Raw genomic sequence first — 72089 nt, 5'->3', positions numbered from 1 at the left:
CTACAATATGTGGCCTATGGGGCTAAAATGACTATCAATTTTGCAGCTAGTAACTATATAAAACATTCCTCGTTATGCAACTTAAAATAAATTTTAAAAGTCGATTGATTTTAAATAAAAATAAGTTCAAAGTTTTAATGGTGGAAAAACATATAGTCTTGTAGGTTAAAATAAGTTATAAAAATGCTTCAAAATATTATTGTGTGGAATTATGTCCCAAAGTTCCAAAATATAGAATTATGTTTAAAAGAGCGAGGTAATATTCAATTGAATAACATCACAAAGTTCAAATGCAACCTCACAATTCGGGGCCTTCAAAATATCCCTATTATCTTCTAATAAACTCTTAAGTCTCCAATCTGATCACAAGTCAAAATAAGTTATACAATGAAATTGACTAGTATGAATACCTAAAGTTGATTCATTTTGAGTAAGAAAATAACAATGCAACTTATTCGAAGCAAACCTCGAAAATCCATAAACAATCATCAAATACCATAAGTATTAATAAAACAAAAGGTAGAGTACTAATACTCAAATAATCAAGAGCAAAGGGTATACACACCCAATTACAAAAAACGATATAAAAATCCATAAACCCAAACCTGAAGAGTTTAATAACTCAAAATTCATATCTAAGAAAGTAATAACGAAATCCAATATCAAGATCTTACTAACCCATAATCTATAACAAGTGAATTAGTATTCCATAATCACAAACAAATGATTAGTTAAATATACCTTAAACCAAATCAAATTAAGGTTCTAATAATCTAAAACAAAACAAAATGATATTATATGACCCATATTTCCAAACATATCCAAAAGGTAAAACGTTGGTTAGCAAAGATGTAACGACCCAATTTTCACGTCCAAAAATTTCGTTTTAAAACATTACTTTAGAAAACATTAATAATTAAAAGCATTGTTTGATCAAACCACAACACAACGTAAACCATGTCTAAAAGCCAAATGATACAACCAATTGAAATATCAGAGTATAAATCCCAGAGAAATCTCGTAAATGCGGGAACCAATGTGTGTGCATGATGTGCCGCTACCGCGCCGGCTCCTTCCCCTTTGAAGAAGAGGTACCTGAAACCAAAACTGTAAACTGTAAGCACAAAGCTTAGTGAGTTCCCCCATCGTACCACATACCATACAAACACATAACATACATACTGCCAGACTATTCTGGGGTGCCTGACTACCCGGTACGGCCATTCTGGGGTGCCGACTACCTGTGCGGCCATTCTGGGGTGCCGTCCTACCCGTGTCAAGCCATTATGGGGTGCTGACTACCTGTGTCAAGCCATTCTGGGGTGCTGACTACCCGTCGGTCCTGACAACCGATCCTCGGGGACTATTTCATCCCCCTACTGCTATTACTATCACATATCATAACATAATATATTATCAGACATGTCTGGGGTGTCTGAACTACCCTTCGGTCCTAGCAACCGAACTCAAGGACTGCTCCCCTCCTACTACCTCTAACGCATATAACATAACAAGCCAGCATGCAAACATATCATCACGTACTATCAGACATTTCTGGGGTGTCTGAACTACCCTTCGGTCCTAACAACCGATCTCTACTTCTATCACATATAACATATCATGCTAGCATATAACATATCAGGTAGTAGTAAACCTAGATGATATCACGAAGACAATCATCTAACATACGACTCCTACTGGTGGGCCGGCATTGTGGCCGTAGACCCACCGCTACTGGAAGGTAACTCACCTCGAAGTAGCTGCTGATCTAATCGGGAACTGACTGTCTACTGCTGCTGTTGCTGCTCCGGAAATCCTACGGCTGCAATTTCCACAACATACTCAATCAATCACTGCTAACTGACCTCTGGGTAAAATGACCATTTTACCCCTGACCATGTCATAAGTCAAAGTCAGAGTCAACTTTCAGTTGACTCGACTCGCCGAGTTGGCCCTCCAACTCGCCGAGTCCCTACCCAGACGATTGACCTGAATCCCGTTTCTACTCGTCGAGTTAGGCGATGATTCGACGAGTTCTCCTTTTAAACCAATATTCAAGTCCTTCACCCCACTCGCCGAGTTGTATGAACAACTCGTCGAGTTCATCTTCATCTGATGAACACTTATGCTGCGACTCGCCGAGTTGTATGAACAACTCGCCGAGTCTGTTCTTGATCTAAGGAGATTGCCTTGAACTCGCCGAGTCAAGGCATTGACTCGTCGAGTTCCTCCATGGATGAGTTCAGCTTCTAACTCACTGAGTCACACCCCTTGACTCACTACATCCACTCGACACAACGAAAAGGGGACAACTCGGAGACTCGCGAGCAGACTCGCCGAGTCAGATGAACGACTCGCCGAGTCGTCGCCATGCAATCACTGAATATGCGATTTTGCTCGATTCCAGTCCATGCCATTTACAGATTTGGGTTCCTAGAGCATGAATGACACATAAAGTTTCCAACTTTATGTGTAGATACTCACAAATGAGGTATTTAGGGCTCAAAATGCCTCAAAAGGGTAGATCTAGGGTGAACAAGCAACATGGGTCCATAAAGGTAACAGATCTGAGCTCCTGGAGCTCAATCTCGCCTAGATCTAAAGGCCAATCAACCTATTACGCCTTATATTGCACATGCAAGTTTGGGGATTGGCTCAAGAATGACTTAAATGAAGTAATAAGCATAGAAACAGGGGGAAAACGGGTTATACCTCAAAGGAACTGCTGAGAGAGCACAAAGATGCTTGGATTCCTTCCCTTCCTCTTGGTCTACTTCCCTTTTTGCCTCAAAACCTTCAAGAACACACAACAATTGCTTCAAACTCTCAATGAACAAGCTTAGAACGAGGGTTGGAAGCTCTGGGGGGAATGGGGGCTGGCTTGGGGTGGATATGTTGTTTAAATAGGGTGCAAACCCCTGAAACTTAGGGTTTCATCCAACAACGGCGACTCGTCGAGTCCGGAATATGGACTTGCCGAGTCACCAACTTAAACGCATCCCGGGGTCCCGTCTCTACTCGATGAGTTGGACCTATGACTCGTCGAGTCCAAGGCTAAAAAGGAAAATACTCAAGTAAGATTTACGTACCAGGAACCAGGTGCTACAAAAGATTGACAAAATCATATCAAAATCCCAAAATGATAAATAAGGAATAATGTATAAATAATAAACAATGCATGTATATATTCCAAACCCTTGTCAATCTCATAAAATCCAAACTCCCAAAGTTTTATGGTTTACCTTAAAATTTATAGGGAATGGTTACCACCTGACTTTTGTCTAAGATCCACCACCCATACTAGGGAATTATTAACCCTAGCCCACACAAGGAGTAGCTAGCCTTTACTTATGTATATGGGTATGATATATAGATCTAGTGACAAACCATGTACACAACATAGTCAATTTGGGTACCTAAGATCTTTGAGTCAACCCATCCTAAAATGTATGCAAAAAGTAGGATGCTCAAAAGTAAATTTCAAAATAAGCAATTAGCTTTTATCAATCAATTAGCATTTTAAAAATTGATTTGATGAATTCAAACAATGCTCATATAATCCACATAGCAAGAAAGGTTTGTATGTAACATAATATAAGAAAACAAAAACAAAGAAATCAAATTCAAATATATATATATATATATATATATATATATATATATATATATATAGAGAGAGAGAGAGAGAGAGAGAGAGGTAAGTTAAATTGAGAACACTAGAAGTTGAAAACATGAGAACAGATCTAGACCCTTCAAATATTAAGATCAGTGGCTAATAACAAATGGGTTGTTTATGTAAATCTTAAAACTAATGAGATCAATTTGTAAATTTCAAAATTCAATTAAGGGTAATTATGCACTTTTGTTTTTAACCGTTTCTTTAAAATGGTATAGATCCATATTTTTTGCTAAGCCTTTAACATATCCCATTTCCTTCCCCCCTGTTTCAATATATCAACGTAACCCACATCTCCACCTGTCCAGCAGACCACAAATCACCCACCAGCATAGCCGGCTACCGTCACTATGTTCACCGTTGATCACTACCAACACCAAACCTGTAGCACCTGGTTCCCGGTATGTACTCCTTGTAATTAACATTTTTAAAATAATGCATTTTTATCTTGGACTCGGTGAGTTGATGGACCAACTCGCCGAGTAGGAGCGGGATAAGACGTGGGGACTGAACTTTGGACTAGGCGAGTCGGTTCTCAGACTCGGCGAGTAGACCATATTTGGGCAAAAACCCTAATCCGGGTGTTTACACCCTATTTAAACGCTCTAACTTGGCCTCCTTTGTCCCTAACACTTCCAGAGAGCTGAAGAGCGAAACCCTAGCCCCTTTTTGTCCTTGTGAGTGATTTTGGCCTTGTGAAGGAAGTTTGAAGCTTAAGAGAAGAAGAAGGAGGTGGATGAGTGCAAGGAGGGGAAGTAGATCCGACATCTACCCTACAAGAGGCTTCCATTCAGGTAGAAAAGTCCCTACCTTGATCACTAGTTCATTAGATCCCCTTTTATCCCTAAAATGGTGGTTTTCAAGCCCTAAAACACCTTACTCCTTGTGTTTGTGCTTAATGATCCAAAAGGACTTCAGATCTAGACCTCATGGACGTATTAGGAGTATAAAGTTTCTGTGATTGGAGTGATTGAGGTCCCCATTTAGTGTATGACCTCATAAAAAGCTTGGATTTGCCTTTTGGAGCTTGTAGGGCCATGCATGCACGTAAAGTTTTCAACTTTACGTGGTAAGCATGCCCTAGGAACATAGATCTATGGTTTGGAAGCATTGCATGTCTCAGATTTGGTCTGTATGGGAAGTGGGTCGAAGGGACTCGGCGAGTCCCAAAGCGGAACTCGAAAAGTTCTATGAAGATGGCCTTAGACTCGACGAGTTCTATGAAGATTGCCTGGTACTCGACGAGTTGTTCTTCAAACTCGGCGAGTCAGATGAACTGTTACTGAGTGAGAGGGGTTTAAGTGTTGGAGGTCTAACCCTTCATATCTGCACGCGGAATTAGCAATTTAGCGTGTAGCAATAGTCCCAGAAACCCAAATCCTCAAAAAGATGCTCTGGTGAGGATTTGGAAGCGAGCAGGAGATCTGCTCGTGGGGACTCGACGAGTTGTTCCTGAACTCGGCGAGTCGGTTCAATCGTCCCAAGTAGTGAGTTAAGGGTGAATCAGTGAGTGGGAAGAAGGACTTGTCGAGTAGGACCGGGTTACTAGGAGAAGGACTCGGCGAGTCTATGCCATGACTCGGCGAGTCCAGTCAACTGGGAGTTGACTTTGACCAAGGAGTTGACCTTGGACCAAGGGAGGGTTAGTCATTTGACCTAAGGGTAATTATGAGTGTCTAATCTATGTTCATGATTTATAGCCGGAGGATTACCGGTTCAGCAGTCAGGCGCTCAGCAAGCAGACTTTCAGCAGCTACTTTCGAGGTGAGTTACCTTCCAGTAGTAGTGGGTCTACGGCCACAATGATGGACCACTAGTAGGAGTTGTATGATTAGATGATTGTCTCTGTGATATTCATCCAGGGTTGCTACCACTTGTGTTATGTTTATGTGCTAGTATGATATGATGTTATGTGCTAGTGACAAGGGAGATAGTCCCCGGTTTACCGGTCGACAGGGCCGAAGGGGCAATCATGCCCAACCATGCTAGATAGATTATGTGTTATGTGTTATATGGTAGTAGTAGGGGTGAAATAGTCCCCAGTATCCGGTCGAGAGGACCGAAGGGGAGACCAGCACCCAGATATGCTAGTTAGTATCCGGTCGAGAGGACCGAAGGGGAGGCCAGCACCCAGATATGCTAGCTAATATCCGGTTGAGAGGACCGAAAGGGTAGGTCGGGCACCTAGATATGCATGACAATATATGTATGATATGTGGTTATATGGTATGTGGTACAGTGGGGGAACTCACTAAGCTTCGTGCTTACGGTTTCTAGTTGTTGTTTCAGGTACCTCTTCAGCCAAGGGGAAGGAGCTGGCGCGGTAGCGGCATATCACACACACGCTCTTGTTTTTTCCGCACTATGAGACATTTTGGGATTTGTACTCTGATATTATTATGATTTACATTTTGGTTTACAGACACGAGACATGTTTTATTAAATGATATGGTCGAATGATATTTTGTTACAAACGTTTTGCAAATCACTTAATTAAAAATGAAAATTTTGGCCCGTATTTTGGGGCGTTACAAGTTGGTATCAAAGCCCTGGTTTGAGGGATTCGGACACACCTTCGGGGGTGTCTGAACTCAAATAGAGGCATTAAGGAATTTCAAAAGAAGAAAAAGCTTCATAAAGGGTTAAGTAAAGAGTTTTAAGAAAGAACGAAGTGTGTGATGTGCGCGACCGGCCAAGTTCAAGTAAGTATTCCCCAAAGTACCCATACAAGTTTATGTTATGTTTAACAGTTTCAGTAGAACTGCATGCCAGAATAGGACTAAGGATCTAGGAGTGATGCCTTATGTGCCTGCTTTATGTGCTTCAGCTTATGAGAATTGCATGCTAGTAATGAGTATACAGTAGTAGGACAACCTATTTAGGTTATGCCTGGTAGTATGAGCATAGCATTATATGCTAGTTCACCTTCTCACAATGAGGACATACTTGCTTGAGTAGTTTTCCTGTGTCCGAATGCTGCTTGCTTTGTGCTTAGTAGGACTCTGAGTGATGGGAGTTAGTCATTAGGTGAATACGTCACGTCACATACGATCAGGGTTGAATAATCTCAGAGTGTTGGATTTGGCCCTATTGCGCAACTCTTGTTTGAGTCTAACCGTTGTAGGGACGAGTATGTTACTTGAAGGATTATTTGAGCCTCATCACATGTGATGGTATTCAGGTAATGGCTAATTGGCATTACAAGGAAGCCTTCAGCAGCTGAGGACCGGTTTGGGTGGAGTCAGAGATTTTCCCTAGGGCAAGCCTAGAATGGGAATAGCAGTGATTAGTAGTAGTGAAAGGGATCTGGTGGAGTCGAGGCGGTCCTTAAAGAAGGTACGGATAGATGTGGAAGGTAGTATGGGCCCGTACTACTGAAACCAGAGGATCCGTACCCGAACTAAGGAAGGCCGAGACAAGACTAGGGAACTTGAAACAGATGTGATCCCTTTAGAGGTATCAGTATCACTAATGGTTGCCTGTGTGTATTGCAGAATGGTGGTACTACGTCAGAGGCCAGCGGGTGGCAGTTCTGGAGAGGGATCGGGTTCGGGATCAGGATCCGAGCCAGTAGATGAGAGGCTACGTGAGTTCATCGCGTCAGAGATCACCAGGGGCATCCTTGAGTCGACCCCCATCATTTTTGGGTCGATCAAGGAAGGGATAGTCGAGTTGATGGAGGACTGCCTCAGGGCATTCAGGAATGACATGGCATCTGGCTAGTCAGGATCTCGCACACTGTCCTTTAAGGACTTCAGGGGAAGTGGTGCGCCGGATTTTCACGGGGCGAAGGACCCCATATTTGCCAGGCGATGGATTGCAGACATTGAGTCTGTACAGTTGACTAGCTTCTGCCCCGAGGGGTCGAAGGTGAGATTTGCAGCAGGATGTTTGAGAGACCGAGCTAGAGATTGGTGGGAGTCCGTCGGTGACTCGTTGGGAGCCTCGGCTGTTGAGGCTATGACCTGGTCGGACTTTGTGACCAGGTTCAAGGCAGAGTTTGCGCCGGTTGTCGAGCTTCAGCAACTGGCCAGGGAGTTTTTAGATATGAGGCAGACGACGGAGACTGTGGCGGAGATCACCGCCAAGTTCCGGGAGAGGGCGTTGTTGGTGCCCCAGTACGCGGGTGATGAGGATATGAGGAGGGCCCGCTATCATGACATGCTACGAGCTGATATTCAGGAGCATGTCAGTTTTTCAGCTTGTCCTACCCTGGACTCTATGATTGCGAGGGCAAGGGAGAGGGAGATAGATCTGGAGCACATCCGAAAGAGGAAGGCAGAAGTAGGGCATGTTATGGGGGCTTTGGTAAAGAAGCCCAAGGGACCAGATGCGGGACCGAAAGACCAACAGGGGCGGGGCCGCTGCAGAAAATGCGGCAAGACGCACGAGGGAGCGTGCAAGTTGGGATCGTCAGGCTGCTATAAGTGCGGCAAGTCAGGGCACTTCAGCAGGGATTGTACCGCCCCTGCACCTGTGATACAGAAGTCTGAAATGTTATGTTTCCATTGCAACCAGAGGGGCCACAAGAAGGCCAGTTGCCCCCAGTTGACAGCAGCATCGGCGCCAGTAAATTCTTGCAAGATAATGATCAAATAATTTCCATTATTCAACATTTATCAAATAAGGTAACATTTATCTAATTAGATGACCAAAATCTTTTAGGATAATCATAAGGGATTAACAAAATTCGAATTTTATTAATTTTAAACAATTATGACAATTATCCTAAGTCAAAATAGGTAAAAAAATCCCGAAACTACCTCCTTCTGACGCTCGAACTCATCGAGTTCCTTTATGGACTCGCCGAGTTAGAGCTACTCGCCGAGTCCACATTGGAACTCGCTGAGTTCATCAGACAGGGGGCCAAAAAATCGATTTTGCAACTTGAACAAACAAACAAGGCATCAATACAATAGAAACCAATCAAGGCTCTGATACCACTGATGGGTTTTAGCCATAAGAACATCCTATGTGCTCATGCAACCCTAATGCTTGGATCTAGGTTTCTCTATTGTACATGCTATTCATCCAAGACTTTAAACCCTAAATCTAGCATATGATAATCAATATTAACATGATAATGGGTTTAAGATATTACCTTGATTGTTATGTAGCAATAACAATCTCTAATCCTCCTTGTAATGACTTTAGAAAGCTTAGAGTCACAAATGTCACTCCTCTAATGGTTCACAAACACCAAGAGCAAGAGGATGAAGAAGAGAAGAGAAGGAGGCTGCCCAAAACGTGTGGAAACCCTAACCAATTAGTTCACCACGTTTTTGAGCCATAAGGGTTCTTTAAATAAAGAGGCAATTAGGGTTATCTAACAAGGAAACCCTAATTTGGATGCTTAAGCCCTAAGCAACCCATGGACTCCTTCCTTAAAGGCCTTTGGACGATTTCTAATGGGTTTCCCCATAGAATTCGTCCACCCCCTTAATAAGGAGTCCATTAGCTCAATATTCAACTATCACACAATTGACAGTTCTAGTCCCTTAAGTTTAATTAATGTCTTTTAGCCACAAACTTAATTCTTATTAATTCTTGACTAATATTAATTAAACAATATGATTTCTCCTTTAATATATTATTCTCATAATATATTAATAAATCATATTTAATCCTTTCTCTCCATAATTCATCCTATCAAGTTGCTTTGGTGAAGGCAACCCAAAAGGACCATGCACCATCGGTCAAGTACATACCAAAATAGTTATGGACTTAGACACTAATCCAACAATCTCACACTTGGATAAGTCTAATAACTATTCCACGTATGACTTCAGATCCTGATCTGCAATTGTAGCTTTCTAAAGCCGCTGTCAACTCTGATCTTATCAGATACGCGTGTCCTTTAGATAAGGGATCATATATTCCTCCATTCTAGATATCGTATAGACTGAGACATGGATCTAAATCATTCTCTCTATCTATGTGCTGTTTCCCGAATTCAGATTTATGACGACTGACAACAGACTACAATTGAACACATCAATTTAGTCTCGGCTTGGCCAAGCACTTAGGTGCCATCACTAAATCATCGAGGGGACCACAAATATCGCTTTCACCCTACTTTGGATAAAAGGAACGGATAAAATTTGACTCAATGCTCGCTTGCACTAACTCACCAAATCACACACAACAATATGTTTTATAACACCAAGTTACTGGTGCGTTTACATATTATCAATGTGCAACCGACTTGCAAGATACAACTCACACATCTCGGTTTCAAGAATATAAGATGTTATCGTCTCACCAATCACTCATGATAAAATCCATGAAATGATCCAAGTGAGCGTGGGTTTAATCCAATGCTCAAATCATATTCATAAGTACTCATGAACGTTGCAGCAAACATTTGCTTATGTCTAATGCTCTTTAGACAATCCACACACCAATTCACGACAGTCTTCATTCATATCTACTTCCAACATATGAACGACTGTGGTCCGTTTGAATAATTTGACTGTTCTGAACCAATTAAATTATTCAGGAAGTCAAAACATGCAAAGTGAAACACAAGGATAATACTAATCCCATATGGCCTCAAACCTTTGAGCATAAATAAAACACCTTTTATTTATCACCATATCGATTACTCATTATTTGTTGTTTCAGGTAATCAACTTCTTACTTGAATTATTACCGCACTTGTCCCATGATCTTAGCATGCACACAATGTTTACCTATGGTTTTTACTTTGTGAAATAGATCAAATGAACACATTACCAATCATACTCATTTCACAACTCCCAATCCTTTCTACAAGTGAAAGAATATCAAATTCTTGCCACTTATAGAATATGCTAGATTCTAACATTTTATGCAATGATCCTTTTGTAATGTCACTGCACTAAGGTCACAATGACTATTGCCAATGAATTACAAAGCTCTCTATCGGAAATTTTTACAAGACAATTCCATAGATGTGATGTCTCTCACTCAAAGTACATTACTTTGAACATCCTTCTTGCATAAAAGTTTCTAATCTAGACATAGATTCTTAATATCCAACTCCAAATATGGAAACTTCTCCATACTTACCATATGACAACTCATTCTTAATAGAATCTTTTCTATTGATAATAATGTCGATATGGTCCATCCAATACTATACTTCCAACTACTCACAAGCGACCAATCCTCGGCGAACTTTGGATTGTGCTTTGATAGTTGTTTAATTATCTTAGTCAAAACCGATTCTTGTCATTTTCCCTCTAAATGCGCTAAACATTTGGAAAATTTTAGAATGGTAAAATATTATCTCATTTGCAATCTATCCTATACCCGAAGCGTATGGGACACGATGCATAATGTGTTACATAAAGATTTGATACTTTATCAATCTTCTGCCATAATATCTTATGTGTCACGTTCTTATGATTCGAATTATGAAGAGGAATGCCGTAATCATAATCGAAATTTAAGAACTCACTATGTATCCTTGACTAAGTTTATTAACATTCCATAACCTAAGCCTTTAGTTTTGAAATGAAGTACAATATTCTCTCCCTTAATTATAGCAAAACAACTTTACAACCTTTATGACTTTGCAAGGTATAACTCTTGTTTTCTATAATTAATATTGCTAACTTGCAATACTTGCCTTAATAATCATACAATCATAACATTTATGCTCCCACTATCATGATGATTATTATAAACATAACACTTATGCTCCCACTAGCTTTGACATGTATTCAGAAACAACTTACTTTTCAGAAAAACAATGCCTATTGAATTTCTTTAAGTTCATATTTCTAATACCCAATGCTTTGATAATCTTTTATCAAGGCTTTATAAAATTATAGACCTTTGCCTTAGATAGTTCATGTGTGTGTCTTAAACAATTCAGACTAATTGCCAGATCTCACAATTCGAATCATGGAAAGGGATACCGTAACCATAATTGAATTTGAGAATCCAATTATCACAATCACTATATTCTTAAAATCTCTTTTAGTGAAAGTATTTCCTCACAGTCATTTTCATGAAGTAGGGAATCTTATGACACTTAGATTTTAATGGTGTATGTGTTCCTATCCATGTGAATTTGTTAAAACCAAGGTTTATGACAAATTCAAACTCTTATGGAACGAACTTTCTAAATCTTGATTTCTTGCCTTATGGTAACACGGCTGCCCACCATGTCTTCCAAGTAGTTAAGCAGCTCACCCTTTCCTATCAACGTACTTTTCATTGATCAAGGTCCTTGCCTTTTATGCATTCAAATGAGAACACAAAGGGCTCACATGCATAATTAACTCAATAGGAACGGCACAGAAATAAGATAATGTCAACAAGATAGGTTGTAAACCTCAAGTCGTGTGCTAGTGATGATCGATAAGGTTTATTCTTGATTTGTTCTTGAAACCTTTCAAGACCATTAAGACTCCCACTGACTCCTTGACATATAAGATTCTCTTGTCAATAAGCATTTCTTGACAAACAAATATTCAAGATTTAGTGTAGTTTTTATCACGATAAAACACTTCATAAATTGGTCCTAGTTGGTCTTTGTCTTATCCAAGACATCACAACTTTCCAACTTTAAATGTGCAAGAATAAGAAAACCTTTTTCCAAATTCTACATTTGATGAATGTTTTAAACCTTCTTAAGACTTGTCACTCAATGTCACAATCTTAACTTTAAGACTTGGTTTTGGAACGAAGTATGATTGACTTCTTGATTTAACCATTTCTTCAATTTTCGATTCCTCTTCTTAGACATACAATTGCACAAAGATTCACTTAGAGGATCAATTGAGATATGGTTCTTAATCATTAAGACTAATCATAAAACATAATAAAAGGTACTCTCCCTTATTCTTAGAATAGAGAAACTTTTATCTTTCTGCCTACTTGATTCTTCTTATTTGTTCTACTATTGATTTAAACCTTTTCAATCAATTCAGAATTACACTTAATCTTATAAGTATAATCATATTTACTAAACCTTTAGTGAATCATGACGAATATCTTTGTTACTCTTGTGGTGGACTTGATCAACACACAACTTTGTGTACTCGATCTCCTAGTCCTTCACTTGACACTTTGTCGACGACTTAGTCTAATTTCCAAATATGAAATTTCTCATTCATCGTGCAACCAAGTTGCATGATTCCAAGTTTCTGTCCAATTGAAACTTGGGTGATGAGAAACTCTCCCTATTTGGTTAATTCTCGACATTTCCACAATTAACATGATTAAGAATCACATCCATTCGTTGTAGAAATATGCAAACATCAATTTTTCATAACGATTTCATTGCAAGGAAATAAATAAATAAATAAATGAGTCAAATCAAATTTTATTTTATTCATTAAAAATAGCGAAAAACATTTGTCCTTACAATGCAAAATCAACTGAAAACTATGTAATTAAATATTCCTAACTACTCTATCATAACTTTCTAAGCTCAAAATCTAATCTTCGAATCCATGCGATCGAGATCCATTTCTTCGTGATTAGACTCATCTTGCTCTTTCATCAAGCTTCCTCTCTTTTCACTGATCCTTCAAAACATTCAAATGTAATCTTATTACATCATGTATTAAGAATCAACGAATAGGAACTTAATGGAGTTAGATAGTGGAATTTACCTGAAGCACAACCATACTCTTTGACTCTCCCATCTTTTGGACTCTTCAGGCTTTTAGGGCAGACTTGTATCCAACGCCCTTTCTCTTGGCAGCAAACGCAGGTCGGTTCTCCAAGAACGTCCTCGGAAGCATGGTTGGTTGACTTTCCCAACAAATACCCCCCATTGCTTTGCCAAATCATTTTTGATTTAGCAGCAATGAGCATGTAAGTTAGGTCAATGAGGTTTTCGTCATGATCCATCATATAATACTATCTTTTGAACTCATTATATGATTCGAGAAGTGACTGCAGAACCCAATTCACAGCCAACTTATCCGGGAATGACGCACCCAACATTATCAACCTATCGATGTGTGATTTCATTCCTAGAACATGGGCACACACGGGTTTACCATCTTCATGTTTCATTTCCAATAGGGCTTTAGTGACATTGAACCTTTCAATTCTTCGATCTTGTGGGTTAGGGAGAATAACAGGAGGAGGAGGAAGTGAAGCATGATCTCTTGTTCCTCGATCGAATCGTGGAATATCATCTTCATGTGGAATGCTTGTTCCACGGGATTTGGGAAGACCATAGTTGTCGAACTTTGACATCTACAAAACGGGAGAAAACAAATTCAAGTTAGTTGATCGATTGAGTCCTTAATAAATCACCCAAATGAGATATTAAGGCTAGGACCCAACACAATATTCCACAACTCGGGAGAGGGATGCCGTAACCCTAACTGTAGAGCATTTGAAGGTAAGTGAATGACGATTCACTAATTTTCCATCATGAAAAACGAAAAAGAAATTTAAGTTTTAAATCTATGAAAACTCCTAGATCCTTTGAGATTCATTGAACATTTCAATGACATGTTTAAATCTCGATATGCCCCTATAGTTTGTGACTGGGATGCCGAGGATCACAAAGTGGGTGTGAATAACCATGCAAACTTACATGGTGCCCTCACATGTTACGGTCACCTATTCGATGTACCGGTAAACCACACACGCTCCACCGAACTATGACAAACATTGAGCCACCCTTTGCTACCTTTGCTTAGAACCATTTAGTGTGCCGGTTAACCACACACGCTCCACTAACGTCTTTGCAAGGGCACAAAGTGTAATTTCATGGTTGCATCAATTCACTTTTACCTAAAGTAACTAAGATTGGGAATTTTATGAAAACATTTAGTTACTTTTATATTTCATTATACTTATAATGGAAGGTTTCTGTCCTATCCTACCCGTTCGGCCAACGACCCTCCACTAGTCAAGAGTGCGGTGGGTAAGAGTGGATACCCATTCAATCGCCATTTTATAGGCAATTTACTTAAACACCCCTTATAGACCAGCTTCGTGAATGAGGCCTACTAACGGTAAGACTGACTTTTACTCATACATATATATAATGTTAGACTTTTAATGTTATATATAGTATAGGGTGTATTTTACACTTTTAAAATACTAGGTGGTCAAATTTAATAATTATACTTTTAATTTAATTAAATTGTACACCAAAACATTATGGATTTATTAAATCTCTTTTAATTATACAACTTGATTAATTAATAAAACCATAAGGGTGTGATTTGAACTTTTCAAAAACTATACTAGGGTTTTAGAATTTAACATTTCTAAATTAACTTTTAATCAACTTTTAAATTCCAAAACTTGAGGGCAAGTTTTGAAACATTTCAAAACATTAGGGTTTAACTTATTTAAATATCAAAACCAAAACTTTTGAGTTCTAATTTAAACTATAAAACCTAAAAGGATTAATTTGAAACTTTTACAAACTTTGTCAAGAATATTCTAGATCACATAATTCAAATAAGGCAATTAACTATTAATTGGTGGTTATCTAATTAGATCTAGTTCAAATTCTTGTAAGATAATGGTCAAATAATTTCCATAATTCAACATTTATCAAATAAGGTAACAATTATCTAATTAGATGACCAAAATCTTTTATTTTGACAAGTATAATCATAAGGGATTAACAAAATTTGAATTTTTATTAATTTTAAACAATTATGGCAATTATCCTAAGTCAAAATAGGTAAAAAAATCCCGAAACTACCTCCTTCTGACGCTCGAACTCGCCGAGTTCCTTTATGGACTCGCCGAGTTGGAGCTACTCGTCGAGTCCGCATTGGAACTCGCCGAGTTCATCAGACAGGGGGCCAAAAAATCGATTTTGCAACTTGAACAAACAAACAAGGCATCAATACAATAGAAACCAATCAAGGCTCTGATACCACTGATGGGTTTTAGCCATAAGAACATCCTATGTGCTTATGCAACCCCAATGCTTGGATCTAGGTTTCTCTATTGTACATGCTATTCATCCAAGACTTTAAACCCTAAATCTAGCATATGATAATCAATATTAACATGATAATGAGTTTAAGATATTACCTTGATTGTTATGTAACAATAACAATCTTTAATCCTCCTTGTAATGACTTTAGAAAGCTTATTGTCACAAATGTCACTCCTCTAATGGTTCACAAACACCAAGAGCAAGAGGATGAAGAAGAGAAGAGAAGGAGGCTGCCCAAAACGTGTGGAAACCCTAACCAATTAGTTCACCACGTTTTTGAGCCATAAGGGTTCTTTAAATAAAGAGGCTATTAGGGTTATCTAACAAGGAAACCCTAATTTGGATGCTTAAGCCCTAAGCAACCCATTGACTCCTTCCTTAAAGGACTTTGGACGATTTCTAATGGGTTTCCCCATAGAATTCGTCCACCCCCTTAATAAGGAGTCCATTAGCTCAATATTCAACTATCACACAATTGACAGTTCTAGTCCCTTAAGTTTAATTAATGCCTTTTAGCCACAAACTTAATTCTTATTAATTCTTGACTAATATTAATTAAACAATATGATTTCTCCTTTAATATATTATTCTCATAATATATTAATAAATCATATTTAATCCTTTCTCTCCATAATTCATCTTATCAAGTTGCTTTGGTGAAGGCAACCCAAAAGGACCATGCACCATCGGGTCAAGTACATACCAAAATAGTTATGGACTTAGACACTAATCCAACAGGATATCCCGTTGTGGAAATGGGAAGATATTACAATGGATTTTATCACGAAGCTTCCCAGGACCGCGCGGGGAGTGGATTCTATATGGCTCATCGTGGATCAATTGACCAAGAGCGCCCATTTTATCTCGATTCAGGAGAGCATCTCGGCCGAGAAGTTGGCCAACATCTATATCAGGGAGATAGTGGCGCGGCACGGGGTGCCAGTATCAGTGGTTTCAGACAGAGATGTGCGTTTTACTTCCAGAATTTGGAAGAAGTTTCATGATGAGCTGGGCACTCGTCTGCATTTTAGCACTTCCTTTCACCCGCAGACGGATGGTCAGAGTGAGCGGACCATCCAGACTCTTGAGGATATGTTGCAGGTATGTGTGTTAGATTTCAGTGGTAGTTGGGATACCTATCTTCCTTTAGCTGAGTTCTCATACAACAACAGCTACCACGTGAGTATTGACCGTCCTCCCTTCGAGATGTTGTACGGACGGAGATGCAGGACCTCGATATGTTGGGGAGAGGTTGGCCAGAGGGTCATGGGAAGCACCGAAGTGGTGCTCCAGACGACAGAGAAGATTCAGCAGGTCCGGAGCAAGCTTCAGACTGCTCAGAGTCGGCAGAAAAGTTATGCCGATAAGCGTCGTTCAGACTTGGAATTCCAAGTCGGGGATATGGTTCTTCTGAAGGTGTCTCCATGGAAAGACGTCATCCGATTCAGAAAGCGAGGAAAGTTAGGACCAAGGTACATCGGGCCATTCAGGGTTGTAGCCCGGGTGGGCAAGGTGGCGTATAGGTTGGACCTGCCAGCCGAACTCAGCCAGATCCACAACACTTTCCACGTCTCTCAGTTGCGGAAGTGTTTGGTGGATGACTCGGCAGTGGTGCCTTTGGAGGATATTCAGGTCGATGACAACCTGAATTACATCGAGCGGCCTGTGGCAATCCTCGACAGGAAGTCGAAGGATGTGAGGAACAAAAGGGTGGAACTCGTGAAGGTGCAATGGCAGCATCGGAAGGGATCAGAGTGGACTTGGGAGCCGGTGGAAGAGATGATGGTGCACTACCCTGAGCTGTTCAGGATTGAGCAACAGACTTCGAGGATGAAGTCTAAGATAAGTGGGGGAGATTTGTAGCACCTGGTTCCCGGTACGTACTCTTGTAATTAACATTTTTAAAATAATGCATTTTTGTCTTGGACTCGGCGAGTTGATGGACCAAATCGCCGAGTAGGAGCGGGATAAGACGCGGGGACTGAACTTTGGACTCGGCGAGTCGGTTCTCAGACTCGGCGAGTAGACCATATTTGGGCAAAAACCCTAATCCGGGTGTTTACACCCTATTTAAACGCTCTAACTTGGCCTCCTTTGTCCCTAACACTTCCAGAGAGCTGAAGAGCGAAACCCTAGCCCCTTTTTGTCCTTGTGAGTGATTTTGGCCTTATGAAGGAAGTTTGAAGCTTAAGAGAAGAAGAAGGAGGTGGAGGAGTGCAAGGAGGGGAAGTAGATCCGACATCTACCCTGCAAGAGACTTCCATTCAGGTAGAAAAGTCCCTACCTTGATCACTAGTTCATTAGATCCCATTTTATCCCTAAAATGGTGGTTTTCAAGCCCTAAAACACCTTACTCCTTGTGTTTGTGCTTAATGATCCGAAAGGACTTCAGATCTAAACCTTATGGACGTATTAAGAGTATAAAGTTTCTGTGGTTGGAGTGATTGAGGTCCCTATTTAGTGTATGACCTCATAAAAAGCTTGGATTTGCCTTTTGGAGCTTGTAGGGCCATGCATGCACGTAAAGTTTGCAACTTTACGTGATAAGCATGCCCTAGGAACATAGATCTATGGTTTGGAAGTGTTGCATGTCTCAGATTTGGTCTGTATGGGAAGTGGGTCGAAGGGACTCGGCGAGTCCCAAAGCGGAACTCGACGAGTTCTATGAAGATGGCCTTAGACTCGGCGAGTTGGAGGAACAACTCGGCGAGTTCTATGAAGATTGCCTGGTACTCGACGAGTTGTTCTTCAAACTTGGCGAGTCAGATGAACTGTTACTGAGTGAGAGGGGTTTAAGTGTTGGAGGTCCAACCCTTCGTATCTACACGCGGAATTAGCAATTTAGCATGTAGCAATAGTCCCAGAAACCCAAATCCTCAAAAAGATGCTCTGGTGAGGATTTGGAAGCGAGCAGGAGATCTGCTCATGGGGACTCGACGAGTTGTTCCTAAACTCGGCGAGTCGGGTCAATCGTCCCAAGTAGTGAGTTAAGGGTGACTCAGTGAGTGGGAAGAAGGACTTGTCGAGTAGGATCGGGTTACTAGGAGAAGGACTCGGCGAGTCTATGCCATGACTCGGCGAGTCCAGTCAACTGGGAGTTGACTTTGACCAAGGAGTTGACCTTGGACCAAGGGAGGGTTAGTCATTTGACCTAAGGGTAATTATGAGTGTCTAATATATGTTTATGATTTATAGCCGGAGGATTACCGGTTCAGCAGTCAGGCGCTCAGCAAGCAGACTTTCAGCATCTACTTTCGAGGTGAGTTACCTTCCAGTAGCAGTGGGTCTACGACCACAATGCCGGCCCACTAGTAGGAGTTGTATGATTAGATGATTGTCTCTGTGATATTCATCTAGGGTTGCTACCACCTGTGTTATGTTTATGTGCTAGTATGATATGATGTTATGTGCTAGTGACAGGGGAGATAGTCCCCGGTTTACCGGTCGATAGGGCCGAAGGGGCAGTCATGCCCAGCCATGCTAGATAGATTATGTGTTATGTGTTATATGGTAGTAGTAGGGGTGAAATAGTCCCCAGTATCCGGTTGAGAGGACCGAAGGGGAGACCAGCACCCAGATATGCTAGTTAGTATCCGGTCGAGAGGACCGAAGGGGAGGTCAGCACCCAGATATGCTAGCTAATATCCGGTCGAGAGGACCGAAGGGATAGGTCGGGCACCAAGATATGCCCGACAATATATGTATGATATGTGGTTATATGGTATGTGGTACAGTGGGGGAACTCACTAAGTTTAGTGCTTACGGTTTCTAGTTGTTATTTCATGTACCTCTTCAGCCAAGGGGAATGAGCTAGCGCGGTAGCGGCATATCACACACACGCTCTTGTTTTTTCCGCACTATGAGACATTCTGGGATTTGTACTCTGATATTATTATGATTTACGTTTTGGTTTACAGACACGAGACATGTTTTATTAAATGATATGGTCGAATGATATTTTGTTACAAACGTTTTGCAAATCACTTAATTAAAAATGAAATTTTTGGCCCGTATTTTGGGGCGTTACAAAACCTATGCCTCCTCCAATATTACCTGATTTCACTCCCTTAATCAAAACACACCTGCAACCACCATCTTCCCACGCACAGCTCGACCATTTGCTTCCTTTTCGAAAAAAGAACAACAACAATTCATGCAGTCACCATCATCACAAAAACGACAAGCCAAAGCCACCACACCCATGTTTAATTTGAGACCCAACATCATCACCATCACAACCACCTTCATCTGCATCACAATCAATATTCTAGCCACCATCATCTTCACGCATGCCAAGAAAACAGAGAAAAAGGTGGGGTTAGGTTCGGTTCATAACTCTTAGGTCGTCAGGCTCATTCCAATTTATTGATTTGGTTATGACTGGTGCTTTGTTAATTTGCCTTCTTAATAGATAGGGCCCACTAATACAATCAACTACATGCAATAATCGCCAACGAATGTAGCTCTCTTAACACATAACAGGTAACATGATGTTCTTCACCTCAAGTATAATGAATTTCTTTTTATCTTCTCTTGTCTGAATTTCTTATCAAAGATTGTCTGCTTTGTTGCGATTTTCAGGATGAAAAATGTGAATATTTCCAATTTGTTTTTTTTTGCTTTCAGACAGATGATAGTGTTCCAAAGAAACTTGTGATTGCAAATTGTGAAATTGCCAAACGTAGAATAGTAGTAACAAAATAAATATCACAGGTGCAATAAGATTTTCAAAGTTGTTGCCTCATTCCACTTGATTCCATTTTTTTGTTATTTATGTTTGATTTGATAATAATAATGGTTATATCTTTTTTGTACTCGTTAATTGATTACAAAAAAATAAAAAACTAAAAATGCAAAGTTTGTCAATTATAATGTTAGCTCTATATAAATCTAAATTAACTACCCATGAATGGGCTAATGTCATTTGTATTTAATGTGATTTATCAAGATTGATTTTTATATTTTAGTCATTAATGAATGGGTGGTATTATAGGATGTGTTATTCACCGATGATTATAAGATGTGTTATTAATCGATAATTATAGAATGTCTTATGCATCGATGATTATAGGAATCATTTAAATTAATGTCATTTAGATTTTTCAATTTATTTTTGATTTAGTTAACGTTACTGATATTAATTTTTTATTTGACATCTACAGAGAAAATCAAGATATCAAGGTGTTTCGAGGATGTAATATTGGAGTGTTAATGCACAATCAAAAGTAAAAAAGATTATAATTATAGAGTGATAGTTAATTACTGAATTTTAGTTTGTGTTAGTATTCATATATGAGAAAAATACCTAATTAGTACTTTGTGTTATTCATTTATGAATATAGTTATAAAGTAGTTATTTATGCAATGCGTTTTATTTGTTTATGTATATAATTGTATTAAAATTTTTATCTCTAAATTGTATATTATTCATTTTGGGATTACGGCCGTATTCATTTATAATTATAAATAGGTTTAGTCCTACATGATTACAAATATTCCGATTAAATATAAATTAAAAAAAATAACGTTAACTTAATTATTTTGGCAGGAAAATTGATAAAAAATAAATAAATAAATAAATATTTCAGAAAATAAGAAAAAAGTATTTATTTTGTTATTTTTAGAAAGGACATAAGTTGTAAAAAAAATTTTGAAACTTTTTTTACAACCTCTAAAAAAGAAATTATCTTTTTAAAAACTTTGAATAACATTTCAAACTATTAAAACATTTTTATTTTATTTTTTTTCAACCTTTTTATGTTGTAGAAATACTTTTAAAAAAATGTAATTTTTTTAAAAAAGGCTCGTGAAAAAGTTTAAATATGTTATAAATGAAGATCGTAAAAAAGTTAAAAAGATTATGTAAAAAAAGTTAAAAGGTTATCAAAAAGTTTTAAAATGTTATACACATATAATAGATGTTATAAAAAAATTCTATAAAAAAATTCTATAAAAACTCTATAAAAAGTTTGTGCAAAAAACCTTTAAAAAGTATTAACAATTTGTAAAAAATTGAAAAATAATAAGTTTGGAAAAAATTTATCTAAAAAAATTTCTGACCAAATATTTAGGTTTATATATATATATATATATATATATATATATATATATATATATATATATATATATATATATATATATATATATATATATATATATATATAGGAATGAGCTCTATGGAAAACAAATAACTAGAACAACATCTACCGGAACCAATAATCAAATGACACGTGTCCATTTCTTTCTTCACAAGTAATGTATTGTGGAAGTTATTGTGGAAGTGATGTGTTGTCATGTTTTCATTGGTTCAAATGTGTTGCCCTAATCATTTATTTTCCATATAACTCTTCCCTATATATATATATATATATATATATATATATATATATATATATATATATATATATATATATATATATATAAAGTTTGTGCAAAAAACCTTTAAAAAGTATTAACAATTTGTAAAAAATTGAGAAATAACATTTTTGGAAAAAATTTATCTAAAAAAATTTTCTGACCAAATATTTAGGTTATATATATATATATATATATATATATATATATATATATATATATATATATATATATATATATATATATATATATATATTTGTTTTTTTGCTTAGTAGAGGTGTGTGAGAAATGTCTTTCTGTCCGAAAACATTGGTTTTCTGACCAAATATTTAGGTTTATATATATATATATATATATATATATATATATATATATATATATATATATATATATATATATATATATATATATATATATATATATATATTTGTTTTTTTGCTTAGTAGAGGTGTGTGAGAAAGGTCTTTCCGTCCGAAAACATTGGTCCATGTCTTTTTATGCCGTCTTCTAAAAAACAAGTATTTTTAGACGTAGATGTCATCCTACTTACAAACATAAGTGTTTAAAAACAATTTTTTTTTCCAAAAAACAAGTAACACCTAAATTTTATAAAAACTAGAATTTCATTGATTGATTCAAGGTAAAATAACACCACTTAAAACAATCACAACAACATAATAAATACTTAAAACACTACTTAAAGTCTACATATTTAAGAGATTATATTTCTTCATAATTTCCGCCTTTATTTTCTTGGCAATCCGACGTTCATTCTCGGGTAAATGAGAAATGTTCTTCATTAAGAGTTTATAATCCCGAGTTTTTTGCTTTTCTTTTGCAATCTTCAACAATTTTTCGATATTTTTATTTAACCCGTCGAGCCCCGCTTTCACATCATCACCTTCACTTGAATCACCTTCGGATTCGTATTGGGGTGTGGGTGGGCTTTGGGATTGAGATTGGGGTTTGAAATTGAAATTGAAATTGCGCTTGAGATTGAAATGGAAATTGGTTTGGTCCATATGAATTATTTCCAGGATAATGATACATGGGTGGTGGATAGATTGGACGATCCATTTGAGGTTGGTAGAATAGAGGCGGTGGAGGGTTTGGAGAAGAAAAGTTTGCAGAATTTTTTTTGTTATTTGTTGGAGTTTTTTGGTTGCATAGAGAAGCCATTTTGAAATTTGAATAATTGGATTTGTGAAGATTAGAGTGATAAAAAAATGGAAGTTAGATGTTAATATTTATAGTGGTTAAAAAAAAAGTTAAAAATTTTGATTTTTCAAGGTAAAAACGGCTAGTTTTTATCTCTCTCGAAGCTACTGTTGCCGTTGGTAGCTTGCCGAGCGCCACACCGTCGGGTGATCAGTTGTATTCCATCGTAGACACACTTGTCTTCCCAATGCCGCTGTTGGGCTTCCCCAAGATTCCACACTTATCCTCTATCACCGATAGCTTTCCCAATACACCCTTCATTTTCATCGGTTGAAGAAGCTGCTTTCTTCTCAGTTCTCCCTACCTCTTTCTTCCGTCTTTTTTTTTTTTTTTTTTTTTTTTTTTTACATCTTCTTTGTAGGGTTCATCAGTTCAAAAGTTCCTAAATTACCCTTCATCTCTTTTATCTTTGTCCACCATTCTCATCATCAATTAGCAAGAAATACGTATATTTCTCCTCCTCCACCACCCCCACTGTCTCCGTTTTTGGTTTTAGAAATATTTCATCACCATCTTCATCTTTCGTTTGAAACAAAATCGCCAAAATAGAGGTGGGTTGTTGTTCATCGTGATGTATTACTTGAATTTTTTAGTTTCTTTATTTTATCAGTAATTGAAATAGATCTTATTTTGGAGTTCTTCGTAGCTTCTCATCAATGTTATAATAATCATTATCTCGATTCTTGTTTCTGTTTTGAAGCCATTCGATCTTCTCAACCTATAAGAAGAATTTATCCAAGTATCCCTTCTATCTTCCATTCAAGGGCCAACTCTTCACGTTGGCATATCAATGATTACCACAATATACAACACAATAGCCTCTGAGAGAAAACTGAGTGCTTTTCTATATGGGTATGGGATATTTAATTCAAACTTTTGTTTTTTTATCATTAAAAAGTACAACATTAATATCTGTATGCAATCTGTGATTATGCTTCAAGAATTTAAGATTATTGGTTTTTTAATCAACAGGGAGTTGTTGGTTATTTACATCTATTGTATTATGGCAACTGGGAACATTCTTAATGGTTTTAATCATCAACCTCATTACACATGCTGAAGATGGTATTATTTATTTAAATTATGCTGCTTACACTTTGGAGTTACTTTTTTTTAAAAGTGAATTATGTTATATTTACTTTTTTGATCATGAAATTATAATGTTGCAGGAGCAAAAAAAGAGCCGGATATATGATATAATTGCTTTTGAAGGCATTGTGTATTGGTCTAATTGAAAAAAAAGCTCAAAAACAAAATCTAATGGAGTAAGTTCAGTGAATATATGCATCCTACATAAATATTTTGTAATTATATGTTTGGGAGTTTGTATTAATTGTTTTAGATATGATATAATTGTTTTAGATAGTAACGATGGAAATACCCAAATTACCAACATGTCCCTCAACTGATTGTACTTTTTACGTTGTGTTAAAAAAAAACGTTATAATAAATAATCTAAACTTATAACCGTTGTTAAATATTGTTTTAGATATGATATAATTGTTTTAGATAGTAACGATGGAAATACCCAAATTACCAACATGTCCCTCAACTGATTGTACTTTTTACGTTGTGTTAAAAAAAAACGTTATAATAAATAATCTAAACTTATAACCGTTGTTAAATAAATGGTGATTTTTAATATGAAAATAAAATAGTCATTTATTTAGATTCAAATAGTGCATTCAATCCAAAAGAAACTGGATTCATCACCTCTTTCAAAAAAAAAAAAATGTATTCACCACATACAACATTATAGGGATGTTATTCGGGCCAGAACCGACCTGAACCCGAATAATCCGATAACCGAATAAGGGTAATTGTATGAACCGAATCAAATAAACAATACGGGTTCGGTTCGGTTCGAGTTTTATTCGGTTCGGTTCGGTTCCGGCCCGAATAACCCAAATAACATGTATAAGATAATTAATGACCTATTATGATTGTATAACCCGAATAACTCGAATAACCCAAATAACATTTACAATGTGATTATAACTATTGTATTTTGTATGACTTTTGTAGTTTATGATTTCATAACAAATTTTTTAAAGAAACAAATTTCTTAATTAAAAGTAATACAAAGTATATATAATTGTTTCAAAGGTGCAAAAAGAGTTAGAGTTTGTGTACTAAGAATGTAAACACGGATTAACGACATTCAAGGCAGTAGATCCATCAAGGCAACAGCCGCAACTCGCAAGTAGGGATGAGAAAACTCTCCATCGATCAAATATTCATGTCTTCGATTTTGTGTATTACGCTATCGGGCTCGATTGCGTTGATTTTTTTGTTTCGGGTTACGTGGGTATTGGGTTACGATCGATAGAACACAAGAGTACAAGACCGAATAAGCTATCGATCAAGGGGAAAAAATGTGACTTTTCAAATTCGGTTCGGTCCATTTGGCCCGAATAAGTCCTTATTCGGGTAACCCGAAAACTGAATAAGCCTCATATAGATACCCGAAAACCGAATCGAATTGCTTATTCGGGCCTAATTCGGTTCGGTTCGGTTTTTCGGGTCAAATTCTCATCCCTACAGCATTACCCGTTCGACACGTGTAAAAAAAAAAATAATAATGAGTAAATATCTAAAAGGACTTATTCGATCTTGTTCTAAATTAAATTACTTAGTAATGAAAATATTAGTTTTTTTTTTCCAGAGGTGCTAAATGTTTTTGTTCATTTGGCTCAAAGCTTGGTCAGTTTCATTCGATAGTATTCTAGTTATATATGATTCATCAAAGAGATTACTGATTAGTATTTGAATACTAGACAAAATTGCAAAAATGGTCCCTGTGTTTGGCAAAATTATGCGACTTCGGTCCAAAACGATACTTTGATGCACCACTGGTCCAAAATTGGATTTTTCCATTGTTTTTGGTCCCTCCCACTAACTTCCGTCCATATGCTCCGTTACATGCAATAAAGACCGGGGTATTTTCGTCTTTCCACCTCCATATCATCGATTACCGCCATATTGAATGATATACACAGTTAATGACCCTTCACTCTACCCACTAAACCCACTTTGTTGATCGAAAACCCTAATCGTTCATTGAAATCTTGCATTTGATCATCAACCGCAATCGTAAGTTTGAATCCACGTGTATGCTCTAAATGTGGGAAATCAGGCCAAGAAATCAGTGTTTTGATGCAATCCGAATTTACGGTAACGTACTCTGTTTCTTACATATTTCTTTGAAACAAAAATAAATCTTTTACAATCCATATAAAATAATGTTTTTTTGGTTTGGTTCATGATTTTTACATGAGGATATCCCACGATGTTCACTATTGAGCTCCATCATGGAGGGAGGTTCACAAAATTCCCAGGGATAAGCTACATTGAAGGAAAATTAGACCACATTGACTTGGTAGACATGGATGAGTTCTCTGTGCATGAGTTGGACGAGGTGATGCTGAAGCTTGGTTATGATGTACCACCAGTCATTTACTACCACTATCAATTGCCAAATGGAGATTTGGAGTTTGGTCTTAGAGCTCTGGGGAATGATATTGATGTACTTAGTCTTGCACAGTACATTGAACATCATAAGATCATCAAGGTATACACTGAACATAATGAAACTAAGTTACTTACATACTTTATGTCTCCAAGAGTTAAACCTAGGGTCATAATTGAGGAAATAGCAGATGATGTGCCCACTACAACTGTTGGTGATCAAGATGTCCCAAATCTTGAATTGTGTTTAGTAAGATATGAGACACCCGAATACAATTCAAATAAGAGATTGAGGTTAGTTGATGGGAGTCAATCATGTAGTAAGAAATTGTGTTTCAACTTGGAACACACTGCAACTGTTGGTGATCAAGATGCACATGTTGAAATTGGTAATGAAGGTGCAAATATTAGTGAGCAAGGTGCAATTGTTGGTGATCAAGATGCACATGTTGAAATTGGTAATGAAGGTGAAAATATTAGTGAGCAAGGTGCAACTGTTGGTGGTCAAGATGCACATGTTGAAATTGGTAATGAAGGTGCAAATATTAGTGATCAAGGTGCACCTGTTGGTGATCAAGATACAGAAGTTCATGATCAAGGTGCAAATCTTGGTGACCAAGAAGTAAATACAAGAGAGTTTGATACCTTTGATGACCAACCATTTCAATTTGAAGACTTTGATCCTTTCTTTGATTAATATACTTGTAATGATGGTGATGATCAGAGTATGGGTGTTGGTGCAGAACTTGGCACAGGACTAGGTGAAGTTCAATTTGAAAGTGAGGGAGTTTGTGAAGGACTTGGTGAAGGAGGTAGTGAAGGGGGTAGTGAAGGGAGTGAGGAAGACAGTGACTTTCTTGAAGATGAAGAAAACTATGTAAGTGATATTGAGGTGGACATGAGTGATTTCTATTTGAATGTTGATCTAGATGTTGAATATGTTGATAGAGGAAAAGGTGTTGAGACTGAAAATGAAGTTGTTGATACAGAAGATGTTGAAGATGTTGAAGTAATTGATAACGATGAATGGGACTCATTAGGTGAAGATAGTGATGATGAAAGAAGGAAAGCAATATTAAAACAGATGGTGAAGGAGAAGAAGTGCTCTCTTGGTGAAGTCCATGCAATTACTTTTCAAGTGGGTCAAAAGTATAAAAGTAAAAAGGAAATTAAGGACAAAGTCAACAAACTTGCCATTGAGACTAGAAGGAATCTTGGATTCAAGAAAAACAACAAAACAAGGCTTAGGGTTGTGTGTAAAGGTAATGTACCTAATGTAAATGCAAGTGGGGTAGGTAAGGGCAATAAATTAAATTGTTCTTGGTCAATGCAAACTTCACGGTCAAAAGATAGTGATTATTGGTAAGTGAAAACTTTACTGGACAAACATACTTGTGTTCAAACTAGAAAACTTAGGGCTTGCATTGCGAAGTATATATCTGCAAAAATCTTAGACATGGTCGAGTCTAACCCTACAGTACCCCTTCGAAGCATTCAAGAGCAAGTTCAGAAGAGGCTTCAAGTTGGTGTGTCCATACACAAAGTACAGAGAGCAAAAGCAACAGCTACAAAGCAAGTGAGTGGTGACTACACAAAGCAATACGAGGTGTTAAGAGATTATCTTATGGAACTACAAGCAACTAATGTGGGTACAACTGTGAAGCTTGAGGTTGTTAATGAGCCTAACAGTACTAGAGAAACAAGGCAGTTTAAAAGGGTGTATATTTGCTTAGGGGCATTAAAGAAAGGGTTTAAAGCAGGCTTAAGAGATATTCTGGGACTAGATGGTGCTTTTATGAAAGGACCCTTTCCAGGCCAAGTACTCACAGCAGTTGGATTGGATTCAAACAACGACATATACCCACTTGCATATGCCATTGTTGAGACTGAAAATATGAGTAGCTGGAAATGGTTTCTAGAATGCTTGGGAGATGACTTAGAGTTGTACTCAAATTCTAACTTTACTTTCATGAGTGACAGACAAAAGGTACTATTTTCTTCTTTTTGTATTACTAATAGTTTATTTGTATATGATTGTTGCAATGATTATGTGGAATAATCCTTTACAGGGACTCTTACCTACTATTGCACAACTATACCCACAGGCTGAGCATCGATTCTGTCTAAGACATATTTATGAGAACATGAGGAAAAAATGGAAAACAAAAGAGTATAAAGATCACTTATGGCAGTGTGCAATAGCAACCACAGTACCAGAATTTGAACACTACATGAATGAACTTAACAAGTTTGATAAGGATGCTTTTGAGTGGTTGAAGAAAATCCCCCCTCACCATTGGGCCAGAAGCCACTTTTCAGGTTATATTCCCTAACTTAGGTGAAGCTTTACTAGTGCTCATTGTATATGATTTAGTTCATATAATTTTCTTGTTTAATACAGGCAGAGCAGGATCAGATATATTGCTCAACAATTTATGTGAGGTTTTCAACAGTAAGCTTATTCATGGTAGGAATAAGCCCATCATAAGTTGTCTTGAGTACATCACGCAGTACCTTATGAAGAGGATCTGCAATGTGAAGAAAGTGATGTCCAAAGCTCCAGGTCCACTCACTCAAATAGCATCAAAGTTACTTGAGAGAAATAGGGAAGCTTCAGTCCAATATAGAGCTAGATGGAATGGGACTGCAAAGTATGAAGTTTATGGTCCTTGGCATGACCAACATGTGGTTGACATGACAAATATGTCATGTACATGTAGAAGGTGGGAATTGAATGGGATTCCATGCAGGCATGCCATAGCTACAATACATGAAATGGCTGATAGTGGAGACAAAGTTGGGGAGCTTTACACTTATGTCAACAAAGTGTATTGGCTTCAAACATGGAATGAAGCTTACTCTTACACTGTGGACCCTATAAAGGGTAGAGCCATGTGGCCAAAAAGTACCTGTCCATTTCAATTAACACCATCACCACATCACAATCAACCTGGGAGACCTAAGACCAAGAGAAAGAGAAGTGCAGATGAAAAATATGATAAACAAATGCAAAATCATGGTGCAGGTGAACCTGAAAAACTTACCAGAAAGTTTGTTAGTGTCAGGTGTGGGAAATGCAACAATAAGGGTCATAACTCAAGGACGTGCAAGGGTCAAGGTGGGAATGCAGGAAGCAATGAAGGAGGGAATGCAGGAAGCAGTCAAGGAGGGAATGCATGATGCAGTCAAGGAGGGAATGGAGGTAGCAGTCAATGCAGGAATTAGTGTATTTTGTTTAAAAACTTATCTTTTGGTTTAGCACAACTTTTGTGCATTTGGATGTAATGGTTTAAAACTAGTTTGTTGTAATGGTTTTATTTTGGTCTTTTAGCCCTTTTGGTCATGAAACTAATGTCAACCTTTTGTCATTGTTGAAGAATGATGTTTATGGTTTATACCAACTGTTGGTTGTCATGTTTATGGAACACATTTATGGTTATAACAACTTTTTTCTGAAACAACAAATAAACATTAACATTAGGTGATAACTGCAATACATTGTCATTATATCCTTGAAAAGGGTACAAATTTCTGAAGTTGTCCAAAATAACCCTAAACTGATATTACATTATCAAATACCAAAAACTACCACATTCCCTTGTTACAATTTCATAAGACAAAAAACACCCAAAATTACATGCAACTACAGGGGTCCCTAATTGCTTATTACTAAATGAAAAGCACCCAAACCACCACAAATAGTAACCAACTTGCAAACAAACACATCTTCAATCTTGCCACTTGATAGTTTGCATTGTTGATATTCCTCAATAATCCGGGTATTATCAACATAGATCTTGCACACATGGGAGGATCAATCCATCCTAAGAATCGGCATCTGGAACCCTTCACGTAAAAAAATAAACCCTAAACATGAGGGTGATTTTCCAAAATGAGGGTAAGATAGCAAAATCGAACACTTACCTTTTGAGGGCAGGAAATAAACCTCCGACCAGGGTTTGCTAATGTCCAGGAGGTGCGAACCACCGCTTCCCTACCACAGAAACACATCACCATTTTAATTTTTGATCTCTAAGAAATTGTGAACACAGAGTAGGAAGAGTATGAAGCTCGTGAAGTTGAAGATGGAAGAGTGATGTAACTCTGCTTTTATTTTGAATAAGCTTGCAAAAAAGGTCCATGTAAGTGGAAAGACGAAAATACCCCGGTCTTTATTGCATGTAACGGAGCATATGGACGGAAGTTAGTGGGAGGGACCAAAAACAATGGAAAAATCCAATTTTGGACCAGTGGTGCATCAAAGTATCGTTTTGGACCAAAGTCACATAATTTTGCCAAACACGGGGACCATTTTTGCAATTTTGTCTGAATACTATATACACTGGAAATGTGTTTGGTTCCGACCTGCTTTTGTACACTTAGAGTTAGCATATTTGTTGAAGCCAAGATTGAGAGGATGATAGATTATATATTTGATTTTAAAAAGATAAAATTGCAAGAATGGTCCCTGTGGCTTGTCAAAATTTATCATTTTGGTCCAAAAAGTTTTGAACTAGCACCACGGATAGAAAACTTTGATTTTATTGTGAGGTTGGTCCAAAATTTTTAAAACTTTTTGTAATGATAGATTTTTCCTTGGTATTTCTCCTTTTCCATTTTTTAATTACTTTACCAATTTTCTAATTAAAAAGAAAAGACAAAAAGAAACCACCCCATCCCTACCCCCACCTAGGGCGGAGCATGAATTGGACGTTCGACAGCTAAAACGACAACGACAACTCTAGGGTTTTGCAAATCTTGAACAATTCGAACGGTTGTGTGTTTAATCATGTTCAAGTTTATAAGTGTGGTTTAAAAATCATATTAATGTCATTTTCTGGATTTTGTATATGAGAAGGCTAGAGTTTTACGGATCTAGTAATTAGTTCTTATGGTTTTATTAATATTGTAATGTAGTGTTCTTGTGGGTTTACAAATTACAAATTTGATTGTTATTATGGGTTTATAAATTTGATTCTTCTTGTTGGTTTAAAATCTGATTGTTCATGTGTTTTATTGATTAATCTAGAAAAACTTCATTTGAATTCATCAGATTTTTTCATACTCTCTTGTTCTTAGCTCGTGAGGATAGCGGTGGTGTTGAAAGGTGATGATGGTGATGATCCAATGGTGGTTTGGTGACTACTCCATGGGTGATCAATGGTGACTTGTTGTGGCAATTGTCTGCCAATGAAGTGAAGAGATTAAGTGGAAGAGGGTATAAATTGTTAGATAAGGGGTGAGTAGGTGTGGTAGTGGTGAGGTGATTTATTTTTGTTTTTTCTTTTTATTTAGAAAAATGGTAAAGTGATTTAAAAAATGGTAGAAGAGAAATACCAAGTGAAAATCCGTCATTATAAAAAATTTTGAAAATTTTTGGACAAAAATCGCAACAAAATCAAAGTTTTGGATCAGTAGTGCTATAAAATGTTTTGGACCAAATTGAAAATATAAATATTCGACAAACCACAAAGACCATTAGTCAAAATATGTTTGAAATTGGATATAGTAGAACAATGTGTCGGAACCACTATAAATTCGCTATACTCCTTATACTTTAGGGAAGTGATTTTTCCACGGTATATTTTTATACATCCACTGAATTAATAGTGCATTGACATATATACCCTTATTTTAATTTAGAGATATTGAAGAGAGAAAAAGATCTAAAAGATTTGTTTCCATTTTCCAACCACGACGCACAGGACGGTCCTTCCTCCTTCTCCTTCGACGCTTCAATCTTCAGCCGGAAATCCGCTACTTCTGGGAAGTGGTCTTGATTCTTGGTTCTATTAAAAGATCATGATCATATTTAGTCTCTGATTCTCTATGTATGCCTATATGGGATTGATATCAAATATTATTGATCTAAGTTACATCACAATAGTTGAGGAATTTGAAATTCAATAATTGAGTTCAATATCCTTTTACCTATGAATAATGAGAAATTTACATATCAAAATAAAGTGAAACCACGTTCATGGTGAAGCTTGATAGTTAGATTTCTTTTAATCTATCATTCTTTTTACTATAGCAGGGGGCGACTTTATTAAATTCTTGGTGAAGCCTTCTTTTTTTTGGTTCAGTTCTTCCTCCTCTCTCTTTTTTTTTTTTTTTTTTTTTAATTCAAGACTTCATTGTTTCATGCTCTTTGCTGTAATTCTCACCATATGCATGTGAACGATTTTAAATATAAATCTTATAAAAAATCAATAAAATTCAAGGTACTTAGCTTAGCGTCAGTGAATTATGAACATCTTCACTTCTCTTTTTCTCATTCTCAAAAGAGGTCGCCGAAATTCTCTCCCGGAAACAAAACCGGTACCTACGCCAGCAGTGGAGGTGGTGGTCACCGTGGAGGCTGACAGTGAAGCTAGTCGTCTCTATGGTAGCTCTGAAGAAGGAAATGATTGATAAAAACAGAGAGAGAGGTTAAAAGGGCGATGTAATTGTGAATGAGGGGAGTTAGCCGGATATTTTTTAACATAATTACTCAGGTAAAATCATCTGCCCAAAAAAAATTAATAATAATAGACTACAATTTAAACGAGGGCATAGTTGTCATACCACTTATAATTTCAATGGATTTATCAAAATCTTCAGTGGAAGAATCAGCTCCCCTATACTTTAACATATAATTCAAAATGTTTATCTTATTGAATTGTCATTTTTGAAATTATAATGGAAATTGCAATAAGAATCACAAAAAGTTGATGTTTATGTATCAGTGTAAGGGTTGGGGAATCATTTCTTCCGTCTTTTTGTCGTATAGTCTCCATCAATTATTTTTCTCTCATTTCCATTTTTTTTCAAACCTACTATCCAAAGAACCTATTTTTAATTAAAAAATGACAATTGAATAAATTATCCCTCCCATTTTTAATTAAAAAAAAACATTAAAACATTTAATAAATTATAAATTAAATATACAATAATTAGAAGAATAAAAAAAATCCTAAAACGATAATGAAAATCTAGAGAGATTTCTAAAACTATCATCCACAAACTCATGCTATTTGTTGCTTGCGAGCAAGCACCGCATTCAACTGCCCTCCGGTCAAATGGTCAATGGTCATACAGTTAAGAAAAATGCAAATCTTTATCAAATTGTTTTTCATTCATCAAAGAAATGTGGAGTATTGGGAATGTAAACTGGATTTGGATCTTGTTGGTAAGGACTATAACTTGGGGGTAGTCTTGAGAGAGTGGAAATTGGTTATAGGTTTGTTGGGGTGGAAATTGTTGTTGAGTATTATCTGCAATTTGGGTTTCAAGATTTTTTTTTTTGAAACGGCGAACAAATTATGCAGAAGCCTACTGTAGCGACCGAAAAATCCAACCAATTTAAAATTTTCAAAAACAACCCGATTCCATTAAATTATTACAAAAAGGTTTTCAATACAAATCATTTAGAGTATTCCCAGAATCACATTACTACAAAATCATGAGGAGCGGTACGATCACGCCTTCGCCTTGCCACGGTCTCCTGACGTACCTGAAAAACATAAAACCACAACTGTAAGCCCGAAAGCTTAGTGAGATATCCCCAAAATACCAACCACATATACCATACACGCATAACATGCCATACATGTCCGATCACAGAACAGCCATGCACTTCGGGTCTACTGTGTGACTGGTCCGCCGCACCGGCCAACAGTCCACCTGGTCCACACTCCAAGTCTATCCATATACCTCGAGTCTGCAGTGTGATTGGTCCGCCCGCACCGGGCCTTCAATCCACCTGGTCCAGTCTCTGAGTCTACAGTATGACTGGTCCGCCCGCACCGGGCCTTCAGTCGGCCTGGTCCACTCTCCGAGCCTCGGCACGTCTGGTCCGCCCTCTTGGGGCTTGCAGCCTATCCGGACCGCTCGCTGGGCCTTCGGAACAACCGGTCCGCCATGGGTATCTTGGCCTACAACACAAAGCAGGACCCGCCTCAACCCAACTCCAGTCCAAACAACCATGTGCACATAAACATACAATCATATAGCAATTCACAGTCAACAAGCCGATCAACAGATCACATAACATATCATCATCCTAACCAGGATATCGACCTAACCGATCACTAGCATAGCATCACCCTACTTCTCAGGATACCGATCTCAACCAAGTCTCTATCATATACCATCCTAGCTACCAGGATGCAAACATATCAAAGCAATAACATAACAACAAATACCCGGATCTCAATCCGATAAGGGCCGGCCTTGGTGCCTTAGACCCTGTTGATATAGTGAGGATAACTCACCTCGAAACTGTCGGCTGAAAGGATAAGATCCCGCTACTCCAAACTCTGATACGAACTCCTCCACTGGACACCAAAACACTTAACTCAATAAATACCCTTAATTACCAAAATACCCCTGGAAGACAACTGGTCAACCCTTGGACAAGGTCAAAGTCAACCCATGACTGACCCTACTCGCCGAGTCAACTCGATGACTCGCCGAGTCCCCAAGCTCAGAATTTCCTTCAATCCGCGACCTAACTCGCCGAGTCACCCCGAGACTCGCCGAGTCCAACAACTCCGAGTCCACTCGCACACAACTCACCGAGTCATCTCTTGACTCACCGATTCTCGACTCAACCAGAAAATATTGGGACTCTTCGACAAGACTCGCCGAGTCCAAGAACAGACTCGCCGAGTCTAAGGCTATCCTCAACCTACTCGCCGAGTTGTTTTTACAACTCGCCGAGTTCCAGGCCATCTTCATCCAACTCGTCGAGTTGTTCTTCCAACTCACCGAGTTGTTCTTCCAACTCGCCTTCAAGCAACTCATCGAGTCTACCCATGTGACTCGCCGAGTACCACCGGTCTGAATCCATACAAAAGCATTCCAGGCCATGCAATTGATCCACAACATAGCTCTAGCCTCCTACAACCCATCCATCACGTAAAGTGGCAAACTTTACGTGAATCCATAGAGATCTAGTCCTTTTACACTTTAGGGCTAGGGTTTGGGACATGATGACTTCACTAAACACTCAAACACAGGGACTTTAATGCACTCTAGACCTTCTCCATTCCAGATCTGAGGTAGCAACCTCAGATCTAACCTCCAAACTCCAAAACATACCAAGATGAGCTCCCATAAACCCCAAAATGAAGAATCTATATGAGTAACAGCCCAAGAACGAGATAATACCTCAAAAGAACGCCCCAACAGCAATGAAACTCGAATCCAAGCAAAGCCCCTTGCTCCAAGCCTCCTACCCCTCAAGATTTCCTCAACAATTGCTTCTCCAAGCTTCCAAATGCAACTAGATCCACTCACACAAGAAGGTTAGGGTTTCTAGACTTGAGGATGAGTAAAGAGGCTGGGGGAATGGATGTTATGTTCTTTATATAGGGCTCAACCCCGAGAATTAGGGTTTTCTCCACTCAGCGCCTACTCGCCGAGTCCAGCCTCGGACTCGCCGAGTCGGCCACTTAACACGCGACCAAATCGCGACCCTACTCGCCGAGTCCACCCATGGACTCGCCGAGTTCCTTTTTTCACTTTACTCTTTTAGCCCTTCAACTCTATTCTTGATATTTTAGGATGTTACAATTCTCCCCCACTTACTTTAGGCTTCGTCCTCGAAGCCTACAACAACTCAACTCCAAAAATACTCCCACAACGCGCCACCTGGCCTTAACCAGACCAGGTCCCTCAAGGCATAACCAACGAAACTCGAACTCACTTCCTCTTTCCTTGCGGTGTCCTGACCACCGTCTCAAGCCGGGCACCGGCTGTACCCTCTAATAATCACACTCAACAACTGAGAATTACCCATGATGTATCACTGCTCCAAATCTCAACAATCACTCGACCCATATGAGCTAGAAAACCATGAACCACCGGATCCCCGATCCGAATCCCACTCTATCCACTCCATGCTGATAGAAGGACCCATTCTTCAATCTCAGAGCAACTCCCACAAGTTCTCTTCTTGCAATCACACGCACATGCTGCACCAACCCTCGCACTCTCGGGTTAGGAAAACCCGACACACTGACGACATCTCCAACATCCCCAGGAGGAACCACCACTACATACACAACTCCTTACTCATAATCAAGCTGGGAGTCCCAGACTCCATCCTGAGACTCTTGGCTCTACACCCGCAGAGTCCTTTCCGCGTCCTCAACAGACATCCCATCATGATGTCATCCCATACCACCACCACAATCACGCTGCCCAATGACCACTGTCAGACCACTTCGATCATAACTCTACACTGCCGCTTTCACTTTCGTGAATTTACTCTTCCTCTCGGAGCTACACTCCTCTCTCCCTCTTTCCTTACCAAGGAAATCCACTTGGCTGCCTTGTCACCACGACAAGTGCCACGGTGCTCACCCAACGCTGCACCACCCCTTTATAGCATAACCGCTATCCATGCAACACACATGCTCTGAATCTGCTCGCAAGGACTCTCGAGTCCATGCACCAACTCCACTTAATCAAGATCAATACCCGGGGCCAGACCTTCTGATGCTAACACATCGCAACATACTCAGTCCATCTCCTCAACCGGACTAACATACCTGCAGATTCTTCAGCATGACTGGTTCGCCTTACCAGGCCTTCAGCCAATCTGGACCACTCTCAGAACCTTCAGCCAATCTGGACCGCCCTCCCGGGCCTTCATCCTGGCTGAACCGTTTTCCGAGCCTTCGGCCTGACTGGTACGCCTACCCGCCTTCAGTCTATCCGGACCGCTCAACTAACATTCATCATTCCGAGCTATCTCTCTTGGAAATCCTCCCATGCATACTGTTCTAGCCCTTTAAGGGTTCCGAACTCTATCTCAATCGCACATGCTCGATCCCTGTAACAACCCGAAATTTCTGTATCAATTATTGTAACTCTTTCGTAGTCCAATTCGCGAAACCAATCGTCATTCCAAATTCGATTTCCGATCTTCCGTATAAGTAAGTAATTTATTAGTACACATTTAAAATGACTTAATGGGTGTCTTAATACATTTAGAAATCATTTTAACACCCAAATTTAGTGATTGGAATATTTCTAGAAATTACCGTATCGGGTTACGGTAACTCAATCGGGTACGACCAAAAGCCTCGTCTAACGCCGGTATCGGGTAGAATTCCTCCGTGTCCAAAACTTAAACACTATATAAACATGTTTAAGACTCCATTTGAAGCCTTTGGCCAATTTCTCACTAAACTTTCACAACCTCTCTCCACAACCCAAAATCAAGGTCCAAAACAAAGAATTAAGGCTTGAAATCAAAGAGGTAACACCCCTAACTTGTTATTCAACCTCTTTAGCCTTCATTTTTGTGTTTAATTTGTGATTTGAGACCAAGAACATGAGTTTACGGCCAAGGAACTAGCTTGGGCAGTAAACTCCTACCAATGGGGTTTTTAAAGCCCTAAAACCCCTCCTAAGCAATGTTGGACAGTAGATATGGCTTAATGACTTAATGGAAAGGACTTATAACATTTGAAACATTAATTTTGAGCCATTTGAAGGAGTTTACGTCCAAGGCATAAGCTTGGGCCGTAAACTCATATTTATGGGGTTTTTGAGCCAAATAACCCTTCCAAATCATAGTTGGGACTTAGATATGACCTTAAGGCTTGCTAAACTAGACTTGGAACACCTTAAACATGATTTATGGGGGACAAAAGTGAGTTTACGGCCAAGTCATATTCTTAGGCCGTAAACTCCACTTAAAAGGGGGATTTAGTGCCTTTAAACATGTCCAAATGCCTTGAAACTCAACCAATGGCCTTGTGGTAAAATCTAGATGCATCTAAAAATAGTTTAAGGGTTTGAAACATATCAAAAGTATCATTTACAAGAGTTTACGGCCTAGGAGCATACCCTTGGCCGTAAACTCATAAAACCATGTTAATGATGCATCAAATACACTCAAATGACTTGTATAAATTTCTAGAATCACATGTGATTGTTTTAAGCATCAAAAACTATCTTTTTCATGGGTAAAGGAGAGTTTACGGCCTTAGAACATACCTCTAGGCCGTAAACTCCAATAAATGTGTTAAATGATGTTCTAAATTCATAACAAGGCTTGGAAAATTAGTTAGAATCACATGTGATTGTCCTATGAAGCTCAAATCAATTTTCCTAGGCCATAGGTGAGTTTACGGCCGTAAACTCTTATGGGGTGGCCGTAAACTCCCTTTTAAGTGTTATAATTTCATTCAATTAATTCCAAGGCATTTTAGAAATCCATTCCAACAATCCCCATGTCCATTTAAACCATTTAAACACCCAAAACCACACCCACATGAGTTTACGGCCATAAACTCATGTAGGTGTGTGTTCAATGGTTGTAAACTCTTTTAAATGTTTACTTTTGGAGAGTAAACTCAAGTCCAAAGTCCTTAGTGCCATTACATGTCCGAAGATGTCACCCGGGTCACTCCAAACGCTCGTTTTGAGGTGTTTAACCTCATTGGAGTGTAATGTTCCATATGATTAGTGAATGTATCCCTAATTGTATATATATGGACATTATTGCATTTTACATAGGGACATCGCGAGTAATCAAACCCCGAATCAACGTCTAGTATCCAAAACCGACACGTTTCCGAGTCCGGTGAGTTCATACCCCTACCTTTTTCACTGCTTTTCACTGTTTTCAGGGGGGGGGGGGGGGAACACAAGCAAAGTACAAGGGTTTTCTTGTACTCAAAAACTTATTTTCGTATGTGTGTGTTTCACATTCCATATGCTTTTAATACTGATATACGTAATTGATAACCAATAGAACATACAACTCACTTAAACATTTATTTGTGAAATGGATTTTATAAACAGTTATGTTTTGTATATTTCACAAATGGTTTCCACATTTTATCAGTTAAAAGCATGACATTATAACACATGAACAATATAATTCGTACATTGTCTTGTCCTCGGTAACATTCCACCGAGATACGCGAATGGAGGACTATCCTATTATTACTAGTAAATTTGTTATTCCGTATGATTGGAGACACGTCCTCGGCGAACACTCCACAGAGATACGCGAGTGGAGGACTACACCCGTAACCAGAATCTCTGGGATTTAGAGAGCGTGACTTGAGTGTATAGATCTATACGGGGCTGACTACCCCACACCTGGCTGCTAGCTACAGCCGAACCGAAATGGTTCAAGGGTGACGAAAGTCATAAGTATGTGGACGACTTATTGCCACAGGTTTTAGTCTATTGTATGGTTATGGAACTCGCAATTAGGATAACAGAGATTTACTTATAGTAATAATGAATCACTTTATACATCTTTTACATCTTTCACATCTTCCACATCTTTCACATACTGTAATCAACATTCAGGAAAGTACGGGACTCTCCTGGGGAGAACATGGAAACCAATCACAATTACATCTTTTACATCTTTAACATCGTTTACATTTGAAACCAACATGCAGGAAAGCATGGGGTTTTTCTGGGTATCACTTACCTAACTAGAAAGAGTAACAAACTGGATAACATTACATTTTTTTTACAATTGTAACATACAATAAGAAAGTATGGGACTTTCTTGGTAACACATGATAAGTAAACAGAACAGTTTAACCAGTCAGATAACCAACTATACATTTTCACATGAATTAACATATTTTCAGTGTACAAACTTAATATACCTTACATTTGTGAAACAATAACCAACTATTAAGAAAATATGGGATTTTCTTGGTGCATATAACATTTCAGAAACAGAAAGGAAGCTCAAATCATGTTCACAAACAAAAACCGCTTATGAACTCACCAGCTTTATGCTGATTTTCAAACCGCTTGTGTTCTCAGGTCAGCGTTAGAACAGGTATTCGAAGATTTCTTTTGATCAGAAGACGGAGTACATGAAGATCCGTTTCATTTTGTCTATATATACTATGTATCACAATTGTACAAACCTTATTTTTGGAACCACTGTAAAACTTTATTATGTAATGTAATGGTTGTTTTACTTTACTTACTATGTGCATTAGATTTGATACTCAACGTGGAGTCAACCCCGGAAATGTTTCCGCCTTCGGTTTTCGGGGTGTGACAATCCCGGCCTGATCCCAGGCCCTCCACAATCGAATGCCCTAGGTCTGTATCCCGCCCCGCATGCCTGCCACTTACTCATACCAGCCTATACTCTTGACTGACAGAACCACTGCTGAAACCCAAGCAGCTAATCAACCTCTCATGTCCATCGACCTTCCGGAGAATTCCCAATTCTCCCCCACTTATAGCACTGACTATCAATCACCGGTCGCCATCACCGACCTCGCTAAACAACCTTACACAACACAATTACTTACACGCGAATTGCGTCCCGCAAGCACGAGCAACCTTCACAAAAGCACATATCAACGTTGATCAACCCGAGCTCGAAAGAAACTCAATCTGCAGCTAACCACTCCTTAGAAGACAATACTATCCAATCCTCAAATCGGACGCCAGATTACCACTAAGATACCCCCAAGAAAAATAACCAACGAAATTTGCAATACTAAACCCAACCATACCATATCCCACAAAGAACAACGAATACCACACCGAAGCCACACAAATAGACTAGCAGATAACAATACTCCATAATAATCACATATAATGAAGACATCAAGAAAGAAACATACCCGCAGTTGCATCCGACACTGCTCTGACCTCCTCTGTAGTAAGCTGAAAAGCACGACCATGAGCCCTTGGGGGCTCCGCTCCACCCTGACCTCCACCCGTGATCCTCAAAGTGACCGGTGCTGGAGCCTACACCGGTCCTGCACAATCTGTGGACAGTTGACTCTCAAGTGTCCAACCTGATGACAATGATAACAAATCCTCAAATCCCGAGCCTGCGCTGACTGTCGACAATCCCTCGCATAGTGCCCCTCCTTTCCGCACTTGCGGCATGCGCCACTGGACCTACAAACTCCGGTGTGACCCCTCCCACACTTCCCACAAGTGTGACTAGTCTGCTCTCCTACCCTGGAATCAACGGTCTTCGACCGTTTCGGCGCCGGCTGCAACTGCACTTGAGCCTGCCTCAACTCACGCAACTGCAACTCAATCTCTAACTCACGCCGCCTGGCGGCCTCCTGCAACTCCAACAAGGTCTCGCACCTCTGCGTAGACACAAACTGTCTGATATCTCTCTTGAGCATACTCAGATATCGGGACATCTGAGCCTGCTCCAAAGCGAACTCAGGGCAAAACATCGCCCTCTCAGTGAACATCCTGGTGATCTCCGTCACCGACTCCAAACCCTGCTTCAGCTTAAGAAACTTCTGAGCCAATCTTTCCCTCTCGACTCGCGGAATATAACGAGTGCTGAACATTTCTCTGAACTAATCCCACGAAACCGCAACCCTCTGCGCATCCGAATATGACCCCGTGGTCAATCTCCACCAATCCTTTGCCCCGAGCCTCAACAGGTGCAGAGCACACCTCACCCTCTGATCAGCAGGGCATGAACACGTGAAGAAACACCCCTCCACGTCCGATAATCATCTTATAACAACAATCGGGTCCTGAACTCCATCAAAGGTGGGAGGCTTCATATTATCGAAGTCCCGATACTGAAAACCCCGACCAACTCCTCCCCCTGCCGCTGCTATAGCCGCTATAGCCGCCGCGACAGCCGTCTCTGTGAGAGCTGCATAGCGCTCATCAAAGTACTCGATCATGGCGGTCTTGATCGACCCAAACAGTTCCGGCAACTCGGCCCGGAACAACGTAGCAACCTCATCCTGTAGGATCTCACGAATCCTCGCATCCAACTCGCACATGCTCATCTGACCAATAACCTCGGGCGACACTGACCCGTCCGGTACTCCCTCTCCTGCTCCCGATCCTGACCCGGATCCACTCCTAGCATGCATCGGAATCTCCATACTGAAAAGAACACCACAAAATCTCAGATACGTCCCACTATCCCGGGAACCAACTCTCAACCCAACCCTAGGGGTCATGGTTTCCCTAATACGCGTACGGGTCTTGTGCTTCCAGTAGTACGGGCCCATACTACCTTCCATACCTACCCATATTTGTATGAAGTACTACCACAATGCCCTAGAGAAAACATACAATCAAGCGCTCAACCCTCACCTCTAGAGGAACACTGGAAATCTCCCACAAGGAAACCCTAGGCTACAGGCATCACAAATCAGGCAGCATTAACATGAAATCCTTAAGATCCCTAGCCTAGCACCAGCATGCTGTTCTAACAAAGCTCAAAACAATTATCATGCATTGGTATTTTGGGGTTACTTACTGGCTCCGGCTGATCGTACCTCCGCGTCCTCCTTTACTCGTTTTGAAAACCATTTTAATTTCTCTTTTGAAAACTCTCCTCGATTTGAGACTGGAGTCACACGAGTGTTCCTCTAATTCACTCAAACCAAGGCTTTGATACCAACTTGTAACGACCGAAAAATCCAACCAATTTAAATTTTTCAAAAACAACCCGATTCCATTAAATTATTACAAAAAGGTTTTCAATACAAATCATTTAGAGTATTCCCATAATCACATTACTACAAAATCATGAGGAGCGGTACGATCACGCCTTCGCCTTGCCACGGTCTCCTGACGTACCTGAAAAACATAAAACCACAACTGTAAGCCCGAAAGCTTAGTGAGATATCCCCAAAATACCAACCACATATACCATAGACGCATAACATGCCATACATGTCCGATCACAGAACAGCCATGCACTTCGGGTCTACTGTGTGACTGGTCCGCCGCACCGGCCAACAGTCCACCTGGTCCACACTCCAAGTCTATCCATATACCTCGAGTCTGCAGTGTGATTGGTCCGCCCGCACCGGGCCTTCAATCCACCTGGTCCACTCTCTGAGTCTACAGTATGACTGGTCCGCCCGCACCGGGCCTTCAGTCGGCCTGGTCCACTCTCCGAGCCTCGGCACGTCTGGTCCGCCCTCTTGGGGCTTGCAGCCTATCCGGACCGCTCGCTGGGCCTTCGGAACAACCGGTCCGCCATGGGTATCTTGGCCTACAACACAAAGCAGGACTCGCCTCAACCCAACTCCAGTCCAAACAACCATGTGTACATAAACATACAATCATATAGCAATTCACAGTCAACAAGCCGATCAACAGATCACATAACATATCATCATCCTAACCAGGATACCGACCTAACCGGTCACTAGCATAGCATCACCCTACTTCTCAGGATACCGATCTCAACCAAGTCTCTATCATATACCATCCTAGCTACCAGGATGCAAACATATCAAAGCAATAACATAGCAACAAATACCCGGATCTCAATCCGATAAGGGCCGGCCTTGGTGCCTTAGACGCTGTTGATATAGTGAGGATAACTCACCTCGAAACTGCCGTCTGAGAGGATAAGATCCCGCTGCTCCAAACTCTGATACGAACTCCTCCACTGGACACCAAAACACTCAACTCAATAAATACCCTTAATTACCAAAATACCCTAGGAAGACAACTGGTCAACCCTTGGACAAGGTCAAAGTCAACCCCTGACTGACCCTACTCGCCGAGTCAACCCGATGACTCGCCGAGTCCCCAAGCTCAGAATTTCCTTCAATCCGCGACCTAACTCGCCGAGTCACCCCGAGACTCGCCGAGTCCAACAACTCCGAGTCCACTCGCACACAACTCACCGAGTCATCCCTTGACTCACCGATTCTCGACTCAACCAGAAAATATTGGGACTCTTCGACAAGACTCGCCGAGTCTAAGGCTATCCTCAACCTACTCGCTGAGTTGTTTTTACAACTCGGCGAGTTCCAGGCCATCTTCATCCAACTCGCCGAGTTGTTCTTCCAACTCGCCTTCAAGCAACTCGTCGAGTCTACCCATGTGACTCGCTGAGTACCACCGGTCTGAATCCATACAAAAGCATTCCAGGCCATGCAATTGATCCACAACATAGATCTAGCCTCCTACAACCCATCCATCACGTAAAGTGGCAAACTTTACGTGAATCCATAGAGATCTAGGCCTTTTACACTTTAGGGCTAGGGTTTGGGACATGATGACTTCACTAAACACTCAAACACAGGGACTTTAATGCACTCTAGACCTTCTCCATTCCAGATCTGAGGTAGCAACCTTAGATCTAACCTCCAAACTCCAAAACATACCAAGATGAGCTCCCATAAACCCCAAAATGAAGAATCTATATGAGTAACATCCCAAGAACGAGATAATACCTCAAAAGAACGCCCCAACAGCAATGAAACTCGAATCCAAGCAAAGCCCCTTGCTCCAAGCCTCCTACCCCTCAAGATTTCCTCAACAATTGCTTCTCCAAGCTTCCAAATGCAACTAGATCCACTCACACACGAAGGTTAGGGTTTCTGGACTTGAGGATGAGTAAAGAGGCTGGGGGAATGGATGTTATGTTCTTTATATAGGGCTCAACCCCGAGAATTAGGGTTTTCTCCACTCAGCGCCTACTCGCCGAGTCCAGCCTCGGACTCGCCGAGTCGGCCACTTAACACGCGACCAAATCGCGACCCTACTCGCCGAGTCCACCCATGGACTCGCCGAGTTCCTTTTTTCACTTTACTCTTTTAGCTCTTCAACTCTACTCTTGATATTTCGGGATGTTACACCTACTCACAATATTTTAGTGAGCACCTCAGGTTCAAGCTTATTTACAAGGCAAACCTAACGTTGATAGGGATTTCCACAGAACAAATTCCCCACATGTCGTACCATAAGAGGTAGTTTAATGGAAGCGAACTCCAAACTTCACGCCCCACATGGTATAAAACGCGGTGTATCAACCTAGCTATGCTAGATATTACTTGCGGGTTTCGGGAATTGACATTGACATTTGAGTTTTTGGTTTCCATTCGACAGTTTCTTCTTGGAATCCATTTCGATTGAATTTGAGAAAACGGGAATTAATGGAAGAGAGTAGAAGGAAATAAATTTTTTTTTTTGAATTATGGCCGTTGTGCAATAACTTCAATAAACCTACACAATCTCACCATTCAACCCACTTACTGTCTGGCGCCGGCACATATTTTCCAGCCAAAAAATCCCCACTTCATTTAGCCTAATGTAATAACCTCTTTTTTATAAAGCTTGGCACAACTTATTTTTTAACTCTCCCCTAGAATAAAAGGTTATTGTATATTGAATTTCTGTTCATTTTATCCCCTTCTCTCAACAATATTTTAATGTCATCCCATTACCCTAATTAACTTTTAAGTCTTTAATATTTTTAATTTATTTGATTTTTTTCATTAAATATAGAAAATAAAAATGCATATTTTTATAAAGAAAAACATAGTTAAAAAGGATAGATAAAAATCATTGAAAATAATTTGAGGATAAATATACAAAATAAAAATGAATATTTTCCACCTATATTGTACTGTTTTTATAGGGTTCAAAGTTAACACAAGTAATATCCTTCTTAAAAGCGACAGTTTGGATGAGGAAGGCTTCATAACACATTTCCAATAGATAAGAATAATTATTTAATTGTTAAAGAAGAAAGTAAAAAGTCGTAATAAATAACTTAAAAAATAAGTTTCTGCCCGTAATCACAAGAAAAAAGAAACATTCCCATTTCCCAATATCACTTACACTACGTGAAATGACAGTTTTACGACTTGGTTTGAAATATTTAAAGAGATATCGCGGGTGGGGGTTTAAGAGTGACGATAGCTTTCTTAATTCTGTCAACAGCGGTTTGAAGGGTGGAGAGAGATGTTGCATAAGAGATCCGGATGCAATTGTCATCCCCAAATGCAACTCCCGGGACAAGGACAACCTGGGTTCATTTAAATGCAACAAATAGCAACCTACTTTCATTAATTTATTCATCTAAACAATTATAGAATTGCATTTTCATACTTTCAATTTTTCTTATTAGGACATTTATCCAATTATATCATTGAAAATTGATTTGTATAGGAAGAAATGAAGTAGAATGCTTCAATAAATGTATGTATGTATGATGGTATTTCTTGCATTATTTAAAGCCTAAAATATTACCTGACATTTTTGCAGCAAATACCGACATAGTGACTCTGAATCCTTAATCAAACCAAAATCATCAACCTCCATGCCATAGTAATAGCTCAAATCAAGAAAGATGTAGAAAGCACCCTGTAAACCAAACCACGAATATTACAAAGTTGTGTTTTATATGCGTGTCATTCTAACTGGTTGAAACATGACACATAATTTGTATAAGTTGATGCATAAATTGGTAAGAAAATGAAAGGGTTAATTTCACTATTTAGCCACCATCTATTGTCATTTTTTTGTTTTAGTCCCTAATTGTTTAGTAAGCCTATGTGGTGTAAAGTTCCCGATAATAAATGCAATCAATCTTTTTTCAAAAGATTATTACAACTAAAATTAAATTAGAAAAGTTTATTTACCACATGCGCATTAAGTTTACCTGAGGTTCAGATATTTTGACACCATTTAATTCCCTGAAAGCTTTGACCAAAAAATCTCGGCGTTCACGAAATGCTTTGACCATTTGTGAAACAGCTTCTCCACCTGCGTATCCCATTCCTAAAGCAGCGACAGCCGCTTTTTGAGATATGCTACTCGCACCTGAAGTTGACTGAGTCAACAAAGAAGAGGGACTAAATTGACTCGTTATATGAAAGGGCAAAATAGTCATTTATCGGGTAGTATATTCTATTCCATTAAGGCTAGATGTCAAACAACACATAATGAAAACAACAAGGGGTAGTATATTTAGCATCACTTGTAGAAAAAAGGTTAACAATCATTTACTCATATTTCAGTCCATAAAAGAAAATTCATAGTCAATATAACACTTCTAGACAGAAGGGTAAAATGGTCATTTACCCTCCTCCTCCTTCAGCCGGTTGCCAAAAAGGAAACGTTCTTTGTTCATACTTCACTCCAAAACGAAACAAATTTTATTTGGACTACGCTTCTAGACATAACTACATAAGGGTAAAATGGTCATTTACTCACATTCAGTAAAAAATTAACCTTTGTTCATACAACACTTCCTCCAAACATAAGGGTAAAATGGTTTTTTACTATCATTTAGTTCAAAAAAGAACCAGTCTTTGATCACACAACACTAAGGGTAAAATAGTCATTTGCTCTCATTTGTTCCAAAAAAGAACTTCATGAAAACAATCTTGATCATGTTTCCGAAAGAGAAATGGAAAATTTCACATGTGAAACACACATACACACACACACAATAAGAAAATTAATTAGAACGAGACGATGTATGTACCTGACTTTGAATTTTTCCAGTGGCAGCAACAAAATGTTTAGGACCAGCAATATATCCAAGTCTCCATCCAGTCATTGCAAAAGCCTACAACAAATAAATATGCACACTACTCTTATACATATCATTAGACATTAATTAATAAAGAATGTCCAATGAATGACTAAAGAAAAATACAGCTTTTCAGTGCATTAATTTATATAGAAAAGGGAATTGTGAATGCAAATATAAATAGCATATTTATACCTTAGAGAACCCATTGACTGTTAGTGTCCGTTCCCACATGCCAGGCAAAGATGCAAAGCTCGTGTGGACAGCTGGCGAAAATATTATGTGCTCATAAGTTTCATCAGAAACCACCTGAACATCAACAAAACCAACATCAATCAGATCATGTTTACATTACTTAAACATTGTTTTTCAAACAAATTAAATCTGTCCAAGGAATTGGATTTTTGAAAGAATCGTAACCTTGTCCACGTGTTAATGCAAATAAATTTCAATTTTTTATGTATGCTTATAGATTTTTGTTTATTGTAAGTGTATATAAATTGAACTTTTTATTTAGGGGTAATCACAATAAAGATCAAAATGACATGGTGTATTTAAAAAATTGTCCACCTTACAAAATGATCAAATCATATGGGTCCTATTGCAAACTGTGAAAATGCTTTTTTGATGGTCCCCACTATAATATATGAATTATTATTCATATAATATTTTTCCCGAATTTCTTTGAAGTTTTTTTTTTTTTTTTTTTTTTTTGTGTGTGTGTGTGGTGGTAGAGAGAAAGCAATTTCGAAATTCACATCGGTTCCTTTGCGAAATAAATGGTTATTTTGTTGAAAGGGTAAGTCATTTTTTTAATGGAACATACCATCTTGGTCATTGTTGTGACTTTCCTAAGGGTATTTCGGTCTTTTAATAATTAAAAGATAAAGAAGAAAACAAATGAAACATGGAAGTTGAAGATTCCGACAAGAATTTGATTCAATCCACCAAAACAAACACGAGAGGGAATCTTGAGTTCCAATTCCATGAGATTCCAATAACTACACACGCCAAAGCCAAGAGAGTGATTACCAAAAGTCTTGGATGCTTTGCAACAACTCGAGCAATTTCTTCTAGAAGCTTCCTAGGATAAACTGCCCCTGTTGGGTTACATGGAGAACAAAGAATTAGCAGTCTTGACTTCTGAGTAAGCTTAGATTCTAGAAGCTTCGGATCTAACAGAAAATTTTCAGAGATGCTTGCAGGAATAATCACAGGTGTTGCATCAGCCAACCTTGCCAATTCAGGGTAACTTACCCAAAATGGAGCTGGAATTATAACCTGAAAAATCAAGAAACATTGTTAAACAATCCCAAAAATCTATTTATAGAAATCATAATTCATAAATTTATACTCAGACCTCGTCTCCTGGGGAACAAACAGCAAGAACTGCTTGTAGTGTACTCTGTTTTGCCCCATTACTAACCACAATTTCATCAGGTGTGTAAGAAATATGATTCTCCTCTACAACAAGAAATAAAAGAAAAATATTTAAGGAATCATTAACATTTATATCTGAAAACTCAAAAGGATTCAAATTACATTTGATCTTACCTTTCAATTTCTTGCATATTGCTGTTCGTAGTTCAAGGGTACCTGCATTAGATGTATACCTTGTGTAACCTTCACGAATTGCATTTATTCCAGCCTATTTACAAAGAAACGTAAATACAGATTTTAACAACTATAGCAATGAAAAAGAGTGGATTGAATTGACGAAATAATCGACAGATTTATATCATGAAATCAGCAGCTACCTCAGCGATAACAGCGGGGGTGTCAAAATCGGATTCTCCGGTAGCTAAGCGAATGACAGGAACACCGGCTTCTAGAAGTGCAGCTGTTTCGTCAATTAGGGCCACTGTTTTTGAAGGATTTACGGAATTGACCCTAGGGCCCAGACTGGTATCAAGCTTCATTTGGTCAGAGTAGCATTCTGTTACTAATTTGGAGTAGTTTTGTTTTCGTCGCCGTCTTCTAGTCTCCAAAGATCTATTACAGAATACAAATAGAACCGAAATGAACACATTGTGGTGTAATCGTAAGAAGCATAAACAGGTTGCAGTAGTATGATACTAAATCTAACATCATATGGGAATTTTAGACGCTATTTTGGTGAATCATGATATCAAATTGATAAATGATGCCCTTAAGGTTCCTATTTCAAGCAAAGATCTCATCTCTTTCAGGAAGGTGGGATTACGACTATGATTTTGGAGCCATAAATTCCAAATCACAAGCATAAATTCAAAGTTTAGACTGATGATTCAGTTCAGTGGTGAACTGATTTTGTTACTTACAACCGAAAATCTGTATCCGATGATTAAACTTGCTGAAATCACAAAACAAATATCAATTGAAGCAAAAATACAACAGTATCAAGTGAGTAGTAATAGGAAGAAACTTACTTGATTGACAGATTGGCGTTGAGGTGAGAAGAGAAGGAAATTGTTGTATATTTGGTGATCCTCTGGGAATCGAAACCGGGGACGAGAAGCTCATCATTCACGGATTTAGTGGTGCGTGTTGAAAAAATGGGAGAGATTTGAGCAGCCATGTATATTTGAATTTAGGTGGTTTGATTTTTGAATCAGAACATGAAGCATCAAGCATGCACAAATTTTGAAGAATATGAAAAAAAAAATTATTAATTATTTATAAGTAATCTGCCATTGCCATTGTATTCCACGTCAATTTATTATTTAATTTGATTATTTTACATCTAAAGTTTGGATATGTTTATGGATAATATTTTTATAAATTATAATAATACAATGATTAGGTATTTGTTTGTCGAGTGATGTGTTTTTAGTAATTTTTTGAATTTTTTTTTACACATGTATCCCGTCTATTTCACTCTCAATCTTCTTTTTCTTGAGTAAGATTATGTATTTTTTTTATTATCAGTTAATATTAATATTATATAAACCAATTAGTTATTTAAACACACATGATAACTAATAGTATTTATTTATAGTTATTTAATGTTATAAAAAATATAAATATAAATAAGTTAAAGTTATATATATTTTTTCATAAATATATAATAATACAATGATTAGGTATTTGTTTGTCGAGTGATGTGTTTTTAGTAATTTTTTGATTTTTTGTATAATTTTATATAATCATTATAAATTTTATATTTCACATAGTTAATATCAATAAATATTTAATAAAAAGTCAAAAGTGTTTGGTGTGGGTGCTCCCCTTATGGAAATCTCGAATTGGTCTGCCCCTCTTGGATGTGAACCATCATCGCTTTCATTTACTTGGGTATCCCTGTTGGTGAGAATATGAATAAAAAGAATGCATGGAGGCCGATCCAAGTTGTCTACGTGGAAAGCGAAAGCATTGAGCTTTGGTGGTAGAGTAACACTTGCAAAGGCATTGTTGGGCAATCTCCCAACATATTTTATGTCTATATTTGTAATCCCAAATGACGTGCTTGACACACTTGAAAAAAATTAGGAGGAAATTCATTTGGTGTAGAAAGTATAATAAAAAAAAGTATTTATTAGGTCAAATGGGATAAGATTATAGCACCAAAGAAGGTAGGAGACATTGGGCTTGGGTCCATTAAAGCTACCAATATTTCTTTGTTAGCCAAATGGATGTGGCATTTGAAAGCGGATGAATCCTCTATGTGGTCCAAAGTAATTCGAAGTATCCATAATCTAGAAGGGAGGCATTGGTCTGTTTTCGCTAACAGATCCAACACTGGGGTGTGGAAAATATTATAAAAACACAAAATCGCTATATGCAATATAACATTGAACCAAAGGAAATTGTGTCATGGAATTCAACAGATCGATGTTGGGAATCTGACTTTGTAAGAGATAGTAGGTTTATGGTCTGCATGTTACGGGAGAGAATATAATTAGCGGGATATATCGTCAACGACAGAACATTTGTTTGGGATAAGTTGATTCCCTTTTAAGATTCTATGTTTCATCTGGAGAGCAAAATTCGATAGAATTCCATCTGCTGTGGAATTAAAAACAGGGGTATTATAATTCCAAATACTATGTGTGGTGTATGCAATTCAGAGGAGGAGACATGTGAACATATTTTGTTAACTTGTCCTGTGGCAAAGGAAATAATGGATTCGATAATGGTGTGGAGGGAGATTAGATGTGACAGATTTCTTTCGGTGGATAATATGCTCCTGTTCATCTCACGGTGGTCGAAGTGTAAATATAAAAGAAGAATGCTCAATGCAATATTATGTGGAGCTTTATGGTTCATATGGATGGATAGGAACAAAAGGATTTTTGAAAAAATTCCAATAGTTTCTGCGAACACGGTGGAAAGAATAAAAGCAACAACATTCATATGGTGCAAGCATAGATGTTCATTCAAAAAAATGGATTGAAGAGTTTGGAATATTAGTCCTTTCCTTTGTCTGTAATCGTTTTCAATTTTCCTGTTGTTCTTCGTTTTCTTTTGTATTGTTTGTTTGTTCTCCACATCTTCTTGATGTGGTTATTTTTATAATATTTGCCGTTTTCCAAAAAAAAAAGGTAAATAAGAAATAATTGAAAGAAGGGATTAAATGTAGAAAACAAAAAAATTATCCCCTCCAATAGCATTAAATGACAATTCATATGATTTAGAATTTGATTCATATGTCATACACATTCTCAGCAAAATAAATTACAATTCATAATAATCTTAATTAAATATTATCTTTTAATTATAAGCATATATAATACTTAACAATATCGATTATAATTATTATAATAAAGATGTGAATTTAAGATTAATAATAACAACGTCTAATTAGACAATTTTTGTTGCAGACTTGTAAGTAAGATCGATTATATTGGGCTGGACTTATTGGGTCAATTTTGATTCTTGTCAATGATTTAGACTCTATGTACTATCCAAATGACACGGCCTATATAGAAAACTGAAGCCGAATAGCCGACAACGAGGAGCTTCTCGTCGCTCCATTGCAATCGGAAACATCTTCTATCTCGATTCTCGCAGATTGCTCTCATCTCCCTTGAGTCGCTCATCATTTGCTTATAGTAATCCAGAAATTCCGTTATTTCAGGTTAGTTTCTTCATTCATTTGATCGTTCCATCTAAAACTAGGGTTTCTACTTTGTTTAATTTGATGTAACCGGTTAGTTGTTCGAATTTCTATTAACTTTTGAGCTTTCGGTTCGCCCCTTGCGATTTGCACGTTGTTGGAATGAATTTTTTGAGCTCAGTAAGATAAGAAGAAAATTATCGTCTTCTTTATGAACAGTAGCAGAAACAGAGCTTTCATGCTTAAATAAACAACCACCAGATTTATACAATTTGTTGTTAGGATCCGAATCAATGCCAGAAATCGGAATCATTGTTGTTGCTCTTATTTGAACATACAGATCCATCTAAAGCCCCAAAACCGAAAACCCACCACTAATGTTCATCCTCTTATAAGAAGCTTGCAGCTATAGACCAAAAAAGATGAAGCATTCGAGTTACCTGACATACAAATGCAAACAAATGTATGTTTCTTATAATAAAGGAGCAGGGCAGCTTTCTTATGAGACTTATCTGCTCTGTGTGTGTGTGATTTTTGAATTCAGAGAGCTATTGCTTTCTGAAAAAAAGATGTTTTCTCTAAAAACTGCTGATTTTAGCCCTTACCACTTTAATCCATTGCCCAATCCGACCCAACTGCCCATTTTGCCACCTCTAATCATCCTCATCTTCATCTTCTCTCAGCTGCTATCTTTGCTCATAAACTATCCGTATAGCTAATTTTATAGTTATCTAGAGACCTTAGACACCAACATATGATTAACATCGTAAAGATACAATGGTAATGTAAAGGTATTACTTTTCTTGATTCTACAAAATGTCACCCTCAAAATTAATTATGTTGAATAGAATTTTTTTTTATGAATGAGATAATGTATGTTTCTTCTCTAGTCACTAGGGACTTGGGTAGTCTTGGCTTTCCTTATTCTGTTTGCTAATTTAAGGAATCCATATGCATTTTAGATAATATTTTCTTGAATTTAGCATACACAAAAGGTTAGAGTTGCATCAACTGAATTTCTTTGCTTCCATTACTTTTTAGGGCTTTCATTTAAAAAATGGGCAGTAGATTGGGAAGAAGAGTTGTTAACTTTGCCAATATCCCAATAAAGCTTCTCATGCCCTCTTCTTTTTCAAACATTACCGAAATCGCCCTCAAAACCATCCCCTCTGCTTCAAAGGTACACAAACATTACTTTTTTTGAATAACATTTTCAGCATATTCTGTTGTATGTTTTTGTTACCTTTTATAATTCCAATTTTAGATTGAAATCAAGAGAGTTTTGGAATCATTATACGGATTTGAAGTGGACGAGGTTCGAACCCTAAACATGGATGGAAAGAAGAAGAAAAGAGGTGGAGTTTTGATTGCTAAACCTGATTACAAAAAAGCATATGTTACTTTAAGAAACCCTCTTTCAATATCCCCTGATTTATACCCTATTCGTGTAATCCAAGAGGAAAAGAAGAACATGATGAGCAAACAGGCTAAATCAAGCATTGTTGAAGGCGATGAAACAAAGAAGACACATTGGCTTGATGGTGGTGGGGTTAAGAAACAGACTGGTTATGGCGGTAGGGAGCGGCGGGGAGTGGAGGACCGCCGGAGGGGTGGCGGTGGCACTGATAGCACCGCCGGGACGTCCAAGTTTCCGTGGACTGCCATGCGGTCTACCGCTAGATAGGCTTTTGATGTTGGTGGGTTCGTTGAATAATATGCATTCTAGGTGTTTGATGAAATGTCTGGGTGAAAAGTTATCATTAGACTTTGTTTTTGTTTGTTTGTTTTGAAATTATTCAACAAGGGAAGGGCTCAAACTTTCATTTCATTTTTTTAGATTATGTTTGTTTTGTGTGAATGGAGTCAAAGCACAAAGATTATAACTTTTTACAACAAAACCCAAATATCATATGGATAGGGTAAAAGTTACAAAATTTTATTTTCTCTAGCAAAAGATGTGAATGTCCTTCTCATCTTGTCATAAAAAATAGATTTAGAAAGTTTGACACGTTAGTTTAGTCATGTTATGTGTAACGAATGCAACTTTATTCATTTTGAATGTCAATATACAAAATAGATTTAGAAAGTTTGACACGTTAGTTTAGTCATGTTATGTGTAACGAATGCAACTTTATTCATTTTGAATGTCAATATACGATAGATAGCCATAAATGGTTGTGTTCATCAAACAAAGATTCTCAAAAATTTAGAGTGGTGAAGATGCATTAGCTTCTAACGATTGTAAAGTTGGTTAGCATGTCTAAATGCAAAGCATGGGAGAAGTCAATGGGTTAAATATATTGTGAGGAGTTTTGATTGACATGGAAGAAAAGAAGCCATTATATCACGTAAAGGTTCCATGAACTTTGTTCATCCTTGATTGAAGGGGAAAATAAAGAGCAAGCTGTGATTTTTTTTTTTTTTTTTTTTTTTTTTTTTTTTTTTTTTTTTTTTTTTTTAAATACGAGTCATTATTTACCTATAGTTGCTTGCAAATGCTTACATGGACGCTATTTATTGAGGTGGTGCAAAAGTTGCGAATGATGTTTGACATTAGCAAAATTTAGTTCTCTTTTTATTTTTTGATTTTACAGATCGATTAATTTCCATTCCTACAATGAACGCTTTACCAGTAAACAAGCATAAAGTTTAGAAACAAATGAAACCTTAAGGCAAAATAGGTAATTTTTCAGTTTTGTCCATTGATGTTGCTAACACTCCTTTGTCATCTTAATCCAAGTGTATGTCACTATCACTATTGAAAGAGCCCATTTCGTGATGGGGTTGATGTCAAAGATGAGCATAAGAAGCAAGTGTTTTAGCATGTGTTTAACATAATTATGTCTAGTAATGGGGCGGTTGAGTTTGGATAATAATTAAATAATGAATTGTGAACATGTAGCTAGCAACTACTTGCATTATTTGGAACCAAAGCAAACCGGCCAACTACCTAAACCGAACCGTAAGGATGTGAGTGAAAGACCCTCCTTGATACTTTCATGAATTATATACCTCATTACTTCAAAACATGCTACTTGCATATTCATAAAAACAATATTTTACATTCATAAAGAGGTTACAAACTATTGGATACAAACCGACTATTACAAAGTGTTATATATTACATAACTACCCAGGATATTATAATTTATATAAACATAAATTGAAGTACAAAAAGTACTATTACAAACTATTCTAAATCTTCGAACAGTATACGATCATACTGATTACTTATCTCCTGCAATTGTTAAATATTGATAGGGTAAGCGGTGACGCTTAGTGAGTTCAATAATAGATACAACATAACGTTATGCCATATATATATATATATATATATATATATATATATATATATATATATATATATATATATATATATATATATATATATATATACACACACACACACTTCAATATGGTAGAAGCAAAGAGGAACAACAAAGACATATGTGAAATCATGTGACAGGCGTTCGTATCAATCAAAGACTTTATTCAAAGATATATTTTTCAATGCTTGATATACGTCAATAAAGTTCAGCCCAAATGGCATAGAAGATATACAAATTTCTGAATATCATTTTGCTAGCATATACAGGCTTTTAGCCCTACCTAGCCCATTACCAATATCAAAAGTTATACGAGTCATGTTTTACATGGTCAAAGGCACAAAGCCAATACCAAAAATTTACAAGACATGCTCTACATGATCAAAGGTATATTACCAATACGAGACTTGCTCTACATGGCCAAAGACTCCATGTCAATACCAGAATATCATGGGAAAATAACACTGAATAGCACATAGCACATATAACACATAACATATAATTGTTCCTATATATTGAACTCACCTTGAATTAACCGGGAGTCAAAATAGTAATCTAGGCAGCACTTCGGCTCTAAATATGACTTTCTTTGTAAAACCGGGAGATTTATAGAAAACCGAGCCCTACGAGGGTTGGGCTTCAAAACCGAAAAGATAAATTTTTCGGGCTTCTTGGGAACTTCGGGACGTGTTTCGGGTGCTAAAATTGATATCGGGGCTTCGGGGGATGTCAAAGTAGTAGAAATATGAAATTAGGGGTGAAAAGTGGCAAAAATTCCAACAAAAACTGGGAGGTCTCACACCCCTTATATAGGGCTGAGGTTCGGATCCGAATCGAGAGGGAGAGGGCAGGTGGCTGCGAAGCTGTAAGCTTTGGTACACGCGGCAGAAGGGCGAGGCTCGGATGCGAGGGTCGGGATAGATGTGCGCTTCGGATTGGTCCAGCACGTCGGACACGGGGCGAAGTCAGAAGCGAGGCGCGTCGGAAGATCATTGGACCGCACCCTCGGTCGAATCAGCAAGCGACATGCGTCGGACCTCGGATGCGGCACGTCTTGGTGACGCAACTGCTTCGTGCGAGGTGACGTGGCCGACACTATTCATGCAAAAATTCTCGGAAAATGTGCCCCAAACTTCTAAAATCCATAACTTTCGCATACGAGCTCCGTTTTTGACGTTCTTTATATGCACACGTAGGCGGGAATATATTCTAAAACTTTCATTTAGACTTATTCGGCTAATTTTGACTTTATTTTTAATATAATTAATTTTAACAGACCGGGACAGGAAAATCCGTTAAAAATTCATAACTTCTTCATCCGACGTCCGTTTTCGTCAGACTTTTTATCGTTGTACTACTATTGACGAGACCTTCAATTCTTGTTTAGGTTGTGTTGGCTAAAAATTACTCGATCTAAAATTCGAGTTTTTAGTTGTTTGCTGCTAAGCTAAAGCTTAGAAAAATCACAACTTCCTCACACGAAGTCAGATTTTGGCGTTCTTTTTATCGAACTTCTCGATTTAACGAATAATACGAATTTCATTTAGATTAATAAGGCTAAAAAGTAGTTTGTCAAAAATCACTTTTTGTACGTCATTTGGCGCCGTGCCGGTTTTGTCGCGGATCTTCGATTGGTCATAACTTCTTTGTTATAACTCGGATTTCGACGAGGTTTTTGCCAAAACTTTTCTTACGAGATTCTTTAAAACTTTAAATAATAAATTTTTACTTATTTCAAATTTTATATTTTTGTTGAATTTCACTATATGGCATTTGATTGGAATCTCATAAGACTTCCAATACTTTCTGAATGATTCTAAGCATAGTTTTACTTCATTTATAGTAAAAACTATCTGTTAGAACTCAACATTCAAATTCACATAATATTTCGTAATATTATTCATTACAAAAAAAAATGATTTCAAAACGTGTATGTTACAGTGAGCAACTGTGGTTCGGCTCACAGGTATCTACTAAATACAAAAAAAAAAAAAAATCAAAATCATCTAAAAAATCTATAATCCCTTTGAATTCTACAAAGTTTTCACTAGATGTTATTATCATTTCATAGAAAAACAAAAGTTAAACTTATGTAATAAAATTTTCCATGAAATAAGTTAGCAAAAGAATTATGAAACAAGAACTTCTTTTGTAATAACATACACCGTTCATTTAACTAATTTATTATTTTCACCAAACAAATGTTTTTTCGTATTCACTATTCTAATACCAGAGGGGGTGATATCATCTTTGTCATTTCCTTTTGTCTGACATATCAACGTCACACCAGCTTCATCTCATTCTCACCACATAGTCATACTTGTCTAAAATGTTGCCACACACTAGGCTGTCAAAGGCTTCAGTGGGACTAAAGATGGGCCAAACCCACATGCATGCCTAGTCAGGTTGTGTTCGTGAATGTGCAAAATGGAGCGACTTAGGTGCACTTTTCACTTTGTACTTCACACCGGTCTTATGAGGAATTTTTATTTTTAGCGAGGTTCGGTTTGATGATTCAAAATTCAAACTGCTATGTGTAGTCTGTGAGAGGCCAAACACAATCACCAGGTCTAATTTATTTTTTTGGGCTTCTAAGGTTTTGTTTCACTATATATAAAACATCCCCAGTCTCTAATTAGGTTTTCAAAAGCTTTAGTGGAGTAGAGATGGGCCAAGCCCACATGCACACCTAGTCGGTCTGTGGTTGTGAATTTGCGAAATGGAGCGATTTAGGTGTGATAAATTAAATATCCTTGTAACGACCCAATTTTCAAGTCCAAAAATTTCGTTTTTATTAACTGACTCATAAAAACATTTATAAGAAAATATTGTGAAATCACATCATCTCATAAAACACTGTATCATGTCTGAGAACCCAAGTCACAAAATAATAACATGTCAGAGTACAATCCCAGAATATCCATAGTGCGGAAAACAAAGAGTGTGTGTATGATGTGCCGTTACCGCGCCAACTCCTTCCCCTTCGCTGAAGAGGTACCCGAAACCAAAACTGTAAACTGTAAGCACGAAGCTTAGTGAGTTCCCCCATCGTACCACATACTATACAATCACATAGCATACATATTGCCGGGCAATTCTGGGGTGCCCGACCTACCCGGTACGACTATTTTGGGGTGCCGACCTACCCGTACGGCCATTTTGGGGTGCCGACCTACCCTTGCGGCCATTCTGGGGTGCCGTCCTACCTGTGTCAAGCCATTCTGGGGTGCTGACCTACCCGTCGGTACTAACAATCGACCCTCGGGGACTATTCCACCCGCTACTGCTACTATTACATATATCATAACATAAACATACTATCAGACATATATGGGGTGTCCGAACTACCCTTCGGTCCTAACAACCGAACTTGGGGACTATTCCCCTCCTACTACCACTATCACATATAACATATCATGCCATCATATAAACATATCATCACATACTATCAGACATATTTGGGGTGTCTGACATACCCTTCGGTCCTAACAACCGAACTCTACTACTATCATGTAACGACTCAATTTTCACGCCCAAAAAATTTCATTTAAAATAAGTGGTTTGTAAAACATTTGTAATAAAACATCATCCGATCATATCATTTCATAAAACATATCTCGTGTCTGAAACCCAAAACATGAAATTAATAATAATGTCAGAGTACAATCCCAGAACATCTCATAATGCGGAAAACCAATGTGTGTGTATGATGTGCCGCTACCGCGCCAGCTCCTTCCCCTTCGCTGAAGAGGTACTTGAAACCAAAACTGAAAACTGTAAGCACGAAGCTTAGTGAGTTCCCCCGTCATACCACATACCATACAATCATATCACATACATATTGCCAGGCATTTCTGGGGTGCCCGACTACCCGGTACGGCCGTTCTGGGGTGCCGACCTACCCGTACGACCATTCTGGGGTGCCGACCTACCCATGCGGCCATTCTGGGGTGCCGACCTACCCATGCGGCCATTCTGGGGTGTCTTCCTTCCCGTGTCAAGCCATTCCGGGGCGCTGACCTACCCATGTCGAGCCATTATGGGGTGTTGACTACCCTTCGGTCCTAACAACCGAACCTCGGGACTATTTCACCCCTTACTACTACTATCACATATAACATAACAATAACATATTATCAGACATATCTGGGGTGCCTGAACTACCCTTCAGTCCTAACAACCGAACTCGGGGTCTGGTCCCCTCCTACTACCTCTATCGCATATAACATAACAAGCCAACATGCAAACATATCATCACATACTGTCAGATGTATCTGGGGTGTCTGAATACCCTTCGGTCCTAGCAACCGAACTCTACTACTATCACATACAACATATCATGCTAGCATATAACATATCAGGTAGTAGCAAACCTAGATGATATCACAAAGACAATCATCTATCATACGTCTCCTACTGGTGGGCCGGCATTGTGGCCTTAGACCCACCGCTACTGGAAGGTAACTCACCTCGTAGTAGCTGCTGAACAATGCGGGAACCCTCCGACTGCTGCTGCTGCTGCTCCGGAAATCCTCCGGCTAAAATTCCCACAAAACACTTAGTCAGAAACTGATGTCTACTCTTAGGGAAAAATGACCATTTTACCCCTTGACCAAGTCAAAGTCAAAGTCAACTTCTAGTTGACCTGACTCGTCGAGTTGGCTCGACAACTCGTCGAGTCCCTATCCTTCCATTAGACCTTATACCCGTCTCTACTCGTCGAGTTAGGCGATGACTCGACGAGTTTTCCTTCTAAATGAACACCGACTTAATCCTCAATCGACTCGCCGAGTTGTATGAACAACTCGTCGAGTTCATCATCAACTGATACTCATGTCCTGCCTCTGACTTGACGAGTTATATGAACAACTCGTCAAGTTACTCTTCATGCTATGAACACATTTTGTCCTCGACTCGCCGAGTTGATGAACAACTCGTCGAGTTCTATGAAGATTGCCTTGGACTCGCCGGGTCCGTTCATGCACTCGCCGAGTACCATGAATTTCAAAAACAATTTGCTTAGTTCAGAACGTTGGGTCACTCCCCGGGACTCCCTAAAACCTTTCCACACTCATCTGGTCCTTTTGACCCTCACTGATATGGGACAGAACCCTTGGACTCGCCGAGTCAGTCACATCCCTTCCTTAAAACTTCGATTTTTGATGTACAACACTTGACCAAAGGATAAATCTGTTGGATTAATGTCTAAGTCCATAACTATATTTGGTATGTACTTGACCCGACCCGGCATGGTCCATTTGGGTTGCACTTCACCGACACAATTTATATGGATAATCTTTTGAGAATAGTATGTTTATGATTAATATTAATATATTATAAGTTCTAATATATTAATATGGAATCATATTATTTAATTAGTATTGATCAAGAATTAATTTATAATTAATTAAGTGATCAAAAGGAACTAATTAAATATGGACTCTTATATATATGGAATGGGCCAAGTTCATTTAGGTTGGGCTAAGCTTTCATGGATAGTCCATGGAGTGTTTAACCCATGGATCCTAGGAAATGAAAGGTCATGGGTATTAGGGTTTAACCCTAATCCTCCATACTATATAAAGATGTCTTTGGTTGGTGAAATAGGCACTAGTGTGATACACTAAGAGGGCTAGCCGATTTCACTAAGAGAGACCAAGTATTCATATTCTCTAAAGTCTTCCAAGGTGTCTTGGTGATTTGTGATTCCACTTGAGGCTTCCACACTATTGGGGTTAAGCTCTTAAAGCTTGAAGACATCAAGCTACATCAAAAGGTATGTCTTCTAACTAGTACTTTGTAGATTAAGAACATCATAATATGCTAGTTAGGATTAAAGCCTTGGAAAGTTCTTATTTGCATGTATAATAGAGAAAACGTATAATAGAGAAAACATAGATCCAAGGTTTATAGGGTTGCATGTACACCATAGGAGTGTTAGAATGCTCAAAACCCAACAGTGGTATCAGAGACACGGGTTGTTTTCTGTTATATTGATGCAAATATTTTATTTTCAAAGTTGAAAAAAAAAGAAAAAAAACATGAAGTTTGTCAAATTTTAAGATAATTACTTGTTCTTGTGAAAAACTAATTATTTGTAAAATTTGAATAATTTGCTTTATGAGTTGAATTAGGTCAAATTTAATAAAAGATAAAATAATATGATTATTTTATTAGTTTTAAAAGTTTGATCTAAAGAGTTTTATTTTTTGAAACCTCCATAAGTTATGGATATGAAAAGGTTTTAAAAAAAATTGATTCAAAGTTTTTATGGAGTTACAAAATTTGGTGTTAATGTTTTAAAGGATTCCATAACTTAAGAATAAGTTATGGATCACCAAAAGTTTTTTGTGTTACCTTGTTTTATGAGTGAATTTAGATTAATGAATAAAATTATGTGATAGTTGGTTTTAATCCAAATTAATCTAAGAATTGATTCTAAAATGTGTTTTTGTAACTTGTCCTCAAGTTATATGAAAAGTCACATTTAAGAATCATAAAACTCATAAAAATTGGCAAAGGTTACAAAAATGAAGAGTCTAGTTCTAATTAAATGGTTTTATGACTCCATAACTTGTCCTTAAGTTATGGAGGACCAAGAGTCTCTTCATTTAATAAAATAAAATAAAATAAAAAAAGGTGTAACCTTAATTAATTCCATAAGTTATAAAATAAAGAAAAGTTAATTCTTTTATTAGTTTAAAGTCTTCCATAACTTGTCCTCAAGTTATGGAACTTGAAGAGTTTTTGGATTAAAACTACTTTAAACACATAAGTTATGGAATTAGTTAGTTTTGAATAGTTTCAAAACTTGCCCTCAAGTTTTGGAATTTGTAAAGTTTTCTCTTATGAATACTTTAATTCCAAGTTAGCCCTTAGAATTTTAAAAGTTAAAATTCAACCCTTATACTTTATAATATTAGAAGTTAATAATATATATATGTATAAGAGTAAAGTCAGTCTTACCGCTAGTACGCCTCATTCACGAAGCCGGTCTATAAGGTGGGTATAAGGTTGTTGCCTATAAAATGGCAACTTAATGGGTGTCCACTCTCACCCACCGCTTGCTTGACTGGTGGAGGGTCGTTAGCCGAACGGGTTTGACAGGACTATAATTCTCCCTTCATTAAAAGTATTAATGATAAATACTAAGTAACTAAACACTTATAAATACCCAATCTTAGTTACTTAGGAAAATGTGAATAAGGTGCTAATCCATGAAATTACACTTTGCACTTTGTTTAAGTCGGTTAGTGGAGCGTGTGTGGTTAACCGGCACACTAACTCGTATTTAACAAGGTAGGCAAAGGGTAACTTAATGTTTATCATAGTATCGGTGGAGCGTGTGTGGTTAACCGGCACATCGATTGAGGGGTAAACACTTAAGGGTACCAAGTAATTTGCATGGTTACTTCACACCTTGTTTTGTGATCCTCGGCATCCCAGTCACAAAACCTGAAGGGCACACTCGAGATTGAAACATGTCATTGAACAGTTCAATGAATCTCAATAGATCTAGGAGTTTCAAAACCAATTAAAACCTAATAATACATTTCGTTTATCTTGGTGGAAATTGGTGAATCGTCATTCACCTACCTTCAAATATTTTATAGCTTGGATTACGGCATCCCTCTTCTAAGTTATAAAATAGTTTGTTGGGTCCTAGCCTTAATATTTCATATTGGGTGTTATATTAAGGACTTAAGATCAACTATCTTGAATATCTCCCAAAAGATGTCTGGTTTAGACATTTATGATCTTCCTAAATCTCTTGAAACAAGCTTTCCTAAATGAAGATGATGTCCCATGGAAATCATACTTCTTTCACCTCCTCCAATTATTCTCCCTAAAATTCAAGTTCAAGGTCACTCAAGCCCTATTGGCAAGGCAAGGTCTAGGTGTGATCACATCTTGGAGATGTAGTCACATATTGACAAGCCGGGAGAGTTGGGTGTCAAAGTCTTGAGAAAGTTGGTGGTTCAATCACTTTCTAAGTCACATAGTGAGTTCCTTTGGGACACCTATGAAACAGACTATGACAAGACCCTTAATGATCTTATCTATTTGTTAAGATCAACTTCCTTAAAACTTGATGGACATTGACAATAGTGACACAGGAAATCCAGAAAAGCATTCTCTTCCCAATGGTAAAGGGATCGGCCATAGTCAACTCGGTTGACCAAATGGTAAAGAGAAAAGCTAAGTCTGTGATAGTCCCTTGTACCATTATCAAAGGGTCCATATGTTTATATTGCCAAAGGAAGGGGCATTGGTTGCGAAGCTGCCAAATTTACCTTAGGCTGTTAAAGTCAATAAGTTTGACTCTACTTCAGGTAAAGTCCACTATCTAACTCTGTTAAGTTTCTATTATGAGATTCTTGATACATGATGTGACTAGGTCACATGGTGATGTTTTAAGAATCAAAGAAAAGTAAAGGAACTTAAAGAAAGAATATGCTGAATCTGATCGCGTAGATGGATTTCTATCGCATAGTTTGAAGATCGGATTCTTGAGCTACTTCTTAGGAGTTATGAGATATTGCTTAGGAATAGATAACAACAAGTTTTCATATGGATTGTAAGGATAAGTTTTTCCGAAAAGTTTTAAAATAATAGAAAATTTTTTATTTTATTTATTTTAAAACATCCTTACAATGGCATTTGAGGAAAAATTGTTGCTTATATGATTCCATTAATAGCAAGAGTGGAAATATGAAATTGATTCTTTCATTTGTGGTAATGTCAAAATTTACCAAATTAGGAAAGATTCTCATCACCCAAGTTTCAATTGGACCGGAACTTGGAATCATGCAAGTTGTATAGCATGATGAATGAGAACTTTCAAGTATTGGAAAAATTAAGACTAATTACTCGGTCACATGGATGTGTGAGTCAAGTAAAGGACTAAGGGATCGAGTACACATTCTTGTGCACTGATTTAGTCCACCACAAAAGATTGATAAGACTATTCGTCATAGTTTACTAAAGCTCAGTAAATATGGTTATACTTACAAGATTAAGTGTAATTCTGAGACATTGGAAAAGGTTTCAATGTAAGGCAGAGCGAATAAGAAGAATCAAATTAGGCAGAAGGATAAAAGTTTCTCAAATCTGAAAAGATGGGAGAGTACTTTAGTATCAGCTTTTATGATCATCTTAATGATTTAGAGACCTAATCAGAATTCATCCTCTAAGTGCATTCTGATAGCTAAGAAGAGGAACTATGAATTGGTGAAGTGGCTAAATGAAGAAGATGAGTCATATTTCGTTCCAATACAAGTCTTAGAGTCATACTCCAAGATTGTAACTTGAGTAACATGTCTAAAAAAAAAGGGTTTAAAACACTTGTCAAATGTAAGAGTAAAAGTTTTCTACTCTTGTACATTTGAAATTGGTAAGTTGTGATGTTTTGTATAAAACAAAGACCAACTTAGGCCAATTGTGTGAAGTGTTTGTCTTGATTAGAATCCACACTATCTCTTGGATATTTGACAAGGGAGTCTTATATGTCAAGCGGACAGTGGGAGTCTTAAAGGTCTTGAAAGTCTCAAGAACTAATCAAGAATAAAACCTGAAGTTCTTCACTAGCACACGACTTGAGGTTTATAACCTATCGTGTTGACATATTCTGTGCCCATTCCAGTTATAGTTGGCTTTTCATATGAGTTCTGAGAGTTCTCAATTAGTTGCACAACAACTTGGAAGCAATGGCAGACCCTTGAGCTGCCAGGTGGCAAGAAATTAAGATTGAGTTCAATCCATATGAGTGTGGATTTGTCATTATCCTTGTCTTGTGACTATGGTTTTGAAAAATTCACATGGATAAGAACACATACACCATTAAATCTAAGTGTCATAAGGTTTCTCTCCGATTCATGAAAATGATGGTGAGGAAACACTTTCACTAAGTAGATTATAGCTAGATAGCAATTGTGATATTTGCATTCTCAAAGTCGTTAGTGGAGCGTGTGTGGTTTACCGGCACACTAACCTGGACTTGTGAGAAGTGGCAAAAAGGTCTAACTATTATGATTACGGCATCCCTCTTCATAACTGTTTAGATACACAAGTGTGCTATCTAAGGGAAGGTGTATGTTTAAGTTTTATCAAAACAATCTAGTATCAGAAATATGAACTTTGGTAAGGAAGTCAGTTGATTTCTGAGTACATGTCAAAGCTAGTGGGAGCATAAGTGTTATGCTAATAATCATCATGTTAGTGGGAGCATGATAATTATGATAAGTATTGCAAGTTAGCAATGTTAATTATAGAAAACAAAAAGTTTCAATTGGGAAAGAGTTGTTTTGCTATAATTAAGGGAGAGGAAATTATACTTCATCTCAAATCTATAAGCTTAGATTGTGAGTTTTTAATCATTTAGTCAAGGATATATATGAATTTCATGTTGGAATGGCTCAACATAAGGAAATTCTGTATATGGGTCCATTATTTGCGTTCTAAAATTCGGTTATGATTACGGCATCCCTTTTCATAATCTGAATTATGAGAACTTGGCAAATTGAAATGGACATATTATAGCAAAAGACTGGTTTAGTCTTTATGTGAGACATCATGAATCGATTCCCATATGCTTCGGATATAGGATCGATTACTTGTGCTATATTCATCCTTTCTAAAATTTTCCAAATGCCTGGGGCATTAAGAAGGGAAAAGGTTTAGAACTGGATATGACTAAAAGGATTAAACAATTGTCGAGGACAATCTAACGTTTACCAAAGATTGGTTGCTCAAGGACAGTTGGAAGTGTAGTGATAATTCTGGAAGGACCATATTGACATAATCTGTAAGGAGGAAACTCTTGGTCAGAAGTGATAGTCAAAATGGATTATGAAAATGTTTCAAAGTTAGAATTTTCAATCTGTGTAAGATTAAGGAAACTTAATGCAAGAAGGATGTTTCCAAGGAGCTGATCTCCTTTGGAATACTCTGTAATGATTGTTGTCAAGTCTTTCTGATTTTGTGCATAATCATTACAAGAAGATCAATGCATATAAGTTTAGAATCTAACAGATTTCAGTAAATGGCATGAATTTGAAATTCTTGCATTTGCAGTAAGGATTTGGGAGTGTGAAAAGACAATCATTGAAGTTATGTTCAATGGATCTAGTTCACAAAGTAAAGATCATAGACAAACATGGTATGCATACTTGGTGTATGGCATGACTAGTGTTTAGAAAAACATAGTGTACATGCTTGGAGCATGGGACAACTATTGTTTTAAATTCAAGAATAAAGTTGATAGCTGAAACAGTATACAATGAATAATGTGTAATCATATGGTGATAAATAAAAGGTGTTTTATTTATGTTCAAAGGGTTGATACCATACTGGATTCAATTATTATTGTGTTTCATTTTGCATGTTTTGACTTCCCGAATAAACTAAGTTATTCTTCCGGAATGACTAAGTTATTCAAACCATCCACAGTCGGTCATATGTTGGAAGTAAATATGAATTAAGACTGGCATGGGTTGGCTTGTAGAGGTCTAAGGTGTTGGACAAAGGACTACAACACTCATGAGTGCTCATAAGTTCTGAGTATTGGATTCAACCCGCGCTCATTGGAATCACTTCATGGATTTTATCACGAGTGATCATGAGACGATAATATCTTATATTCTTCAAACCTAGAGATATGAGTTGTTACTATGAGTTGGTTGTACATTGATTGCACGAAAACGCATTTGGTAACTCGGTGCTATAAAACGTGACTTTGTGTATGATTCAACAAGTAGTAGAACAAGCCATATGAGTCGAAGTTTATCCATTCCTTTTACCTTCAGGATAAAAGCGATATCTGTGGGCCCCTCGATGATTTGATGATGACAAATGGAAGTGCTCAGCCGGGCCAGGACTGATTTGATTTGTTCAATTAGTCAGTCGTCATAAATCGAAAATCGGGAAACAAAAAATGGACAGAGAGAATGATTATAATCCATGTCTCAGTCCATACGATATCTAGAATGGAGGAATATATGATCCCTTATCTAATGGACAAGTTCGTTGACAAGATCAGAGTTCGACAGCAGCTTTAAGAGCTACGATTGCCAGTTAGGTTTGAAGTCATACGCAATAATAGTTTTAGACTTATCCAAGTGGGAGACTGTTGGATTAATGTCTAAGTCCATAACTATATTTGGTATGTACTTGACCCGACCCGGCATGGTCCATTTGGGTTGCACTTCACCGACACAATTTATATGGATAATCTTTTGAGAATAGTATGTTTATGATTAATATTAATATATTATAAGTTCTAATATATTAATATGGAATCATATTATTTAATTAGTATTGATCAAGAATTAATTTATAATTAATTAAGTGATCAAAAGGAACTAATTAAATATGGACTCTTATATATATGGAATGGGCCAAGTTCATTTAGGTTGGGCTAAGCTTTCATGGATAGTCCATGGAGTATTTAACCCATGGATCCTAGGAAATGAAAGGTCATGGGTATTAGGGTTTAACCCTAATCCTCCATACTATATAAAGATGTCTTTGGTTGGTGAAATAGGCACTAGTGTGATACACTAAGAGGGCTAGCCGATTTCACTAAGAGAGAACCAAGTATTCATATTCTCTAAAGTCTTCCAAGGTGTCTTGGTGATTTGTGATTCCACTTGAGGCTTCCACACTATTGGGGTTAAGCTCTTAAAGCTTGAAGACATCAAGCTACATCAAAAGGTATGTCTTCTAACTAGTACTTTGTAGATTAAGAACATCATAATATGCTAGTTAGGATTAAAGCCTTGGAAAGTTCTTATTTGCATGTATAATAGAGAAAACATAGATCCAAGGTTTATAGGGTTGCATGTACACCATAGGAGTGTTAGAATGCTCAAAACCCAACAAAATCATGGCCCCTAAACTCGATCTAGCACGTAAAGTTACAAACTTTACGTGCATGCATGGGACTTTTAAGCTTAAAAAGGCTTTAAAATGGTTCTTTTGTTGCATAGGGCCTTACTTGAGTGCAAAAGCAACCCAAATATGTCTTGTGACTCCAATAATGACATGATCCAGAAACTCAAACCCCCAACTATGTTTGCAAACATGGTTGGCCACCAAAAATGGCTTATAAAAGCCCTAAATCACCCCAAAGAGGGATCTAACAAATGAATGAGCAAGGTTTAGACTTTATACCTTCTGTAGACTGCAAATGGTGAACCAAACTCAAATCCTTCAGTCTCCTCTTGATCCTTCTATGCTCTTCCTTCTTCCTTGAGGTCAAAACTCACAAGAATCACTCAAAAGCCTTGGATTTTCTCAAAAACGGCTAGGGTTTGCTATGAGAAGTGTTTGGGAGCATAAAGGGGGAAATGAGGTTGCATAAGGTCGTTTAAATAGGGTGCAAACCCCTGGATTAGGGTTTTTGTCCAGACAACGGCTACTCGCCGAGTCCGGGACCCGACTTGGCGAGTCCGCAACTTAAACTCTGCGCCTCATCCCGCTTTTACTCGGCGAGTCAGTCCTTCGACTCGCCGAGTCCAAGGCTAAAATGCAAAAATAAATGAAGATTTAATAACAGAAAACGTACCAAGAACCAGGTGCTACCTATCACATATAACATATCATGCCAACATATAATATATCAGGTAGTAGCAAACCTAGATTGTTGGATTAGTGTCTAAGTCCATAACTATTTTGGTATGTACTTGACCCAATGGTGCATGGTCCTTTTGGGTTGCCTTCACCAAAGCAACTTGATAGGATGAATTATGGAGAGAGAAGATTAATTATGATTTATTTATATATTATGAGAATAATATATTAAAGGAGAAATCATATTGTTTAATTAATATTAGTCAAGAATTAATAAGAATTAAGTTTGTGACTAAAAGACATTAATTAAACTTAAGGGACTAGAACTGTCAATTGTGTGATAGTTAAATATTGGGATAAGGGACTCCATATTAGAGGAGTGGACGAATTCTATGGGGGAAACCCATTAGAAATCGTCCAAGGCCTTTAAGAAAGGAGTCCATGGGTTGCTTAGGGCCTAAGCATCTAAATTAGGGTTTCCTTGTTAGATAACCCTAATAGCCTCACTATTTAAAGGACCCTTAAGCCCCAAAAACGTGGTGAACTTGTTCTCTAGGGTTTACACACGTTTTGGGCAGCCTCCTCTCTCCTTATTCTTCATCCTCTTGCTCTTGGTGTTTGTGAACCATTAGAGGAGTGATATTTGTGACTCTAAGCTTTCTAAAGTCATTACAAGGAGGATTTGTGATTGTTATTGCTACATAACAATCAAGGTAAGATCTAAAACCCTTTCACATGTTAATATGATTATTTATATGCTAGAACTAGGGTTTAAAGTCTTGGATGAATAGCATGTACAATAGAGAAACCTAGATCCAAGCATTAGGGTTTGCATGAGCACATAAGATGTTCTTATAGCCAAAATCCATCAATGGTATCAGAGCCTTGATTGGTTTCTATTGTATTGATGCATATTTGATCGAAATCAGCACTGAAAATCGAAACTTTTTGCTTCTGAGTGTTTGACTCGCCGAGTCAGCTGTACTCGACGAGTCCAGGTCCAGACTCGACAAGTCAAAGCGTTTGATAGCTCATATTCGCGATTTTCTTCCTGTTTTGGCTTTGGATAATTACCATAAACGCGTTTTTGTTATAAAATCCGAATTTTATCAATATTTGGTGATTATCCTTACCAAAATAGAAGATAATTGTCAAAATTTAGATAATCATTTTTTTTATTAGATAAAGTTTGATTATTTGTAATTTAGATTTGAATTATCTTGTGAAAAAGTTTCTATTTTTCCCCTTTAGGTTTTATAGTTTAAATTTGAACTTAAAAGTTTTGTTTTTGAAATTTAAACCCTAATGTTTTGAAATGTTTCAAAAACTTGCCCTCAAGTTTTGGAATTTAAAAGTTGATTAAAAGTTTAATTTAGAAATTTCAAATTCTAAAACCCTAGTATAGTTTTGAAAAGTTCAAATCACACCCTTATGGTTTTATTAATTAATTAAAGTGTATAATTAAAAGAGATTTAGTAAATCCATAAAGTTTTGGTGTACAATTTAATTAAATTGAAAGTATAATTATTAAATTAGAACACCTAGTATTATAAAAGTGTAAAATACACCTTATACTATATATATCATTAAAAGTCTAATATTATATATGTATGAGTAAAGTGTCAAGTCTTACCGTTAGTAGGCCTCATTCACGAAGCTGGTCTATAAGGGGTGTTTAAGGAAATTGCCTATAAAACGACGATTGAATGAGTATCCACTCTTACCCACCGTACTCTTGACTAGTGGAGGGTCGTTAGCCGAACGGGTAGGATAAGACAGAAACCTTCCATTATAAGTATAATGAAGTATAAAAGTAACTATATGCTTTCATAAAATTCCCAATCTTAGTTACTTTAGGCAAAAGTGAATTGATGCAATTCCATGAAATTACACTTTGTACCCTTGCAAAGACGTTAGTGGAGCGTGGGTGGTTAACCGGCACACTAAATGGTTCTAAGAAAAGGTAGAAAATGGTGACTCAATGTTTGTCATAGTTCGGTGGAGCGTGTGTGGTTAACCGACACATCGAATAGGTGACTATAACTGATGAGATTTGAAATCGAGTTTAAAGATCAATTCACGTAAGAATTAAGAAAGAAGAAATACGAGGAATACGAGAGTAAATATAATAGTTGATCAGCTCATATTATGCTTTTGATTTTACAGAGTACAAAGGAATTCTCTGTAAAGAATATGTGAAAGTTAAGTACTCACTCAGTACAGTCTCCTATTTATAGGAGTACAAA

At 37.7% G+C, this 72089-nt stretch overlaps 2 protein-coding genes and 1 long non-coding RNA gene across 4 annotated transcripts; 2 read left to right on the top strand and 1 right to left on the bottom strand.

The window, feature by feature from the left end:
• The first annotated feature begins 22680 nt into the window (after positions 1 to 22680).
• On the top strand, positions 22681 to 24598 carry LOC122197783 (uncharacterized). Its single transcript, XR_006191459.2, has 4 exons — positions 22681 to 23719; positions 23869 to 24020; positions 24141 to 24233; positions 24338 to 24598. It is a non-coding gene; the product is annotated as an uncharacterized LOC122197783 (long non-coding RNA).
• A 15486-nt stretch (positions 24599 to 40084) lies between these two features.
• LOC111876627 (bifunctional aspartate aminotransferase and glutamate/aspartate-prephenate aminotransferase) lies at positions 40085 to 50511 on the bottom strand. Of its 2 annotated transcripts, none has more exons than XM_052770604.1 (10): positions 50322 to 50511; positions 49671 to 49905; positions 49468 to 49561; positions 49274 to 49377; positions 48946 to 49194; positions 48109 to 48222; positions 47866 to 47949; positions 47038 to 47208; positions 46626 to 46739; positions 40085 to 43208 (listed from the first exon to the last, which is right to left on the bottom strand). In XM_052770604.1, exons 1-10 carry the CDS (start codon positions 50468 to 50470, stop codon positions 43140 to 43142), a joined length of 1383 nt encoding a protein of 460 aa, XP_052626564.1. In that variant the 5' UTR covers positions 50471 to 50511; the 3' UTR covers positions 40085 to 43139. The 2 variants fall into 2 exon arrangements, with proteins under 2 accessions (XP_052626564.1, XP_023728940.1); XM_023873172.3 differs by lacking the exon at positions 40085 to 43208 and adding an exon at positions 46055 to 46401.
• Positions 50512 to 52812: 2301 nt separating this feature from the next.
• LOC111876628 (uncharacterized) lies at positions 52813 to 54776 on the top strand. The gene is made up of 3 exons (XM_023873173.3): positions 52813 to 52969; positions 53990 to 54128; positions 54213 to 54776. Exons 2-3 carry the CDS (start codon positions 54006 to 54008, stop codon positions 54630 to 54632), a joined length of 543 nt encoding a protein of 180 aa, XP_023728941.2. The 5' UTR covers positions 52813 to 52969; positions 53990 to 54005; the 3' UTR covers positions 54633 to 54776.
• The last annotated feature ends 17313 nt before the right edge of the window (positions 54777 to 72089 follow it).

The sequence above is a fragment of the Lactuca sativa genome, chromosome 4 (assembly GCF_002870075.4).
Source record: "Lactuca sativa cultivar Salinas chromosome 4, Lsat_Salinas_v11, whole genome shotgun sequence".
Classification (NCBI taxonomy): Eukaryota; Viridiplantae; Streptophyta; class Magnoliopsida; order Asterales; family Asteraceae; genus Lactuca; species Lactuca sativa.
The sequence above is the reverse complement of the archived record's forward strand: the minus strand, read 5'-3'. Positions and strand labels throughout refer to the sequence as shown.

What these genes read in the sequence shown, in the direction of transcription:
- LOC111876627 (XM_023873172.3), bottom strand. Translation starts at nt 50,470, where the DNA reads ATGGCTGCTCAAATCTCTCCCATTTTTTCAACACGCACCACTAAATCC. An exon ending in CCCCCGCTGTTATCGCTGAG is followed by an intron (nt 49,562 to 49,670) that starts GTAGCTGCTGAT and finishes CTTTGTAAATAG; the next exon opens with GCTGGAATAAATGCAATTCG. An exon ending in CAAAGCATCCAAGACTTTTG is followed by an intron (nt 48,223 to 48,945) that starts GTAATCACTCTC and finishes GTTGATGTTCAG; the next exon opens with GTGGTTTCTGATGAAACTTA.
- LOC111876628 (XM_023873173.3), top strand. Translation starts at nt 54,006, where the DNA reads ATGGGCAGTAGATTGGGAAGAAGAGTTGTTAACTTTGCCAATATCCCA. An exon ending in CCATCCCCTCTGCTTCAAAG is followed by an intron (nt 54,129 to 54,212) that starts GTACACAAACAT and finishes TTCCAATTTTAG; the next exon opens with ATTGAAATCAAGAGAGTTTT.